General features: G+C 45.9%; 2 protein-coding genes across 2 annotated transcripts in view; one reads left to right on the top strand and one right to left on the bottom strand.

The window, feature by feature from the left end:
• The window catches only part of LOC138367937 (zonadhesin-like), a 10,701-nt gene extending 7,172 nt beyond the window's left edge, over positions 1–3,529 (top strand). The window contains exon 2 of the mRNA XM_069330219.1: positions 2,907–3,529. Coding sequence (XP_069186320.1) covers positions 2,907–3,529 — 623 coding nt within the window. The remainder of the gene's footprint in view (positions 1–2,906) is intronic.
• A 27,422-nt stretch (positions 3,530–30,951) lies between these two features.
• On the bottom strand, positions 30,952–60,130 carry LOC138367936 (protein rtoA-like). Its single transcript, XM_069330218.1, has 3 exons — positions 59,978–60,130; positions 34,959–35,386; positions 30,952–31,018 (listed from the first exon to the last, which is right to left on the bottom strand). Exons 1-3 carry the CDS (start codon positions 60,128–60,130, stop codon positions 30,952–30,954), a joined length of 648 nt encoding a protein of 215 aa, XP_069186319.1.
• Positions 60,131–72,089: the final 11,959 nt, after the last annotated feature.

Raw genomic sequence — 72,089 nt, 5'->3', positions numbered from 1 at the left:
ATATATATGTGTGTGTGTGTGTGTGTATAATGTTTGAATGCCATGTATATATGCAAGTATGTATACATTCCTATATACATGGCACTCAAACATTATACATATATATACGTACTCAAAGGCATACATCAGTTTGTAAGTGATATTTACACCGATGTAAATTGTATTTACATCAGAGTAAATATGAACCATAAAATATGTGAGCGAAAATGAGTATATATATATATATATATCAGAGTAAATATGAACGTTAATGACCCATAACACATACATGATTCATACACGTACAGTGTTTTGTTTCTAGTGTAGCTCTACCCTGAGTTGGGTACACTAGATTGTAGTGTAGGTGGTAGACTGATTGTAGATAGGTGGTACCCCTGGTTGGTACCAAGGGTACCACCACCACCCTGAGCTGGCTACACTGTGTGTGTGTGTGACCCGCATTTCCATAAAAAGGGAAACGGAATGAGACTGGAGAGAAAGAGAGAATAGCTGAAGGGAAAGGGAAGGAGGGGGGGGAGGGAGAGGGAAGGAAGCAGCCTATGTTAAAAAAGGTGGAAAAAAAGGGCCGAAAAGGTGGGAGAAGAGGGCGGCGCAATAATAGGCGGGAGAGAGGGGATGAAAAAAATAAATGCATACATAAAAGGCACAGAGGATTACGGTATTTTTACCGGATTCCGTGTTGGTGAGGTGAGAGAGGGGGGGGTAGGGGGTAGGGGTAGGGGGGATTAGGGTGAGGACGATTGGTAGGGGGGATTGGTGGGGGGGCGGTACAGGACGATTGGTAAGGGTGAGGGATATGTTGAACTCTTTGGCCCTTACAATAATCTTTTTGAAATTAACATATTATTGTCCAAATCCTTAAATAATTCCTATTTATATGATAGTGTTGATCGGCTCAAACACCGTCATTAATCATAATATATATATATATATATATATATATATATATATATATATATATATATATATATATATATATATATAGTGACAGCTGGTGAGTCACCGCCTGTCCTACTCACAGCTCACGAGTCAACTCCTGTAAACACAGGACTCTTAATGCTGCTCCTATTGGCACGACCACCTGGGTAATTACGAGCACTGGAATGTCAGGACGACCAGCAGGGCCAAGTCGTCGTCGTCGCCACGGGAGGGAGGGAGAGTCGTCGTCGTCGTCGTCTTCGTCTCCAAGGGGGCTACAACTCTGCTTTTCCACCCAAGTCGCAGGTGCAAAAAACTAGTGCTTCCCACGACGGGTGTTGGGTCGTGTTCTCTTCACCTCACACCTGGGACAATGGGGGTCTCCCTCTCCGTTTTACCTGTTCTATGGAAAAGCCGAAGCCTCCTCTCCCCCCCCCCCCCTCCCGGCCTCTACTTTCGACCCTCCGTGTGGGAAAAATTGCTTTAAAAAAAGGAAGCAAATGTGTGTATGTCGTTTCCATAATTTTTCCTGGCGGCGGTTCTAAGTTGCTAAGATGCCCCTCGCGGGTATCCACCTTCCTTTTGCTGGCCTTGGAGTTCATAGAGAAAATATTGGTAGTGATAATTACTTATACAAACAATATGGAGTGAACTCCGTTGTTTGTCTATGATTAAAAATCTTCCACTACCGACTTCCTTTAAAATAGCGTTTCCAGAATTATCGTAAACCTCCACATTATTTTTTTTCCTTGACGGTTTTAACCCTTACTCATCGATTTTTTCCCATTTATTCTGCCTATAAAACTGAATAAAACATTCTTTGGGTCTGTGTGTGTGTGTGGGGGGGGGGGGGGGGAGGACCGTGTGATCGAGACCTATAGTGATGTTTTGGTCCCCAAATAATGGTCTCTGGCTCTCACAAATATCACTTCAGTAATGCATAATCACCAGATGGGAGGGAAAAAATAATCCTGGAACCGTTGATGGAAGATTTTGTTGGACTCGACACTTTGGAGGAATTCTGGGGTTGGTGATCTGCTCTTCTGGAGACGTGAGGTTTTTTTGGGGGGTCTTGTGTGAGAAATTTAAGCTGGGCTTGGGTGTGCAGTGTACATTATTGGTGTGAATAATAGTCTGGCTGATCTATTAGTTGTATTTTGCTGTAGTATGGTTTATAGTATTGACTTGTGATGTATGTTGGATGTAGTGTGTGATGTGTATTGTTGTAGTGTCCTTATATCCCGGCTCCTTATCCTCATATCCCTTCCAAGGGTTATGAGGATAAGGAGATACCTTACCGCCTTACCTTACCTACCCCTCCTGACCCATACCTCATGTTTAACTTCTTCACACTAGGGAAAAATACTCATTTAATTTTTTTTGGCTCTTATCTCCGATTCCATTTGTATTCCCGCGTTCTGTGTTCTCCCATTCTAAAGAATTTTTTTCTAATCCGCCTGTATGATATCTGTATGTCAGGAACATGTCTCTAGTTCACATCTGCAGCGGTGTGAAGTGTAATTAGCTCGTCCTTTCCTCGGCTGTTATTTGGTGACTGATGGGATTCAAGCTGTTAGTAGTTTGGTACCGATCTTGTATGTAATGGTGTATAGTGTGTGTGTGTGTGTGTGTGTGTGTGTGTGTGTGTGTGTGTGTGTGTGTGTGTGTGTGTGTGTGTGTGTGTGTGTGTGTGTGTGCGTGTGTGTGGAAGAGAAAAAAAAATAGTAGTTAGTAACAGTTGATTGACTGATAGTTGAGAGGCGGGCCGAAAGAGCAGAGCTCAACCCACTACCCCATAGACAGATAGACACGTCCAACAGAACGAGAGGCAAGGTCGTAGAACGAAAGAAAGATGCGACAAGTGGAGCCACAGACACGACCTGTGGAACGATAACTATGAACAGTAGGACGACAAACACGACCAGTAGGACGATAAACACGACCAGTAGGACGATAAACACGACCAGTAAGACGACAAACACGGCCAGTAAGACGACAAACACGGCCAGTAGAACGACAAACACGACCAGTAGAACGACAAACACGACCAGTAGAACGACAAACACGACCAGTAGAACGACAAACACGACCAGTAAGACGACAAACACGGCCAGTAAGACGACAAACACGACCAGTAGAGCGACAAACACGACCAGTAGAGCGACAAACACGACCAGTAGAGCGACAAACACGACCAGTAGAACGACAAACACGACCAGTAGAGCGACAAACAAGACCAATAGAACGACAGACACGGGAAGAACGACAAACACGACCAATAGAACGACAAACACGACCAATAGAACGACAGACACGGGAAGAACGACAAACACGACCAATAGAACGACAAACACGACCAGTAGAACGACAAACACGACCAATTGAACGACAAACACGACCAGTAGAACGACAGACACGACCAATAGAACGACAGACACGGGAAGAACGACAAATACGACCAATTGAACGACAAACACGACCAATAGAACGACAGACACGACCAATAGAACGACAGACACGACCAATTGAACGACAAACACGACCAATTGAACGACTAGCCATAAACGACAGACATAAGACCATAGAACACGGGACAAACTATCACCATTGACTTCCTCATAGGCCTACACAGGTGGCGAATTTCATCATTCACAAATAGGCCTATCCTCTTAAATATGATAGTACCTATAACAACTATTTAGTCAAACGTACAAAAAGTGTACTGTTGCAGCCGATAGTGTTCATGCTGCATATTATTTTGATTTTGTATGTTTAGACTAAACTTAAAAAAAAATCACTAGTATAGTACATATACGTACTATATGAGGCCTAATATAATGTATATTAGGCCTTGGAATTCATTTTTAAGCCATGCAGAGGTTAGATTCCTCTAGTGACTTTTCAAACAAAAAATTTTTTCTATTTTTTTGGGTATGCCCTTTGGGTTAATTCAATAACGCAAAATGTGATTTTTTGGAGGGAGAGGTCCAACAGTCCATATTTGTACGTTTGACCAATTAATTAGCTTAAGTAATCTCATTATTCGGGGGGTGGGGTTGAATAGGTATATATGCATTGTTAGGTGGCAGCCCGGGCTTACATGTGACTGATTAAGGCACATGTTGACTGATTACAGGTGTAAGAGAGAGAGAGGCAGGTGTTGAAGAGAAACACATGTATATGATAGCTTGTGACAGGGAGAGTGGAGAGAGAGAGAGAGAGAGAGAGAGAGAGAGAGAGAGAGAGAGAGAGAGAGAGAGAGAGAGAGAGAGAGAGAGAGAGAGAGAGAGAGAGAGAGAGTAATGCCCGCGTGTTGGCAGTCTTCCCACAAGGCACCACCTCTCCTGGCACTCTCACCTGGCCCACTGGTGGCCCTCTGATGGCCCAAAGGTGGCCCAAAGGTGGCCCGCCCCCCTCCCCCCCCCTGCACCCTCGACGCTTGACCACATGTCGGCAACCTCTTGCAACATTCTTGCAAGCTGTTAGTGGGCTGTTTGCATATTGTTGAATGATCCTTGCAAGTTGTAGACTTTTGGCACTCTCTAAGCGATGGGAGGAAGCTGGAAAAGACAGCTTCATTTCTTGCTATCTTTAGCGTTAATTCAAGCAACCTGCTTGCTTTCAAATTCTAACTTCTTGAAGGTAAAATCAAGCAAGCTAATTGAATTTCAAATTCAAATTCAAAATAATGCCTGCAGTGTGGCGTAAATCATAAGGAAAATATTAAAAAAATATTATAATTAGATCGTGGTTTTAATCATTTGTCACTAACGAGGGGAAACGCGTGTAATGAGGCTGTTAGCAGTGCGAGGGTTGTCAAGGTGTTGTGTTGGCGTAGTGTTGGCAAGGCTTGAGCAGGTGTGGAACAGGTGTGGAGCAAGGGTGCTGGCAGCCGCTTATGTCGCTATTATTGTGTTGGCGGCTCTGTCTCCCTGTTATACTCCAACACCGCCACACAAAGTCTACTGCGGGCTCACCATAGCCCGTGCTACTTGGAACTTTTTCTTCCTAGGTAGCGAATCTTAAACAACAACAAACTGCCACACTCTACGTGACACCACGTGACACTACGTGACACCACGTGACACCACGTGACACCACATGACTCCACGTGACACCACGTGACACCACGTGACACCGCGTGACACCACGTGACACTACGTGACACCACGTGACTCCACGTGACACCGCACGTCGTGACACGACGGTCTAGCATCAAAAGACACGACACAACACCAAAAACACAACATGACACGACATGACACGACATCTGAGGCGTGACACGAACCATGTGACACTGCAGAACAAGACACAACATAACCCATGCACTGTTTAATGACACGAAACAGCTCATCATACGACACGGCAACACACGACGCGACACAATACAACACGACACGATACGACACGACATGGATCACGACCCCTCAATGTCAACCTTTCCTCGACTTAAGTCCATTCCATCCAGCGGTTGACCCCACTGACTCATTCATAAATTTTAACATGCTGTTCATTCAAAACAGGAATTTTCTCAAATGTAAATTAATATTATAATATATTAGCATATTGGGCATGTACTCACCTAGTTGTGCTTGCGGGGGTTGAGCTCTGGCTCTTTGGTCCCGCTTCTCAACCGTAGGCATGTATAGGCATAGGTTAGTTTAGGTGGTTAGGTTCTAGTGGCGATTATTTGTATTTGTAGTACGTGGGTGAAGCATTTACAGCGTTGTGGTTCGAACAAAATTCGTCAGTGAAGCACTTGTTCCGGATATGTTCGAACGTCAGCAGTTGTGAGTCGTGTGTAAACCGCTTTTCATTCATAAACAGCTGGGGTTTGGCGGGTGCATGGAATCACTTTTGGGTCTTCGTTTGGAGGACGGGCTGGGATAGGACAGTCGCTGCTTTAAACAGCCTAGTGTGAGGACTGGTTGGAGGAGGGTTTGCCATCACAGCCTAGCTGATCCGACAACTCCCGCGGATAGTGTATTACATGGATTATTTGTATAAAGACACACATGATGTTTGATGTGTAAGTATAAACATATATTAGTAGTTTGACCGTACCTGTATCACTAGTTGTTTATTGGTAATTAATTGGTAATTATACATTGTATTGTATGTACAGTTATGGTCCGAGACCACTGTTCTTTCTTGTAAATAAATACAACAAAGGTGTATTAATAACCTGACGAGGTGTATTAACCAGGGGCCTGACGGCTGAGTGGACCGCGCTCGGGGTTCGTAGTCCTAAGGTACCGGGTTCGATCCCCGGCGGAGGCGGAAAGAAATGGGCAGAGTTTCTTTCACACTTATGCCCGTGTTCACCTAGCAGAAAATAGGTACCTGGGAGTTAGACAGCTGCTACTGGATGCTTCTTGGGAATGTGTAACAAAAAAGGAGGCCTCGTCGAGGACCGGGCCGCGGGGACACTAAAGCCCCGAAATCAACTCAAGATAACCTCAAGATATGTTACGTAGATAGCAGCTTGGGTTCGTACCATTCTAATGAGAGGCAAAGCAGTTCCATTTTTTTTTTTTGACGGAATGGCAAATCGACAGCAAGCACTTCATGCCAATCACCGCTGGTGACGTCAACTGGCAGTTAGCCAATCATAACGAACGTTCTTTGGCAGGAGAGATGCGATTGGTTCTGGTCCAAACAACGGTTGAGAGGACAAAAAAAAACTCGTACTGTCGGTTATTTCCACAGACAAAAACACCTTTTCCATCTATCCTCGGAAAATTACGGATAACGTATTTGAGTTGCGGTTCCCCCGCTGTGAAAGAACGTTATGGAGATGCATATCGCTCGGGGTCATTATATGAACACTTGACTCATTATACAGTACACTCATTATACGTTATACTGTATGCCTCAGACGGCCTGGGGGGGGGGGGTGTTATTATACCAAACATCGCCTTGTCCTAGGGCCAGATTCACGAAAGCACTTACGAACGTGTACATCTTTCCTCAATCTTTGACACCTTTGGTTACATATATTAAACAGTTTACTAGCATGAAAACTTGCCAATCAACTGTTGTTATTGTTATAAACAGCCTCCTGGTGCTTCGGAGCTCATTAACTGTTTAGTAATTGGAAACAAAGCCGCCAAAGATTGAGAAAAGATGTACAGGTTCGTAAGTGCTTTCGTGAATCTGGCTCCCTGGGTGTTAACTTCTCGTTGTAAAAGATCTAATGTTATTGTCTGAAAGCTGGGAGGAGGTCACCCTAGGAGACATGTCTTGCTGGGAGGAGGTCACCCTAGGAGACATGTCTTGCTGGGAGGAGGTCACCCTAGGAGACATGTCTTGCTGGGGGCGTAATGTTAATTAGTAATATTAAGACTGTAGTGAGTAAAATATTTAGACATCCATTAGTCATTTGTAAATGAAGATTTCTCAAATACTGAAATTATTTTACGTGTATAGTGATGAAAGGTGTGATGTAACGACACTAATGTGAGTTAACATTCGGCCAGAGTTATATCAGCAGGTGATGTGAACGGCCTGATGAGATATTTGTAGCCACGTGAGACCCGAGCTGTTGGAATATCTACAAGTCTTGAGTTGCTTAGGGGTCGTTTGTTTGTAGTTAGACAAAACAGTTACGTTTTTAACGTAGTGATGTGAAGCGAGCTATCCTTCCGTGTGGGAGTTAGAGGGATCCTTCACTAGACATAGAAGGATCCTTCAGGTTAGAAGAGGATAACCAGCTCCAGCACCTATGGGCGGATATCTTGAGTCCCCTCCCCCCCTCCCCCCGCAGGAGTGAAGGGGGGGGGGGCGGTCGGCCATGTTAGGAAGGACTGAGGGGGAGAGAGAGCTGCCACTGGGTGCCACGGACGTGACACCTGATTTGCATATGGAATTTTATTTTATTATTTTTAACTTCATATATTGCTAGTGTTTTGCTGCTGACCTGTGGAGGTGGTGGAGCCGGGCGGGGGTGAGGGTGTGGGGGAGGGAGTGATGGAGGGGGGGGGCGAGAGGGGTCATTAAGAGGGGAGAGTTGACGCGGTGGCGAACGAGGGAAGCTAGCAAGAGGGGAGGAGCCTGTCTTTTGAATATTCAAAGTGGAGGTGCAACGCGTCGCCACCGCCGGTAGTATTAAAATTAGCGAAGCGCGACACTCCTTTGGCACTCTCCCTTCTCTCTCTCTCTCTCTCTCTCTCTCTCTCTCTCTCTGCTTCTCCTTCTCTCTCTGTCTCTCTCCTCTCCCCCTGTCGTGGGTGCCTCCACTCACCCTCCTCAACATTGCCCCTGCCCCCCCGTTCCGATGCTCAACACCCACCCAATATAGCCGCTCACATAAACACCAGTCAGAGCGTGTTCCACTCATGTTCCTTTCTCGTTGAACAGCTTAACCCTCCCACCCCACCTCCCCCACCCCCAGGTCTCGTTTATCCCAAGTTTAATAATACGTTCAGTCGTTTATGGCACTTCTCACCCCCTCCCTTTCCCCCCCTCCTACCCCCCCCCCCACCTCTCACTTGGTATGCTGTTATTGGTGCCTAGTTTGCATATCCCCCCCTTTCCCCCTTCCTTTACCTCCACTCCCCCTTCCCCCTGGCCAGCAGACATGCCCCTCCCTCTTGTTGCTCGGGGCGGCAGTGAGGAGCCCATCTTGGCTAAGGCTCACCTCACTCCCCCCCCCCCCCTTTCATTATTAGCACAATCTTTTCCCCCCCCACACACATCCCCATTCTGTCCCACAATCCCCTTCCCTCCTCGCCGTGTCCCCCCTTCCTTGCTTTCCCCTATCCTGTCTCTCTTTTCCTTGCTTCTCACAACCATTCCTGTTCGTCTCCTTTGCTTTCTCCTTTTGTTGCATATCCTACCCGGCCTGCCGTTCTTCCCTTGCCTTCCCTTCCCTTCCCTTCCCTTCCCTTCCCTTCCCTTCCCTTCCCTTCCCTTCCCTTCCCTTCCCTTCCCTTCCCTTCCCTTCCCTTCCCTGCCTTCCCCTACCTTCCCCCCTGCCCTCCCCCCTTCCTCTCCCTTCCCCCTGCCCTCCCACCCTCCCCCTCCCTCACTGGAACAAAGTTGGAGAATTTAATTTTAGCGTGGTCGTCACTGCTCTACCCCCCCCCCCCACCCCCCTCGCTCGGGTTATCGTCCGACCTCGTGTTTGCGATATCTGCCAAGTTTGGGTTTGTTTCTTGCGGCCTCTGCTGCTCTCGTGGATATCGTCTTTGGTTTATCGTCTTTGTACAAGGAAGATGGTACATTTGCGAGGGACTTCTTGACTCTTGACGCAAGAGTTTAGGTTGCGTCCTATTGCGCGTCCTATTGTGCGTTACCTATGTAGGGGTAGTTGCTGAGCGCTTCTCTGTGTAGTAGCTAGGTGTGGTAGCTAGGTATCTACGTATCGTAGGTATCGTCTTCAGGTATCGTAGTTAACGTTAATGCCGATACTGGTCATTAACCAGCTGTCAGTCCTCATTCACTCCCTCACAGTCCTCATTCACTCCCTCACAGTCCTCATTCACTCCCTCACAGTCCTCATTCATCACCTCACAGTCCTCATTCACTCCCTCACAGTCCTCATTCACTCCCTCACAGTCCTCATTCACTCCCTCACAGTCCTCATTCACTCCCTCACAGTCCTCATTCACTCCCTCACAGTCCTCATTCACTCCCTCACAGTCCTCATTCACTCCCTCACAGTCCTCATTCACTCCCTCACAGTCCTCATTCACTCCCTCACAGTCCTCATTCACTCCCTCACAGTCCTCATTCACTCCCTCACAATCCTCATTCACTCCCTCACAGTCCTCATTCACCCCCTCACAGTCCTCATTCACTCCCTCACAGTCCTCATTCACTCCCTCACAGTCCTCATTCACTCCCTCATAGTTCTCATTCACTCCCTCACAGTTCTCATTCACTCCCTCACAGTCCTCATTCACCCCCTCACAGTCCTCATTCACTCCCTCACAGTCCTCATTCACTCCCTCACAGTCCTCAATTCACCACCTCTGTCAACATGAGGATAACTGTAGCTGTATTTATGAGGTTCTGGCAGGGTTCTGCATCACCTCATTAAAGCCAAGAATGAGGAATGAACACACTGCTCGATCATTAATTGTTCGGTTAATGAGTGAACGTGAACTCTTCCTTCCAAGGACGAGCTCTAATTCTTGGGCTACGTCTCATAGCTGTTAGTGGTGTATCATTAATTGGGATTAGGATGTCCATGCGGTCTCCCATCCAGGGCTGGACTTAACCTGACTGACGTAAATATGCACGCTTGTAGGAGTCAAGTGCTAGCTCCTGAGTCCCGCCTTTGTAGCTGTTTCTGGTCAGGTCGACATTTGAAACGATTTGATTAACTTCTACTTTCTCTTCCTACTCGAGTAATTATTATTATTTGCTCGCTGAACGTTGGGTAAAATGGGTCTTCCTAACACTGTGGTGAGTTATTGTCATCGTTGGCTTACATCTCTACGGCCTTGTTGGCATATTTGTCAATGTCATCAATTCCCTTGAGAATGTTATATGTCGTAATCATGTCTCTTCGATTCTGTCTCTTTAAGTGTGGGGGGAAGGTTATGCCAGCTGTGTCACCGTCAACTGCTGCAACACTGACAAGTTATGACACCGTCAAATACTGCAACACTGACAAGTTATGACACCGTCAAATACTGCAACACTGACAAGTTATGACACCGTCAAATACTGCAACACTGACAAGTTATGACACCGTCAAATATTGCAACACTGACAAGTTATGACACCGTCAAATACTGCAACACTGACAAGTTATGACACCGTCAAATACTGCAACACTGACAAGTTATGACACCGTCAAATACTGCAACACTGACAAGTTATGACACCGTCAAATATTGCAACACTGACAAGTTATGACACCGTCAAATATTGCAACACTGACAAGTTATGACACCGTCAAATATTGCAACACTGACAAGTTATGACACCGTCAAATTTATATGCCCGTCAAATGTTGCAAATGATTAATTTTATACTATAGAATCCAACATAAATATTATGAACTTGATATCAGCTGTGATATTGCACAATCGTTTGTGCTGGGCACCAACACGATCATCTTGCTTTAGTGTGAACTTGCCACAATGAAAAGAAAGTAATGAAAGTTTGGGGACAATAAAATCTTGCAGAGGTTTATGAGGTAACTTAACACACATTATAATGTGTGCAACAGTGCAACAGCCTAGTGTGGGCAGGAAGTGAGTTTTCAGTCGCATATAGTCCTGGGGACCATTCAGGCTTGTTCGCATTTGTGTTCCTCACGTGTGCCCCAAAGAATGAGGTGATTTGATAAAATGCTATGCCCAAGATTACCATCCGAGTGCCGGCGGGGAAGTGGTTCAAATAGCTTCGACTATCACTTCGTTTTGTCCGGTCGTGATGGCCAAGTGGATTAAGGCGTCCTGTACATACCAGTTGCGTTGCTCCTGGCAGTATGGGTTCGAGTCACTTCTGGGGTGTGAGTTTTCAGTTGCATATAGTCCCTAGGACTATATGCAACTTTATATATGCAACAAAACATTCAGTTTTGTTCGCATATATATATATATATATATATATATATATATATATATATATATATATATATATATATATATATATATATATAATATATATATATATATATATATATATATATATATATATATATATATATATATATATGTCGTACCTAATAGCCAGAACGCACTTCTCAGCTTACTATGCAAGGCCCGATTTGCCTAATAAGCCTAGTTTTCCTGAATTAATATATTTTCTCTAATTTTTTTCTTTTGAAATGATAAAGCTACCCATTTCATTATGTATGAGGTTATTTTTTTTTATTGGAGTTAAAATTAACGTAGATATATGACCGAACCTAACCAACTCTACCTAACCTAACCTAACCTATCTTTGTAGGTTAGGTTAGGTTAGTTAGCCGAAAAAGTTAGGTTAGGTTTGGTTAGGTAGGTTAGGTAGTCGAAAAACAATTAATTCATGAAAACTTGGCTTATTAGGCAAATTGGGCCTTGCATAGTAGGCTGAGAACTGCGTTCTGGCTACTAGGTACGACATATATATATATATATATATATATATATATATATATATATATATATATATATATATATATATATATATATATATATATAATATGACAGTGTCAGACCACGGAGGAAAATTGAAACAGGAATTTCCTTAAGTACTTTCGTATATTAATACATCTTCAGAAGGAGTATGTACTTTCTGAAGTACTTTCGTATATTAATACATCTTCATCTCTTCTGAAGATGTATTAATATACGAAAGTATTTAAGGAAATTCCTGTTTCAAATTTCCTCTGTGGTCTGACACTGTCACATTTTTAAATCACGTGTTTATTTTCGTGATACACACACACACACACACACACACACACACACACACACACACACACACACACACACACACACACACACACACACATATATATATATATATATATATATATATATATATATATATATATATATATATATATATATATATATATCCTCGAGTATATTTATATCATTTGTATCTCTTAAGTTCTCTCAAGTGTATCTTTCAATTGTCTGTTTAACTCAAGTGTCTCAATCTTTAAACAAAAATTATTTAATTTTATAAGAATTCTAGACTGTGCTAATCAAGGCGGGGCATGAACGAACCATCCCACAGCCTCCGGTAGGGTCTAACATTCCATAGTAGATCAGTGCGATAGTCGCCCCTGAGGTACGGCTATACTTATCGTTCTCCCATTACGTCGCAGTTTGGACGGAAACGATAAGTGTGGCGCACGAGTAAGAGTTAATGCATGGTAATATAGACGTTTACTGTGGGGCACCGGGTTAGAGGGGTTGGTTGGGTTAGCGTGTCTCTGGTTGGCCTAACCGTTGCGTTCCTTACGGAGTGGCAGGTGACAGCGTGGGGGGGGGGTGTATCTAGGCGGAGGCAGCCAATGGGCTTTGTCTCCTGGCTAACTATCGTCCGGGATCACCACCTGTTGATTAAAACTGCCAATTTCGTAAGGGTGTGTGTAATTACCTAAGTGTAGTTACAGGATGAGAGGTACGCTCGTGGTGTCCCGTCTTCCCAGCACTCTTTGTCATATAACGCTTTGAAACTACTGACGGTCTTGGTATTATGTGTGTGTGTGTGTGTGTGTGTGTGTGTGTGTGTACTCACCTACTTGTATTCCCGTAGGTGTGCTTGCGGGGGTTGAGCTCTGCTCTTTCTGCCCGCCTCTCAACTGTCAATCAATCAACTGTTACTAACTACTATTTCCCCCCCCCCCCCCATACACACTCACACCCCAGGAAGCAGCACGTTACAGCTGTCTAACTTCCAGGTATCTATTTACTGCTAGGTAACAGGGGCATCAGGGTAAAAAAAAAAACCTCTGGTCATCTGTTTCCGCCGGGAACGAACCCGAACCCTAGGATTTCGAGTCCTAAGCGCTGTCCACTGAGCCACAGGCCCCCCACGACTGTGTGTGTGTGTGTGTGTGTGTGTGTGTGTGTGTGTGTACACTCACCTATATGTGCTCGCAAGGTTGAGCTAGGCTCCTAAGCCCCGCCTGTCTACCGAACGTTCTTAGATTAATGCAATGACTTCATTTCTCAACACCTTCGGCACATTGACATTTAAAATCTTGACTCGCCTAAGTGTCAACCACTTCTCCGTCATAACAGTTCCACTTATTGACAGTTCTTAACCCTCAAAAGTGTTAATGAAGAGTTCTTCAAGATGTTCTCGAGATTCATTTGCGTTGCCATCTACGACCTCCTCGTTATTGCCCACTGTTCACGTTGTTCAGTGTTCTCTTAACACCGGTCCGGTAGTCCGGTGTTGTTATGCATAATTCACCACTAATGGCATACCTGAACGGCATTCATCTAGTGGGTGATGAATGACAAGTTATTGTATGCAAGAGGTTAAAGTTATACACCAAGGGGGAGTGGCGGCTCCCAGGAACTGAGTTACTGAGCTGAACTACTGAACTTAGTTACTGAGCTGAGCCACTGAGTTGAGTCACTGAACTGAACTGAACTGAGCCATTGAACTGAACTGAACCACTGAACTGAACTGAACTGAGCCATTGAACTGAACTGAACCACTGAAATGAGCCACTGAACTGAACTGAGCCATTGAACTGAACTGAGCCACTGAAGTGAACTGAGCTGAACCACTGAACTGAACTGAGCCATTGAACTGAACTGAACCGAACTGAATTGAGCCACTGAACTAAACTGAGCCACTGAACTGAACCACTGAACTGAGCCGCTGAATTGAACTGAGCCACTGAACTGAACTGAACCACTGAACTAAACTAAAGTGAGCCACTGAACTGAACTGAACCGCTGAACTGAACTGAGCCGCTGAACGCGTCATTATGAACAGCTTAGGCGTAATGGAAGCCATTCTGAACAGCTGAGGAGTGAAAATGAACTCATAACTCGTGAACAAACGGAAGTGAGTATAACTCATCTTGAACATGATTGGAGAGAAACTGAAGCGAGGGATTAAGGAGAACGAGTATAGCAGGAAATGGGATTTTGGTGAACTGTAGATAGATAAATGAGAGAGGCGGGGCAGCATGAGAGAGGGGGGGAGAGTATGAGAGAGAGGGGGAGGGAACAGCATGAGAGAGGGGGGAAGGAAAGCATGAGAGAGGGGGGAGGGGCAGCATGAGAGAGGGGGGAGAGTATGAGAGAGGGGGAAGGGAACAGCATGAGAGAGGGGGGGAGAGTATGAGAGAGGGGGAGGGAACAGCATGAGAGAGGAGGGACAGCATGAGGGAGGCTGGGTGCTCACTTGACTAATACTTGCAAATGAGTTACATTTGTGGGTCATTCGAAGGATATTGCAATCTTGATTCCTCTTACTATATTTTGTTTGAGAATCAGTTCGTTGTTTGTTGCAGTGTTGGGAAGGGGGTTTCGGCTCCATTGAGTTGGAGATGGAGTATGGGTGATGGGGGGGAGAGATAAAAGTGTTGATAAAGTGACAGGTAAACACAGTGGGGGAGAGATAAGAGCGAGAGGAAGGTCACAGCATCACCACCTGACCCCGTCTGTGGTGGAAACTGTGGTAACTCTCCAGCATCTTCATTGTGTGGGCGTGGCTGTGTGGGCGGCATGATCTCCCACACTACATCCCAGAATGCCCAGTTATTAGACCATTCAGACCCGTTGGCATGAGGTACCTGGAGCTTTGCAATCACTTTATTAACTCTCGTGTCCTTGAGAGTGCATTCCGGAATCGCCCTCATTCTGGGTGCATTCCTCATAATGCCCCCAGAGTCTGTCAGTGGAGACTACTGATCACATGCCTCTGTGAATCTAACCATCCTGTGTGATGGGGATTTGTTAGCATCACGACGTTATAGTTTCTTGACAATGTTCTCCCCTTCATATAGTCTAGGGGTAACTGCACAAATGCACATGTACCTAAGTGTGTTAATAAACAAAAAAATAGCTATGTGGGCGTGATAGTGTGGGCGTAGAGAGCCAAGGATGACACTCTTGGGGGCTGACAATGGCTGGGCTCCATTCTCAAGACAATCGACTTGAGAATGGTTCACGACGGACCGAAACGTCATCGTCCCTTCACTTTTTAGTGTGTGGTCTGGGTCAACTCTTGGGGGCTCTTCTTGCCTGGGGTGTACAACGTTGGAGTGACCCAGACAAAGGTGCTCGTATTTCGGGTTTCGCTAAGCCCCTCCTTTTAATTTATGTTAATGTATATATGTTAAGTGTGAGTTTACCTTGGGAACGGCGACTTATAGGAGTTGGTGGTATACCCGTGAACTCTCTCTCACCTTCACGATCTACCGTCACCACACTCGAGTAGAGTGGCCGTGGTGTAGCACACTCTGATCCACTTATCTACCTCACCAACCATCTACTCTCCCTACGAACTCAAAGAACGTTTGTTGACCTCCAGTTTCTGTTTTTGGTCCCGGAAACATGAACAAACATAAAAAAAACCTTACTGTACTTGCGGAAAGAAAAATAAATATATAATATTAAGTGAATACTTTAAATTACTTCTTCTGAAGTTTATAAGGATGAAAAAAATCATTAAGGAAATGGGAGTTAAAGATTATTAATTTTGACTTTTAGCACGTCATTGAGGGTTCACAAAGCAGTATTAAAATCTTAATGGGATAACAAAGTTATTGTAATTGGTATAGAAATAGTCACAGAGTCTATATGAGGTTATACGAGTATTTAGAAATGGGTTAAATGGGACGTTGGCGGTCTGAAGTGGAGAGTTAACATGCTATTTGTATTTAATGGGTTTTAAGCAGACTTATATAGGGTGCTCTTGAATTATTAGAATTTAAACGGAACTTCAAGGGGGGTTAATAGGGACTTTAAAGTCAGTTAATGGGACGTGTTTCCTTTTCTGCTTTGTCTCCCTTTTTTTATGCTAGTGATTAGAGTTTTCCCCTTTCCTTAGTAATTGTTTTGTTGTCTTTATTCTTATTTTTTTCTGTTTCCCCTTTTTCTCCACTAAATTGTCTTGATCTTTCTTCCTTTACCAACCCATTTTTCCCCTCTCATTGTCTCTTTCTCCCCTTACTTTTACCTCTTTCTCTCACTATATCTGCTTATTTCCCCGCTTCTTTCTCACACTCCTCCCTGACCCTCTCCCTCCTTCCCATCCCTCACTCTCTCTTCCCCCCTCATACCCATCCCTCACTCTCCCTCCCCCCTCTCCCTCATACCCATCCTACGTCCCCCCTCCCTCCATCTCTGGCTTCGCTCTGCTGCATTCTGTCTGGCACTCTTGTCAATGGTGGAGATGACACCTTTTTTTGTCGCTAGCGGCGTTTTCTCTCTCTCTCTCCCTACACCCCTCTCTCCTACCTCGTCCCTTCACCCCCATACCTTACCCATCACACCTTCTCTCACCCCTTGCCTTACGTAAGAGTGTAAGGCAGGAAATGAAGAGAGTTGTGAGAAAGGGAATGAAGGGTGGTGTGAGAGCCAGGTAGGGGGGTGGCACAGTCGGCTAGAGCACGTTTGGGAACACTCAACGCGTAGGTTCGAGCCCACATCACGGCTCCTGTGGATTTGTTCATTGACATATCACGTTAATGTGATTACGTTAAAAGTACTATAAATACTTTAATATGGAACCCTAATGAATCTACTAGGGTTCGAAACCCTAGACTGATCTGTTGATTTTTTACATAATGATATATCATGCCATTGTGATTTTCTTGCGAGTATTTGGACCGTTCCGTCTTCTTTACTTCCCTATTTCCCCCTGATGGTGTTAAGTGCCTCCTGCCTCACCCTTTACCCTAACCCTTTACCCTCACCCTTTACCCTTCCTCTGGTTCTCCCTCCCTCTATCACTCGTGTTCTTTCCTTTAGGGTTACCTATCATTTGTCTCCCTCATTCTTCTCACTTCTTATGGATGAAAAGATTCCTTCTCTCTCTCTCTCTCTCTCTCTCTCTCTCTCTCTCTCTCTCTCTCTCTCTCTCTCTCTCTCTCTCTCTCTCTCTCTCTCTCTCTCTCTCTCCTGAGGGGAGACTTGCCTCTCTCTCCTGCATTATTCTTTTACTCTTATCTCTCTCTCTCTCCTTCCCTCTTCTATATCTCATACCGTTCCACTTGATCTTCCTTGTCGTCTTCTCCCCAAGTCCTCCTCTGTTTCCCCTTCCTCTTCCTCCCTCCACCCTCCCTCCACCCGCCCTCTACCCTCATCATACCCCATCCTTCTTACTCTCCTCCTCCTCAGTCTCACTCACTAACCTCATACTTTCCCCTCACGCCTACCTTACTTTTCTGCAATCTGTTATTTCCAAGCTAGGCGCGTTTTCTGTTGCACCCTTCTCACCCCACCCTATTGCCCCCCCCCCTCATCATGCCGCCCCCTCATGCCGCCCCCTCATGCCGCCCCCTCACACCGCCCCCTCACACCGCCCCCTCACACCGCCCCCTCACACCTCAAAACAGTCACTAGGCTGAGCCGTAGTTATGAGGGCCAACTCTACCGGTATATTCAATCCTCATTAACACAGAGTATGTGGGAGGGCCCGCCTCACTACCCAGCAAGGGGTGAGGGAGGGAGGGAGCCTCATCTCTCACTTCTCCCCCGTTTGTCCCTTCCCCCCCTCCCCCCCTCCTCCTCCTGGGCAAGGGAGAAGTGAGGGAGAGGTGGAAGAGATGAAGGGGTAGGATATATATAGAGAGAGGGGTGGTTAGTGGGAAGGATGAGACGAAAGTAACGGGAATAAGTGAGGGGAGGAAACGATGGGATTGGAAGAAGAGAGGAAGAAAGAGAGAGGGTGAGAGACATAACCAGAGATGAGAGGATGCATAATAAGAAGAACATTATTAATGTAGCTGGATATTGGGGTTATAGACATTTGGAGTGTTGAGGATGGTGTTGCAGTGTTGGGGATGGTGTTACAGTGTTGGGAAGGGTGTTGGGGAGGGTGTTGGAGTGTTGGGGAGGGTGTTACAGTGTTTGGGAGGGTGTTACAGTGTTGGGAGGGTGTTACAGTGTTGGGGAGGGTGTTACAGTGTTGGGGAGGGTGTTACAGTGTTGGGGAGGGTGTTACAGTGTTGGGGAGGGTGTTACAGTGTTGGGGATGGTGTTACAGTGTTGGGGAGGGTGTTACAGTGTTGGGGAGGGTGTTACAGTGTTGGGGAGGGTGTTACAGTGTTGGGGAGGGTGTTACAGTGTTGGGGAGGGTGTTACAGTGTTGGGGATGGTGTTACAGTGTTGGGGAGGGTGTTACAGTGTTGGGGAGGGTGTTACAGTGTTGGGGATGGTGTTACAGTGTTGGGGAGGGTGTTACAGTGTTGGGGACGGTGTTACAGTGTTGGGGAGGGTGTTGCAGTGTTGGGGAAGGTGTTGCAGTGTTGGGGAGGGTGTTACAGTGTTGGGGAGGGTGTTGCAGTGTTGGGGAGGGTGTTACAGTGTTGGGGATGGTGTTACAGTGTTGGGGAGGGTGTTACAGTGTTGGGGAGGGTGTTACAGTGTTGGGGAGGGTGTTACAGTGTTGGGGAGGGTGTTACAGTGTTGGGGAGGGTGTTACAGTGTTGGGGAGGGTGTTGCAGTGTTGGGGAAGGTGTTGCAGTGTTGGGGAGGGTGTTGCAGTGTTGGGGAGGGTGTTGGAGTGTTGGGGAGGGTGTTACAGTGTTGGGGAGGGTGTTGCAGTGTTGGGGAGGGTGTTACAGTGTTGGGGAGGGTGTGGGAGTGTTGGGGATGGTGTTACAGTGTTGGGGAGGGTGTTACAGTGTTGGGGAGGGTGTTGGAGTGTTGGGGAGGGTGTTGGAGTGTTGGGGAGGGTGTTACAGTGTTGGGGATGGTGTTGGAGTGTTGGGAGGGTGTTACAGTGTTGGGGAGGGTGTTACAGTGTTGGGGAGGGTGTTACAGTGTTGGGGAGGGTGTTACAGTGTTGGGGAGGGTGTTACAGTGTTGGGGAGGGTGTTACAGTGTTGGGGAGGGTGTTGCAGTGTTGGGGATGGTGTTGCAGTGTTGGGGAAGGTGTTACAGTGTTGGGGAGGGTGTTACAGTGTTGGGGAGGGTGTTACAGTGTTGGGGATGGTGTTGCAGTGTTGGGGATGGTGTTGGAGTGTTGGGGAGGGTGTTACAGTGTTGGGGAGGGTGTTACAGTGTTGGGGAGGGTGTTGCAGTGTTGGGGAGGGTGTTACAGTGTTGGGGAGGGTGTTACAGTGTTGGGGAGGGTGTAACAGTGTTGGAGAAGATGTTACAGTGTTGAGGAAGGTGTTGCAGTGTTGGGGAGGGTGTTACAGTGTTGGGGAGGGTGTAACAGTGTTGGGGAGTGTTGCAGTGTTGGAGAGGGTGTTGCAGTGTTGGGGAGAGAGTTACAGTGTTGGGGAGAGTGTTACAGTGTTGAGGAGGGTGTAACAGTGTTGGAGATGGTGTTACAGTGCTGGGGAGAGAGTTAGTGTTGGGGAGGGTAATTCACAAGCCCAGAAGTGTCACATTACGGGCTATTCATGCCCGTGCCAACTCTGGCTTAATCAATCAATCACTCAATCAATGTCACAAAGCCAATTTTCCTCTTGGCTCGGCCGTCCACGACACCTCCCCCCGTTAAGCAACCACCCAGTTCTCTCCGTTTTCCACTCCGTTAACAACTCAACTATTTTGCAAAACGAGAAACTTATAAATTCAAGCAACGGACCTAACGAGGCTGTTGCTATTGTATTCTCGTCTGGTGCCTAAATACGGCCTACATCACAGGTATGTGATCTTAATTCGGTTGAGCAAACTCGTATAGATCAGGAGGGACATCACGGTAGTCCTCACAGCCTGATTGATCAACTTATCATCAAACAAACCTGGCCGGAGGTTGGAGAGTAGAGCAACTCTAGAAATAGACTACAGGTAAACTACAGTTAAAGAGGGGAGGGGGGCTGCAATCCACCTTTTACTCTCATAACGACCCTCTTCCAAAACGTATACGACCTCCACCACCACGACACTATAACGACTATTGAGAAGCGACAATCTCCCATACTCCTCGTCCCTCCCTTGCAAGACGTGCACGACGACCCCCCCCCACCTTGCAAGACGTGCACGACGACCCCCTTCCACCTTGCAAGACGTGCACACGACCCCCCCCCACCACCTTGCAAGACGTGCACACGACCCCCCCCCCACCTTACAAGACGTGCACACGACCCCCCCACCTTGCAAGACGTGCACACGACCCCCCCCCCACCTTGCAAGACGTGTACACGACCCCCCTACCTTGCAAGACGTGCACACGACCCCCCCCGACCTTGCAAGACGTGCACACGACCCCCCCCCCACCTTGCAAGACGTGCACACGACCCCCCCCCCACCATTGCAAGACGTGCACACGACCCCCCCCTACCTTGCAAGACGTGCACGACGACCCCCCCTCACCTTGCAAGACGTGCACAAGTCTCTACACAACGACTCCCCGTCTTACAAGGCGCAGTGATATAGTCATCTAGCAGAGGACTATTAAATAATCTTTGCGCATTTCATTACACGTGGACGACAACAACGACCCCACCCCCCCCCGACGACACACGACGGCGACCTCTCCACTCCTCTCAAAGTCGACGACAGAATTTTAACTAATTGTGAAATTTAACGAAGATACACTATTTCCCCATCATGTCCTTTTATTCTTTTTTATCCACCTTCTCCTTCTCCTCTCTCTCCTTCCTCTCTACCATCCTCTCCACCTCCTCCTTCTCCTCCTCCACCTCCCTCTCCTTCCTCTCTACCATCCTCTCCACCTCCTCTCTTCCTTCAAAAGAGGAGGGACAAAACTGTCATCAGTGGTGGCAGGAATGGAATGGGAGAGAAGGGGAGGAATGAGTGGTGATAATAGGATTGAGAAGAAGAGTGGAAATGGGAAGGGACGGGAGAGGAACAGGGGTAAGGATAGGTGGAAGAGGGGAGGGTGGGTAGGGGGAGAGGGGGGAGATATACCCAGCTTTGATCTCAAACAGATTGCCAATTAATTCTTAGGAGAAGAAAATACAATCGATGGAGATTTGACGTTGTCTCGTCTCTTATCTTGCAAGAGTTTCATGTAGAGCTTGTCTGTGGTGGTGGTGGTCGAGTTTCAGCTCCTGAGACCCCGGCTTTCAGTTGCCGGTGGTCTCCCATTGACACCTCTCTTTTGGATGGTGACCCTACGAACTCTCGCGAGAGCAAGGAAGCTTAGCTCTCAGACAAACAAACACACACACCGTGCCAGGAAGCCCGTCTGCTGTTTTCTCGTGACAAACTGTTTCTTTCATCTGTAACCTGTACATTATTAGTCTTTTACTTCCCTCACCACCCACATTCTCACCATCACCACACAACTACCACTACCATCATCTTCTCACACCTGCCAACCACCATCCACAGCATCACCAACCACACACACGCGCGCGCGTGCACATGCACACGTCAGATCTGTCACCTGAAGCCTATATCAAGAGGATAATATCAGCGGCATATGCCAGGTTGGCCAACATAAGAACGGCCCTTTAGAAACTTGTGTAAGGAATCATTCAAAACCTTGTATACCACATTTGTTAGACCAATTTTAGAGTATGCGGCTCCATCATGGAGTCCATATCTAGTCAAGCATAAGACTAAACTGGAGAAAGTTCAAAGGTTTTCCACCAGACTAGTCCCCGAACTGAGGGGCATGAGCTACAAGGAGAGACTACGGGAATTAAACTTCACCTCGCTGGAAGACAGAAGAGTTAGGGGGGGGGACATGATCACAACATACAAGATTCTCAAAGGAATTGTTAGGGTAGATTAATATAGATTATTTAACACAAGGGGTACACGCATTAGATGACAGTGGTGGAAATTGAGCGCCCAAATGAGCCATAGAGACATTAGAAAGATTTTTTTTAGTGTCAGAGTAGTTAACAAAAGGAATGTTGTAGGAAGTGAGATGGTGGAGGCAGAATCCATACACAGCTTCGTGTAGATATGTTAGAGCCCAGTAGGCTCAGGAACCTGAAGACCAGTTGACCGACAGTCGAGAGGCGGGACCAAAGAGCCAAATGTTGTTGTTTCAGATTTAGCTACTCAGGACGAAGTGTCCATGTAGCACGGGCTATGGTGAGCCCGTAGAAAAGAGCCAAAGCTCCACCCTCTTTAAGCAGAACTAGGTGAGTACATCCCACAGCAGTGGACGTAGTGATGGTGAGAGAGAGAGAGAGAGAGGGCGGTGTGGCGGAGGCGTCCTCTCCACCCCATTGTCAAAGCCCATCACGACCTTTGCAACATAATTCAGGGGAGGTTATTGGATTAGTCTCCGCCCGCCTCGCTGGAGGTTAAATTTTCATACGTGGTCCCGACGCCCCCTCGGGAGCTCCCCCAGCGCCCAATTTTACGACTCTGGGGGGCGTAGCGCCACGGAATTTCCAAGATTATTTCCCCGACACATTAAAACATAATATAGCCCGCACCCAGGTGTAACGTCGCTAGTCTCCTCTAACAGCCTCGTCCCCTCCCCCTCCCCTCTCACAGCACTCCCTCAACTGCTTCGCTCCACCAAACCCCCCCCCCCCTCAAACCCCCTCAACCCCCCCCCTCGTCCACCTGAAAGGGGGGGATTGTGGTTCTCTTCCTACCTTCCTGGTGTCTTGCTTCCCTCCTTCCTTTCTCTTTCCCTCCCATAAATCCATCCATCTTCTTCCTCACTTACAAGATTCGAGTACTATAATTTACCGTTCTTGGCTTCCTTTTTTTACTCCTTGTCTTCTCGCTTCTGCGTCCCTTCCCCCCTTATCGGGTTTCCCCTTATCGGAGGGGGGTTATCGGAGGGAGGGGGGGGGATAACATGCGACTTCCATGGTTCTAGGTTCGAAAGCAATTTAAAATTCAAATAAAATACTAGCAACTCCTTGTACAACGAACAAAAGCATTATAATGTACCTCAGTTGAAAATTTACACAATAAAAAAAGTAAAAATAAATTAAACTTTTTCCTTCAGACTACTGCAAACTCAATTCAAAATAAGTCTCCCCAATATTTATATTTTGACACGATCAGTAGTAGTAGTAGTAGTAGTAGTAGTAGTAGTAGTAGTAGTAGTAGTAGTAGTAGTAGTAGTAGTAGTAGGGATCCATCAGTCTCAGGAGACTATGGAGTTGCTCTCTGGTTGTCAGTCTGGAGTGGCCTCTCCAGGGCACAAAGCCAGGGTAGGTTGATACAGGGGGGGAAGAAGCTGTCACCCATGCAGTAGGTCGACACGATCACAACTCTCTAATCGGCAAAAACTTGATATTATGGGAGCCGGTCGGCCGAGCGGACAGCACGCGGGACTTGTGATCCTGTGGTCCTGGGTTCGATCCCAGGCGCCGGCGAGAAACAATGGGCAGAGTTTCTTTCACCCCATGCCCCTGTTACCTAGCAGTAAAATAGGTACCTGGGTGTTAGTCAGCTGTCACGGGCTACTTCCTGGGGGTGGAGGCCTGGTCGAGGACCGGGCCGCGGGGACACTAAAGCCCCGAAATCATCTCAAGATAACCTCAAGATATCCTTACAAAACACAATTTGTTAAAAAATTTTTTTTTAATTTTTCGCTAGGCAAGGAGCGATTATCTTTGCACCAGATTACAATTAGACGTGTTTTATACATGTGGTGTTTGCGCATATTAACGTGACGTATCAATGAGACAGGTAGGAGGAGCCATGAGAAGGATTCGAACCCAGGACACTTAGGATTCTCAGGAACACGCTCGAGACCACCTCCACACGACTTTTTTTTCCGTTTGTTCTTAAAATTTTGGGTTTATTTGTTCATAACTGAATATTTGCCTCTCATGGAAAGTAATCATGGAAATTATTGTAATAATATAATCATGAAAATTATGCAAATTACATCCATATATATAAAACCTCAGAAACACGTGACACGTTAAAAATACAACTCAATCCTAAAATTATTTCGTTCTCTTCGATTAAAAAGATATTTAGCTTTTTCTTATCTTTTTTTGGCTATAATACAGTGTATATAAATGCATAATACAGTGTACAGCTCTTTTTATAGCTGTACTGTGCATAGGTTTCCATGTGTAAGATGGGGTACGGTTGGGTTCGGGCGCTTCTGGTTAGGCCAAATGGTTGTATTTTTTACGAAGTGGCAGGTTGAGGGAACGAGAGCTTACACTGACGTCAGTGTGTTTGGTGGTGAACCAAGATGATGCGAGGCGGGTAGATAGTTACCTCTATCTATAATAAATAGTTACCTCTCTGAGTAACTATTTCTTATAAGTGTAAACCAGGTTTACTTAATACTTCATACTTTTGAATTATACTTCAGAGTCGCTGCAATGATTGTTACTTTCAGTGAAGATCTGTGGCTTTCAGTTACTTTGAGTAATTCACGCAACCTGTGGACATTTTGACTTCTTATTTCAAGCCAACATGTGAGCGATGGCTTGTAAGTGCTCCACAGTTATTAAGTGTTTCACAACTTAATTTTGGACATTGTATCATACACCACGACACTTCTTGTTCATAGAGCTGTATTAGTTCTAGTGGGGTGCACGCTATATGTGGTATTTGAATTCATTCAAATATATATAAATTGGCGGGGGCCTTCACCTCGGAGAAGAGAAAATATATATGGCACCGTATGCAAGAATGGTAAGGTGAAGTTAAGTGCCACATGGGCCAATAAGTTTTTTTTTTTACAGTTTTCTTAATTCTTATGTTATCTGAGGGCAACATATTTCACACCTGAGTGTGAAATGGCTGTTAATTCTCGGTTGAGAGTGTTTGATATGTAGTGCTTTGCCAATGTCTGATCTCCTATAAACAAAAAAAAACAGGTGAGCCCATTATGTGCCTCTGTAACCCTTTCCACTACCGCCCACAAGATGGGTATGGGGTGCATAATAAATGAACTAAACTAACTAACCAAAAACAATTCTTATTGTTATACAATATCTATAACTTTCTGTTAACAAGATTGCTTACTTTTTTTTTGTTATAGAGATCTGATAACTCTCCACTCTGGAAAAGTGAGGGGTGGAAATGGGGTGGAAATAATTAATGTATGTATGTATAATGTAGATAATTATTTGGCAGGTAATTCCAACTCAGGGGGGAAGGGGGGGGGGGAGGAATGGGTAGTTAGTGAGGCCGCAGTTATCACCCACGTAACACCGAATGACGAAAATGCAGACACATAATGTTAATTTCAGTGCCATTTCCTGGTCATGGCTCTTAACTACCCTACTACGAGCCTCCCTCGACGCCTCCACGGCAACAACAAGTAGTAAAAAAGTTTATTACGGGATCCAGGATATTACGAAGCGTACGAGCCCAACACTGACAAATGGCTGATGAATATCTTTTGGGGAGGAAGTGAGGCACAATGTATATATATATATATATATATATATATATATATATATATATATATATATATATATATATACATATATTATATATATACATATATATATATATATATATATATATATATATATATATATATATATATATATATATATATATATATATATATATCTGTGTGTTCTTACCTGTATTATCTTTTGACTGTAGGAAATATTAGCTCCTGGAGCCTGTCGTTCTACATGTGGAAATCTGTGTGAATGTGCACTTGTCTAGAAGCTTTTGTTGTACTTCTCTGGAAGAAGTGACTCCTTTGATGTCAACTCCTTAGGCTTTTTTGGGACCTTCCTGAAGCCTCTCAGTCTGTATGTTCTTGTGGCCTATTTTGGTCTTTTGATCTCCCACTTCATTCTTATAATTTTGCATCTTACAGTACTCACTTGTTTTATTCTCTGGAGTTTAACATCAATTGTGTTTCTGAGAGTGTATTCACCTATTTGTGCTTGCGGGGGTTGAGCTCCGGCTCTTTGGTCCCGCCTCTCAACTGTCAATCAATTGGTATACAGATTCCTGAGCCTACTGGGCTCTGTCATATCTATATTTGAAGCTGTGTATGGAGTCAGCCTCCACCACATCACTGCCTAATGCTTTCCACCTGTTAACTACTCTGACACTGAAAAAGTTCTTTCTAACGTCCCTGTGGCTCATTTGGGTATTCAGTTTCCGACCTGTGTCCCCTTGTTCGTGTACCACCCGTGTTAAACAGTTTATCTTTATCTACCCTGTCGTTTCCTCTTGAGAATTTTGTAGGTAGTAATCATGTCTCCCCTTAATCTTTTGTCTTTGTGTGATTCTTCGTTTGTCTGTGTATATTTCAAGTGTGTTTGAATCATGTTCCTATAATGCACCCACACTGTGTTTTAAATTGAACACATGGATGCCCATTAATGTATATAGGACCAGTATTATCCGAGTAAGAAGTATGTACTGAACTTTTCGAGTATATCTGAACTCTGAGGGATGTGTACTCACTTAATTGTACTCAACCGGTGCTGGTCCGGCGCCAGCTGGTGTTCTATGGTGCCGCAGGTAGTGAGAGCACCTACCTTTGTCTCATGATGTGCTGGGGTGCTTGCAAACGTCTATTGCTATCCAGTGATTGATAGCAAGTTGATAACAGATTAATGACAACTCGAGAACATTCAGGCTGATTTCTCTTGAAAGGCCTAGAGCGATTAGAGGCAAAATTAATTAAATAAACATAATAAAAAAGATATATTAATTAACAAGGGGAATATAAATAGGCTGTTAAAAAAATAAGATGACAGTTTCTCGGAACAAAGGATTCAAAATGGACAAATTTCAATATGAAGAACAATGGTAGTTATTACATAACTGGAAAAAAATACGAAGTTCCCAACTTACAAATGTACTTCACTAGTTACTCTTTTTCTAACAATTAACAGTAGTCTTAGTTGTGAGCAAGCAATGGTGTTTTAAGTAACGGCTTAGACCGGCTTTTTCTAGCTGTTTGAATTTGCCCGTTTGCAGTATTTTCCGGGCCGGTCCTAACGGTCCTAACGATTTTAACGGTCCTAACGGTCCTAACGGTTTTAACGGTCCTAACGGTCCTAACGGTTTTAACGGTCCTAACGGTCCTAACGGTTTTAACGGTCCTAACGGTCCTAACGGTCCTAACGGTCTTAACGGTCCTAACGGTTTTAACGGTCCTAACGGTCCTAACGGTTTTAACGGTCCTAACGGTCCTAACGGTCTTAACGGTCCTAACGGTTTTAACGGTCCTAACGGTCCTAACGGTTTTAACGGTCCTAACGGTCCTAACGGTCCTAACGGTCCTAACGGTCGCCACACTCATTCCCCTGCCAACAAGCGCTGATTGATTGTTCTGTTTATCCCACAAAACACGTGTAACCTCGCTTCTAATAGCGGTAACTTGATGGGTCAGATTTAACAATCTAATTCATTGTTCGCTCATTCTTATGAGACTGAATGCATTACTATTCCGTCGTCATCTCACACAGAAATCTTTGGTCAACGTTTCATTTCATCTGATGTCTCTGTTCACCTAGCAGTAAATAGGTACTTTGGAGGTAGAGAGCTGTGGTGGGATGCATCCTGGGGGGTTGAACAGTAGTTGATCTACTAGGTACAATAGAGAAAATAGGTCAGGAATCATACCAGGGAGTACAGGGAGTACATCACAATGTACACCCGACTATCAGACCTTGTTTACCTGTGTTAATTACCTCACTAAACCACGGTCTCGTCAGTCAGATGTGTCACCCAGTCCTCTAAATCAAGACCCAAAGTCCATTCCATGCACCCGCCAAGCCTCCAGGTGTTTATTAATGAAATTACAATCAGTTTTACACACGACTCAAAACGGATTTCGTTCGAACACTTCCGGAACAAGTGCTTCGCTGACGACTTTCGTTCGAACCACAACGCTATAAATGCTTCACCCACGTACTACAAATACAAATAATCGCCAACAGAACCTAAACACCTAACCTAACCTATGCCTAAATATGCATAATATGCTAATATGTAATAATATTAATTTATATTTGAGAAAAGTTCTGTTTTGAATGAACAGCATGTTAAAATTGATGAATGCGTCTTTGGGGGTCGACCGCTGGATGGAATGGACTTGGTCAGAGGACGGGATGGGTGTGTAGTTGACCAGTGGACAACATGGCCGCCAAATTTAAACGCTGCATTGTTTTTCAGACAGCAAAAATAATAGTTTATTCCCTCTTTAACAAACTGTTTTAGTCATTCCTTCAAATGTAACAAAGTTTGGAATATATTCTATTTATACGGAATTCCAAATGTTTTTGTATAGCTTTTATGTAGATAATAGACAGCTATGTAATTAGGTCTGGATCAGTAGGCCTACAGGAATGTAAATTATAGACATAACTAGGCGCTAGAGTGGTGATGAGTTGTGAAGACTAATTGGTGTGTTTCTCTCTCCTCAGGTGATGATGAGTGCCGCTGAGGGCGTGAGCCGCGCCCTGACTGGGGGTCAGCAGTCCCTTAATGACCCCCCCGGCTGTGACCCCACCCCGCCCTGGACCCCCATCCCCCGCCTTTCCCAGCCCCCCCTCCTCCACCTTCCCCACCTTCTCCAGCCCCTTCAGCGTGGCTAGCATGATCCCCAGTGGGCGGGGGGTGACCGTCAGGCCCGCCCACCCCGCCCACACAGACTCCCCGCCGCCCACGGACATGCTGGAGCTAACCCACCCACGACACTCCCCTCAGGACTGGGCGGCAGAGATAACACCCGTGGATACTAGCAGGCAGGAGACCAAGGATGAGCAGCAGGAACAGCAGCAGGAACAGCAGCAGCAGGAGCAGCAGGAGGAAGAGGAGGATGCCCGCCCATCCCCCAGGAGTGACGCTCCACCTAGCAGCCTGCCTCTAGGGATGGTCGCGCCTACCCATGAGGATAGGAACTGCTTCTCCGACAACCACAGATACCAGAGCTTCCCAGAGTCCGCCAAGAGGAACGCCTTCGATACTCTCCTCGAGTTCGGCGAGAGGTGTAACTCTGGGTTTGGCGGGGGCGGGGGCGTGGGCGTGGGCGGGGGGCTGTGGCAGCGTGGGCTGGAAGGTCTATCCACAGAGAGATGTCGGGCGTGGGCGCGCTACCTCGCCCATCTGGCGCCCACACACACACCCCCGCCCGATCCCCCACACATGACCAAAGAACGGTTTAGACCCTTCCCGACCCACCACGTGACCATCACGCCCACAATCACGCCTACCACCCCGCCCATAACCACGCCCACTACCTCTCCAGACACGCCCAGTCCCCACGACGAGGGCAGCCCACGACTGGTGCCTACGCCCACCTGGGCAAAGCGGCGCCCGTCCTTCAACTGTGACGCCCACGCCCACAAGCTACTGAGAGCGGACGGTCCCATGGGCGCGACAGGGATGCTGGGTGACCTTAGGGCTGGACCTGAGCCTCAGGGCTCAACACGACGTCTTCGTACACCGCCTACCACCACACCAAGGTAGGTCCTGGGGGAGGGGGGGGGAGGGTAAAGGTAAGAGTTACCCCTACTCATTGTAAGGTAAGAGGTAGGCCTGTGGACTGCCTGGGGTCATTAGACAGTGTATATTCACTGAGATGTAGGTTTGTATTGTACACCTAATGCATGATCCTCCATTAATCCTAATGGAGGATCAATGGAGGCTAAGGTAATTAATCCTAATGGAGGCTAAGGTAAGTTCTCCCTTAACCCCTGTGCTGCTACATACGGTCATTAACCCCCCCCCCCCTGGCTGTATGCGTTGATCAGTTATCTTTTCTGCTCAGGAAAGATTAGGTTAAGTTTTATAAAACATAATTATCTTTAAGGTTTTATAAACCTATAACGTTTTTCTTCTCTTAAATCTCACATGTGGCAACTCGGCCAGGTACTAAATGATGTGTATATATATATGGCTTTAAATGTCACCGTTGTATGATGGGGAATGTTTGCAACATCGTCATCTGGCCATTGTACTAGACACAATATTTTCCATAGTTCGAATTGCTCATGGACATTATATGGGAATTGATAGTTAATATATACTATTTGGTAAATGTTTAGTAAGAATTAATTTGAGATCCAGTATATATATATATATATATATATATATATATATATATATATATATATATATATATATATATATATATATATATATATATATATATATATATATATAAGGCACAACTCTCCTAAACACGAGAGTGAAGTATACAACTTTAGAACACTTTCCCACCAGGAGACTCGAACCCTAGCCAGCACAGAAGCCTTCCAGCAACTGGCATAACAGGTACGCCTTAACCCACTCCACCACCTGCTCAGACCCTTAAAAGAGATGGTAATTTCGGAGTATTTATACACTCCAAAGATATACCACCTCCCAAGAGCACTAGAGCAAGTGAGGGGTCAATTTTACGTTTTTTCATCCAGTCCCTGTTAATATGGGAGAACACTGTGTCTATGCTTAAGGCACAACTCTCCTAAACACGAGAGTGAAGTATATATATATATATATATATATATATATATATATATATATATATATATATATATATATATATATATATATATATATATATATATGTTTGTAAAGTATGCTGTCAAAGTCCCTAAACCAGCGGGAGAGGTTGCCGAAGGTCTTGAGAAATTTGAGAAAAAATCAGATTATTTTCTTTGCTGGTAAAAGTATATTTTACATTCAAAAGAATAAGTGTATGACTTTCAGTCCTGTCACACCCTTCAATATTTCGTTGTAGCACCAGAGATTGGTGAAATACAGTCCATAAGTATGTCTGGGGCTCCTCTGTGTGTGTTCTTAATGTACCAAACTGTTGATTTTTACACATCTAATCTTTTGACAATACCCCAGATCGATTTATTCTGAGTTTTGAGCTTCTGTTGACCTTCTATACCGCCACTGTCAGCCTCTTGGGGTCCTCTTGTTGAGAAGCAACAGACTCCGAATTACAAAGCCACGAACACTTCGAATCAACTCTGGACCTTTTGTTACCGCTCCTGTGGATTACTAATGATGTGACGATACATGACAAGAAACACCTGAGCAACCAGGTGTCCAATTACCATTGTAGTCGTCTAGAATGTGGAGAACAAGTGTATAAAAAGAAGGGCTGTGACTCCAACGCCGGTCTCTCGATATGGATGAGAATATTCTCACATTTAAGCTGAAGTGTCTGCATTTTAGAAGTCATAGAATTACAATTTTAAACCCATAGGCTAAGTTGAAATCCAGTGTGATGGAGTACACGGCCAACACAAGCATTTGTGTAGCTGTCTAAATATCTAAGGGGGGAAGGGGATGGTCCGCAGTGTATATACAGTTTAGAGATGTATATGACTTGTCTGTGTATATTGGTGTCTGAGCTTTGAATCATATTCTTGACTAGAATATACCTACTGGATGTCTCGTGAGTTATCCTGCCGGCAAAAAGTCGCAACTGACGGATATAAACACAATATTTACATGTCTGTAAAGTTATTTCAGTTTTCTTATCGTTTGCGTCATTCTATTGTGTAAATTTTCAATCCAGTCTGGGAGGAAAGGGGAAGGATTTCCAAAGCTTAGCTTCCGTAGTCTAAATAATCTGGGTGTATTTACTCCCAGATTGAGGATTGTGGGATTCACTTGTCCCACAATCACACAATCACTCTGGTTTGTGGGATTGAGCACCAGCTAGTAAACTCTGGTTTGTGGGATTGAGCACCAGCTAGTAAACTCTGGTTTGTGGGATTGAGCACCAGCTAGTAAACTCTGGTTTGTGGGATTGAGCACCAGCTAGTAAACTCTGGTTTACAAGTCACTGCTTGTTTAATACGAAGATGCTTCTTTGGCTGAGCATGTTGTGGTGTTGTTGTGTACGACAACAGTCTACCATGAATTAATCACTATTTACTAATGCGAGCTGCTGGTGATAGTGGCCGGAGCCGCTCAGGTACACAGCCATTGTTGCGCACCACGCATGCTCATGTGTTTACATTAGGTTGTGTACATACATATGTATTCTACCTTCAATGGGAGGGAGAGTGTTGATCACGTGACGTCGCTGTCCCAGACGAGGGCGTACCACCGGTGCTGTGAAGAGTGGTGGTGGTGGTGGTGGTGGTACCAGTGTTGTGAAGAGTGGTGGTGGTAGTGGTACCAGTGTTGTACCGGAGGCACCTCTGTTGTGTTCAAGGTCCTTGTGATCCACTCTTTAAGTGAATGGTGTCTTCCGCTTCTTACCTACAAGGTGCTGACCACCTCTCCCCCCCCCCCTGCCCCCCTCCCTGCACCCCCTCTCCTTGGCCCCCCCTCCCTGCCCCCCTCCCTGCACCCCCTCTCCTTGGCCCCCCTCCCTGCCCCCCCCCTACTCCCTGCCTTCCCCCCAACTACTTAGTTCCGTCACACCCCCTTCCTATCCCGTTCCGTCCCCTCCCCCTTAATATTCCATTATATCCCACTAGTCCCGTTACTTCTTTCTAGTTAGGTAACGATATGGGCGCTAGTAACGGAAAAGGGGGAGAAGGGGCACTAGGTAATGGGGAGGAGGAAAGTAATTTGATGTTTTTTTTTCTAGAGAGATAACTTCGCATATAATTATTATATAATGTGTAATTCATATGTCTCGAGTCTTGTCACTCATATTACAGGTTACATTTAATATAAGACAATAATTACAGTCAGGAGAAAATCCGTAGGAGCCGTGATGAGGGTTCGAACCCCGTGCGATGAGTGTTCCCCCCAGGCACACGCGGAAGACTGAACAGGATTTTCACACTATTCCCCCTTTTCTCCCCTTTCCCCCAAGAACTCTGGCTCTGTTATCCAGGACTGTTCTACCTCTGATGCTCCTCCTCTTTCAGTACACAGAGGAATAATGACACTATCCTCACTACTGATTTTCTCATTGATGCAGTCACGTTAGTGTGATTACTCTCTGTGTATAATTACAATCATGTTAAATAATTATACGGATTATAATCATTGCTAATATTTAACATTATGATTAGGGAAGTGTTGCCCTCTGTTGACTGTGATTAAAATTAATTTGTATTTTAGTTGGGGTCTTCTCTGCCTGTACAGCTATTAAGCACATCTACGCCAAACTCTCTACACCTGTGGGACTCTTCCCTGGAAAAACAAACCGAAACTGTCTCTAATTTCCGCTTGTTACAACTTGTAATATAGTAGTTATATCTTGGCTTAACATGTTTCTGACGTATTAGAACGTTGTTACAACTTGCTATATTGGTTGTTATAACTGGTTAGGATATGTTAAAACTTGTTCGAACGTTGTACCAACGTCGTAGTTTCGGTGTGTGTTTGGCGGGTTACCAGAGAATATGTTTGGTCGGCTGGGTTGAAAATGCTGTGTAAAGTGCTCTGTGATCTCGGTATCTTGCAATGGTTTATATATAAATTCTCAAGCTTGAGTCAATTGAAAATTGGCATACTGACTCCATAGAATTACGACTTATATATTTAAAAATTATTTAATAAATGCTGTGGGTCCCCCATATCTGTTGTAAAAACTGTGTTGCTTCAAGCATTCAGGTCAGGAGATATGAAACAGACTGTCACAGGTCTGAAAGCACTAGTATACAATGGTAGAATTTCTTTAGATTTGATGCCTATATATATATATATATATGCAATTGACGATCACAAAACACTAATCATTTTATGCGGAAAATCCACAGAGAAATATGAAAGGAGGTGAACGTTTCGGCTTTGTTAAAGCCTTTGTCAACACCAGACTGACCAAAGTCTGGTGTTGACAAAGGCTTTAACAAAGCCGAAACGTTCACCTCCTTTCATATTTCTCTGTGGATTTTCCGCATATATATATATATATATATATATATATATATATATATATATATATATATATATATATATATATATATATATATATAATGTCGTACCTAGTAGCCAGAACGCACTTCTCAGCCTACTATGCAAGGCCCGATTTGCCTAATAAGCCAAGTCTTCTCGAATTAATATATTTTCTCTAATTTTTTTCTTATGAAATGATAAAGCTACTCATTTCATAATGTATGAGGTCATTTTTTTTTTATTGGAGTTAAAATTAATGTAGATATATGACCGAACCTAACCAACCCTACCTAACCTAACCTAATCTATCTTTATACGTTAGGTTAGGTTAGGTAGCCGAAAAAGTTAGGTTAGGTTAGGTTAGGTAGGTTAGGTAGTCGAAAAACAATTAATTCATGAAAACTTGGCTTATTAGGCAAATCGGGCCTTGAATAGTAGGCATAAAAGTGAGTTCTGGCTACTAGGTACGACATATATATATATATATATATATATATATATATATATATATATATATATATATATATATATCACAGCGTCCATGGGAGAGAGAGAGAGAGAGATACTCGATAAAGACATAGGAAAGGAAATATGAGGTAAATTACATGCAATATGTCGTTAAATAAAGTGCAATAGAAGAACAGGGATACCTCTCTTCCACTTAATAAAAAAAATTATGCATTATCGCCATATCTTAAAATTAATAATAATAGTACTATTAATAATATTATTGTAATTGACAATAAAATTACAATTACTGCTACTGTCACTACTACTACTAACACAATCACCATTACTACTACTATCATTATTTCTACCACCTTACTGCTTCTATTTCTACCATTACTACTACCACTATCACTTCTAACACTATCACTATCATTACTACTACCACTTCCACTGCCTCTACCACAATCACTACTACCACTACCACTATCATTACTACTACCACTTCCACTGCCTCTACCACAATCACTACTGCCACTATCACTTCTAACACTATCACTATCATTACTACTACCACTTCCACTGCCTCTACCACAATCACTACTGCCACTATCACTTCTAACACTATCACTATCATTACTACTACCACTTCCACTGCTCCTACCACAATCACTACTACCACTATTACTACTCTTATCACTACTACTATTATCACTACTACTATTATCACTACTACTGCAACTACTATCACCACTACCAAACCACTAATAACATATTCCCAAAACACATATTTTTACTGACATATTTACCCGTTAAGGGGATAAATAAGAACTCATAACACACTAACTTGTGTTATGAGCAGATCACATATTAATGGCTGGGGTATACTTTTACACACACACAGATACACACACGTTGATATCCTGATATAATATAGATAGATATACCAGTTTTGTAGTGGCGAAGGTGGCTGGTTATCGGCGAGTATGTCAATGAGATCGCATCAATTATTAATTAATAATAATCATTTATTATTCTGGAAAAGAAAGGGAAAGGGGGGGTTATTTATTCATTTTTTTTAATATTTTCCTATTTGGCACACTATAATGACAGTAGAAATGTGTATGATATATGTAGCTTGAACAGAATTGTAATTTTGTTTAATGTATGCCATACATATAGCTTCATTATTCACAGTATATGTAAGCAGCATGGTGAGTAGTATATATTAATGTATATACGGTAATGTAATGTATAATATATTCCCTAATTTTAGATTTTACTATTGCCAATAACGATAATTGTTGTGTGTTTCGAACATGTTTCTTTACTTTTTGCTAGTTAAAAAATGCGGTTATATATTAAGGGATTTATTAATGAGTTGTAATATGCCACAGGAGGAATTTATGTTAGCTGTGGGATTTGTATATCATTGTTGCTGCTTTTGTTGTGTGTGTGTGTGTGTGTGTGTGTGTGTGTAGTGTGTGTGTGTGTGTAGTGTGTGTGTGTGTGTGTGTGTGTGTGTGTGTGGAAGATGGTAGTGAGTGTGGAAGATGGTAGTGAGTGTGGCAGATGGTAGTGAGTGTGGAAGATGGTAGTGAGTGTGGAAAATGGTAGTGTGAGTGGAAGATGGTAGTGATTCTGGAAGATAGTAGTGAGTGTGGAAGATGTCATTGTGTGAGAAAGATAGTACTGTGGGTGATTAAGATGGTAGTGAGTGTAGGAGATGGCAGTGTGTGTGGAATATGGTAGTATGTGTGGAAGATAGTAGTGTGTGTGAAAGATGGTAATGTGGGAGGAAGACGGTAGTGAGTGTGGAAGATAGTAGTTAGTGTGGAAGATGATAGTGTGGAAGATGGTAGTGTGTGTGAAAGACGGTAATGTGTGTGAAAGATGGTAATGTGGGAGGAAGACGGTAGTGAGTGTGGAAGATGATAGTGTGGAAGATGGTAGTGAGTATGGAAGATGTTAGAGTGCGTGGAAGATAGTAGTGAGTGTGGAAGATGGTAGTGTGGCAGATAGTAGTGAGTGTGGAAGATGGTAGTGTGTGTGGATGATGGTAGAGTGTGATGAACATGGTAATGTGTGAGGAAGATGGTAGAGAGTGTGGAAGATGATAGTGTGGAAGATAATAGTGAGTGTAGAAGATGGTAGTGTGGAAGATAATAGTGAGTGTAGAAGATGGTAGTGTGGATAATGGTAGTGAGTTTAGAAGATGACAGTGTGTAAGATGGTATTGAGGGTGGAAGATACTGGTGAGTGTGGAAGACGGAAGTGAGTGTGGAAGATGCTAGTGAGTGTTATTATAGTCTTTGGGTTGGTTGATGTTGTCGTCGTTGATCCTTATCTATGGACAACCCAACCCACAACTCGGTAGAGTGCTTATACTAGGAGATCACACTAGGCGCTTCTGGCTCTTGGAGAGGGACTCAACGTCACACGTTTAGGGGATGCGGCTCCAACACTTAGCCTCGTTGTCACGTGCACACACCCACTCGAGCCGCTGTGACTCCCCACTCTCTCCTTATGAGATATGATCTCCTCAATCCCCTATTACTTACTAGTATTACCTCCTACCCTGTCCACAGCAGTGGTTCTTGGTTCTTTCTCTCTCTCTCTCCTTCTTTACTACCTCCTGGGAAGCCTCACTAGGACAAGGCAAACACTGGCAAATTGGGATACATTTACTGGACAAAGCACATACACGATACATACACACATATAGTAATAATGAATCCTATACTCTATAATATTACAATCAGGTTGCTCTCCAACACCATCAGAACTCTATTGTCAGTTTACCAAGTGGTATCCTATCTCCTGGTTCACCACCTGATACTATCAACCACCTCAAGTTGATCAAGTCTACATACACTGTTGCACCATCAGCAAGAGAATATATATATGTATCTATAAATATGTACAAAGAAAATCAGCATTTGAATGCAATAACATATATCAGTATTAATGTTCATTGATACACAACAATGATCAATCGATCACTCTATCAGTCCTAGAACGCATACGTCTATAGGTAATCCAGCCTACGACTGTAACTCTTAAACTTCAGTATAAAACACTCCTTGACATAAGAATGCAAACAGTCACTCACCTCTCACTGCGTCTTGCACGCTAATGACAACCAAACACTATCAACTCCCTACAAGTAATCCACCAGAACTTCCTTTCCACCTCTGGAAGTTCACTACCCTGATATCTTCAGGTTCTTCTGGGTTTAACTACCAGGATCCTCTGCATCTCCTCCAGGCTGCTATCATGAAGTTTCCTTGAGCAACTATGGTGCTCTACTGCTTCTGCTAGGTTCCTCCACAGCTCTCTTGGCTGCTACACCATGAAGTTTCCTCGAGGAACTATGGTGCTTCACCACCTCTACAGAAGCACGTGACACTCCTCTTCACTGCTTCTCCTCACAGCTCGAGGTCCTCTGCTCCACTACCTTGGAGTCTCATCAACTACTTCATCTGTGCTGGCTTCGAAGTTCTCAGCAACTTCTTCCCAAAGGCAAACCTGCAACCCATCGACACTCCAATAAAATTGTTTCCCCTTTAACACATAAACAAAAATAACCACACAATATGCTTGCCTCAAACCTCTATCTGTCCTCTACATACAGTGAGAGTGGACTCCCCCGTTTTGGGCGGGTCCATACTCTACCTCGCCCGGCGGGCCTCCTCACTCAGGGAGGGTCCTTCACCGTCAGGAGCCAGGCTCCCTCAGTTGCCTGCCAGCGCTCAGAGGGGACGGACGTCGCTCCGTGTTCCTCCCTCTCCACTCTCTTATTTTAGGCTTTCTGCCTTATTAAAACATGTCTAACTTATCAATAAACATTGCTACTGTCGCTGGGCACACGACCAACTACAAGCAATCACTATGAACTGGCGTATATCGTGCTTACCACAGATTATCTGGTCGAGGGCGCTCTCCCTCTGACGGCGTCTGGTCAGGGCGCTCCACACAGCCCACGAAAATGCCTCTGAGCAGCTAATTAAACTCTCCTCGCCGTCTGAGACTTGAGACCATAACGTTCTCAGCTCAATTTCACAGCTGGCACGTCTGCACACTTCTCTTCTCTTGGAGATATATCACTAGGGGTTCCTTTCTGACGGGAGCTCAATGGAGCACGGCTTTCCCCCTGCGATGTCTGGCCTCAAGTGAGGTCAAAGCCCCTCCAGAAGCGAGCCTCACGCCTCCAGCAAAATGTCCACATCTCCTAGCCAGTCATTTATCTGTTTCCTTCTTCACTGCCCATAATCTTAAATTGTTATATATATCCAAGCAACTATTTTACATATGGGTTATCACCTCAATATTTGCTAGACCTTCTAATCAGGTCAGGCTTGATGAATAACTCTCAAGGAGGGAGACTCGTTTCTCCTGTAGGCTGAGATCATAACAGTGTGGAATAAAGTATTGTGTGAGGAAGACGGTAGTGAGTGTGTGGAAGACGATAGTGTAGAAAATGGTAGTGTGTGTGGAAGATGGATGTGAGTGTGGAAGATGGTAGTGAGTGTGGAAGATGGCAGTGTGTGTGGAAAAATTGTAGTGTGTGTGTGAAAGATGGTAGTTAGTGAGGAAGATGGTAGTGATTGTGGATGATGGTAATGAGTGAGGAAGATTGTAGTATGTGAGGAGGATGGTAGTGAGTGTGGAAGACAGTGTGAAAAATGGTAGAGTGGAATATCGTAGTGTGTGTGGAAGATGGTAGAGTGTGTGGAAGATAATAGTGAGTGTGGAAGATGGTAGTGTGTGTGGAAGATAGTAGTGTGTGAAGAAGCTGGTAGTTAGTGTTAAAAATAATAGCGTGTGGAAGATGGTATTGTGTAATAACGATGGTAGTGAGTGTGGAAGATAATAGTGAGTGTGGAAGATGGTAATGTATGTGGAAGATGGTAATGTATGTGGAAGATTGTAGTGAGTGTGTGAAAGATGGTAACATGTGAAAGATGGTAGTGAGTGTGGAAGATTGTAGTGTGACTGGAAGAGGGTAGTGTGAGTGGAAGATGGAAGTGTGAGTGAAAGATAGTAGAGTGTGGAAGATGGTAGTGTAAGTGGAAGATTGTAGTGTCAGTAGAAGATGTAGTGAGTGTGGAAGATGGTATTGAGTGTGGAAAATGGTAGTTAGTGAAGAAGATGATACTGAGAGTGAAAGATAGTAGTGAGTGTAGAAGATGGTAGTGTGTATGGAAGATAGTAGTGTGTGTGTAAGAGTGTATGGAAGATAGTAGTTAGTGAGGAAGATGGTAGTGTGTGTTGAAGATAGTAGTGAGTGTGGAAGTTGGTAGTGTGTGTAGATAATAGTAATGTGTGACGAAGATGGTAGTGTGAGTGAAAGATGGAAATGAGTGTGGAAAAAGGTAGTGTGAGTGGTAGATGGTAGTGTAAGTGAAAGATGGCAGTGTGAGTGGAAGATGGTAGTGAGTCTGGAAGATGGTAGTGAGTGTGGAAGATAATTAGTGAGTGTGGAAGATGGTAGTGAATGTGGAAGATGGTAGTAAGTGTGGAAGGTGGTAGTGAGTGTGGAAGATGGTAGTTAGTGAGGAAGATGGTAGTGAGTGTGAAATATTGTAGTGTGTGAGGAACACGGTAGTGAGTGTGGATGATGGTAATGAGTGAGGAAGATGGTAGTGTGTGAAGAAGATTGTAGTGAGTGTGGAAGATGGTTGTGAGTGTGGAAGATAGTAATGTGTGTGGAAGATAGTAGTGGGCGAGGAAGATAGTAGTGAGTGTGGAAGATCGTATTGAGTGTGGAAGATGGTATTGTGTGAGGAAGGTGGTAGTGTGTGTGTGTGTGGAAAATGATAGAGTGGAAAATGGTAGTGTTTGTGGAAGATGATAGTGAGTGCGGAAGATGGAAATGAGTGTGGAAGATGGTAGTGTGTGAGGAAGATGCTAGTGTGTGTGGAAGATGGTAGTGAGTGTAGAAGATAGCAGTGGGGGAGGAAGATGGTAGTGAATGGGGAAGATGGTAGTGTGTGTGGTAGATGATAGTGAGAGTGAAAGATAATAGTGAGGTAAATGGTAGTGTGTGTGGAAGATGGTAGTGAGTGTGGAAAATGGTAGTGTGCGTGGAAGACGGTAGTGTGGAAGATCTTATTGTGTGTGGAAGATGGTAGAGTGTGTGGAAGATAGTAGTGTGTGAAGAAGCTGGTAGTTAGTGTTAAAGATAGTAGTGTGTGGAAGATGGTATTGTGTAGTAACGATGGTAGTGGGAGTGGAAGATAATGGTGAGTGTGGAAGATGGTAATGTATGTGGAATATGATAATGTATGTGGAAGATTGTAGTGAGTGTGTGAAAGATAGTAGAATGTGGAAGATGGTAGTGAGTGTGGAAGATGATAGTGAGTGTGGAAGATGGTAGTTTGTGTGGATGATTGTAGTGTGTGTGAAAGATGGTAGTGAGTGTGGAAGATTGTAGTGTTACTGGAAGAGGGTAGTGTGAGTGGAAGATGGAAGTGTGAGTGAAAGATAGTAGAGTGTGGAAGATGGTAGTGTAAGTGGAAGATTGTAGTGTCAGTTGAAGATGGTAGTGAGTGTGGAAGATGATAGTGAGTGTGGAAGACGGTAGTGAGTGAAGAAGATAGTAGTGAGAGTGAAAGATGGTAGTGAGTGTAGATGTTGGTAGTGTGAAAGACGGTAATATGCTATGAAGATAGTAGTGTGAAAGACGGTAATATGCTATGAAGATGGTAGTGTGTGTGTGTCTGGAAGTTGGTAGTGTGTGTGTGTGGAAGATGGTAGTGTGAGTGGAAGAAAGTAGTGTGTGTGGAAGATAGTAATGAGTGTAGAAGATGATAGTGTGGAAGATGGTAGTGAGTGTGGAAGATATTAGTTAGTGTGGACGATGGTGGTGTATGTGGAAGATGGTAGTGTGTGTGTGGAAGATGGTAATGTGTATGGAAGATAGTAGTGTATGTGTAAGATGGTAGTGTGTGTGGAAGATGGTAGTGAGTGTGGAAGATGGTAGGGAGTGTGGAAGATGGTAGTGAGTGTGGAAGATGGTAGTGAGTGTGGCAGATGGTAGTGAGTGTGGAAGATGGTAGTGAGTGTGGAAAATGGTAGTGTGAGTGGAAGATAGTAGTGAGTCTGGAAGATAGTAGTGAGTGTGGAAGATGTCATTGTGTGAGAAAGATAGTACTGTGGGTGATTAAGATGGTAGTGAGTGTGGGAGATGTCAGTGTGTGTGGAAGATGGTAGTATGTGTGGAAGATAGTAGTGTGTGTGAAAGATGGTAATGTGGGAGGAAGACGGTAGTGAGTGTGGAAGATAGTAGTTAGTGTGGAAGATTATAGTGTGGAAGATGGTAGTGTGTGTGAAAGACGGTAATGTGTGTGAAAGATGGTAATGTGGGAGGAAGACGGTAGTGAGTGTGGAAGATGATAGTGTGGAAGATGGTAGTGAGTATGGAAGATGTTAGAGTGCGTGGAAGATAGTAGTGAGTGTGGAAGATGGTAGTGAGTGTAGAAGATGGTAGTGTGGCAGATAGTAGTGAGTGTGGAAGATGGTAGTGTGTGTGGATGATGGTAGAGTGTGATGAACATGGTAATGTGTGAGGAAGATGGTAGAGAGTGTGGAAGATGATAGTGTGGAAGATAATAGTGAGTGTAGAAGATGGTAGTGTGGATGATGGTAGTGAGTTTAGAAGATGACAGTGTGTAAGATGGTATTGAGGGTGGAAGATACTGGTGAGTGTGGAAGACAGAAGTGAGTGTGGAAGATGCTAGTGAGTGTGGAATATAGTATTGTGTGAGGAAGACGGTAGTGAGTGTGTGGAAGACGATAGTGTAGAAAATGGTAGTGTGTGTGGAAGATGGATGTGAGTGTGGAAGATGGTAGTGAGTGTGGAAGATGGCAGTGTGTGTGGAAAATTGTAGTGTGTGTGTGAAAGATGGTAGTTAGTGAGGAAGATGGTAGTGATTGTGGATGATGGTAATGAGTGAGGAAGATTGTAGTATGTGAGGAAGATGATAGTGAGGGTATAAGATAGTGTGGAAGATGGTAGAGTGAAATATCGTAGTGTGTGTGGAAGATGGTAGAGTGTGTGGAAGATAATAGTGAGTGTGGAAGATGGTAGTGTGTGTGGAAGATAGTAGTGTGTGAAGAAGCTGGTAGTTAGTGTTAAAGATAGTAGCGTGTGGAAGATGGTATTGTGTAATAACGATGGTAGTGAGTGTGGAAGATAATAGTGAGTGTGGAAGATGGTAATGTATGTGGAAGATGGTAATGTATGTGGAAGATTGTAGTGAGTGTGTGAAAGATGGTAAAATGTGGAAGATGGTAGTGAGTGTGGAAGATTGTAGTGTGACTGGAAGAGGGTAGTGTGAGGGGAAGATGGAAGTGTGAGTGAAAGATAGTAGAGTGTGGAAGATGGTAGTGTAAGTGGAAGATTGTAGTGTCAGTAGAAGATGGTAGTGAGTGTGGAAGATGGTAGTGAGTGTAGAAAATGGTAGTTAGTGAAGAAGATGATACTTAGAGTGAAAGATAGTAGTGAGTGTAGAAGATGGTAGTGTGTATGGAAGATAGTAGTGTGTGTGTAAGAGTGTATGGAAGATAGTAGTTAGTGAGGAAGATGGTAGTGTGTGTTGAAGACAGTAGTGAGTGTGGAAGTTGGTAGTGTGTGTAGATAATAGTAATGTGTGACGAAGATGGTAGTGTGAGTGGAAGATGGAAATGAGTGTGGAAAATGGTAGTGTGAGTGGTAGCTGGTAGTGTAAGTGAAAGATGGCAGTGTGAGTGGAAGATGGTAGTGAGTCTGGAAGATGGTAGTGAGTGTGGAAGATGGTAGTGAGAGTGGAAGATGGTAGTGAGAGTGGAAGATGGTAGTGAGTGTGGAAGATGGTAGTGAGTGTGGAAGATGGGAATATGTATGGAAGATAGAAGTGTATGAGGAAGATGGTAGTGTGTGTGGAAGATGGTAGTGAGTGTGGAAGATGGTAGTGAGAGTGGAAGATGTTATTGAGTGTGGAAGATGGTAGTGAGTGTGGAAGATGGTAATGTGTGTGTGGAAGATGGTAGTGAGTGAGGAAGGTGGTAGTGTGTGTGGAAAATAGTATTGTGTGAGGAAGACGGTAGTGAGTATGGAAGATGATAGTGAGTGTGGAATATAGTATTGTGTGAGGAAGACGGTAGTGAGTGTTGTGACGGTGTTCCCCCCCATATATTTCTCCCACGCCTGCAGTAAGAGTCATGTCCACTTTAGTCGAGCGTTCTCTAGGTCGCAGGCATCAATTTGATATATGTGGGAGAGTGGAGTGTTCTCGGAGTGCCGAGAAATTTATAAAAGAAGAGTATTTTGGGCTGTGGTTTAGGCCCTTTAGGAAGCCAATATGGCACTGGCTCTTCTGTTTTGCCGCCAAAAGTGTGTGACGTCAGTGACACCAGATTGGTCGCCGACAGCGACGTGGCACAGGGAGCCAATGAAAACCTCCCGTGGCGAATATGACGTCACGGAGGAAGGGGGGTCCGGTCATCGCGCCGCGCTGGCGCCATCAGTCTAAGACAGCACGTCAAGGAGGTCGGACGTGCTCTGGGGGGTCCTGTCAGTTGGACAGTTTACCCCGTCTCCGGAGGACTTACGCATCACCCGTGGTCTGCCAACACCTGTGGGGTCTTCCTTCGTTCATGTGTTGAACCGACGAAGGAATTGACGGGATATTGAGCAACAAGTGCTCCAGGAACAGGTGTTGTGCAAGAGTGGAGTCTAGGCAGCGACGTATGCGACGGCTTATAGCTCCACAGTGATGACGTAGTTGCTGAGCCAATCCTCCGTAAGGAAATCAGTCTGACACGACACGTCAAGGTGGTTGGACGTGCGAAGATTGGTCCTGTCAGTTTGACAGTTGTTTCCCGCTCCCGTGGATTTTACGCGTCACCCGAAGTCTGCCAGTACTCTGTGAGGTCTTCCTTCGTTCATGTGTTGGACCAGAGAGGGAATCGACGGGATATTGAGCAACAAATGCTCCAGGACAGGTACTGTGCAAGAAGTGAAGTCTGTGCAGTGACGTATGCGACGTCTGAGGCAGTTCACCCGGTTGTGACGGCATAGTGGCTGAACCGAGCCACTGGGAAGCAGAGGAAGAAGGAAACTATTCGGGAATCCGAACGACTGCAGCCGAGACGTAGGCGGGCAGCTGTAGCTGGGAGGAGAAGTCGACGGCCGGGAGACCGACTCCAACCCTACAAGAAGTCGAGAAAGATCACGGACCTGCAGGGAAAAGGCACAGAGACGACGCGCTTACGGTGGGACATTGATTGAGTTCCTGGAGGACACGACAGTGTGTGTGTGGGGGCGTTCCCTACACGAGGCAGGAGCCAGGACCAGGAGCTACAACTCAACTCTCATCGGAGGATAGGTGGAAGTAGGTGATTCTAGTTTCCCTCCCAATTCCCCTTTAGTCAGCTATATTATTTAGCCTGAGTATTTTGTATGTTGTGAGCAAGGCTCACCTATGTCACAGTAAAGCACCAGTGTGCAGAGTGGTACTATAAAGAGTACTCACGATATTAAGGATTATTATTGGTGTATGCAGGCACCCGGAGTAATTGATGAATTTACTGTGTTGAGAATGTCTTTCATGAGACTTTAATGTGATCATATAGTGAGAGAAAATATATATATTATTATGCCAGTATTTGGGAGTTAGGCTATGTGCTGTTATGATCTCAGCCTGCAGGAGAAACGAGTCTCCCTCCTTGAGAGTTATTCAGCAAGCCTGACCTAACTAGAAGGTCTAGCAAATATTGAGGTGATAACCCATATGTAAAATGGCTGGTTGGATATGTGTAACAGTTTGAGATTATGGGCAATGCAGAAGAAAATAGATAAAGGACGGGCTAGGAGATGTGGACATTTTGCTGGAGGCGTGAGGCTCGCTTCTGGAGGACCTTGACCTCACTTGAGTGCCAGACATCGCAGGGGGAAGCCGCGCTCCGTTTGAGCTCCCGCCAGAAGGGAACCCCTAGTGATATATCTCTAAGAGAAGAGAAGTGTGCAGACGTACCAGCTGTGGAATCGAGCTGGGAACGTTGTGGTCTCAAGTCCGGGTCGACGAGCAGATATTAAATCGCCCAGAAGCATTATTGTGGGCCGTGGGAGCGCCCTGACCAAGCCTCGTCAGAGGAAGAAGCGCCCTCGACCAGACGTTCTGTGGTAAGCACGATATACGCCAGTTCATAGTGATTGCATTGTAGTTGGTCGTGTGCCCAGCGACAGTAGCGATGTTTATTTATAGGTTAGACATGTTTTAATAAGGCAGAAAGCCTGAAATAAGAGAGTGGAGGGGAGGAACACGGAGCGACGTCCGTCCTCTCTGAGCGCTGGCGGACGACTGAGGGAGCCTGGCTCCGGATGGAGGAAGACCCTCCCAGCGAGTGAGGACGCCGCCAGGCGAGGTGGAGTATGGACCCGCCCAAAACGGGGGAGTCCACTCTCACTGTATGTAGAGGACAGATAGAGGTTTGAGGCAAGCATATTGTGTGGTTATTTTTGTTTATGTGTTAAAGGGGAACATTTTATTGGAACGTCGATGGGTTGCAGGTTTGTCTTTGGGGAAGAAGTTGCTGAGAACTTCGAAGCCAGCAGATGATGTAGCTGATGAGACTCCAAGGTAGTGGAGCAGAGGACCTCGAGCTGTGAGGAGAAGCAGCAGTGAAGAGGAGTGTCACGTGCTTCTGTAGAGGTGGTGTAGCAGCCAAGAGAGCTGTGGAAGAACCTAGCAGAAGGGTGAAGCACCGTAGTTGCACAAGGAAACTTCATGATAGCAGCCTGGAGGAGCTGCAGAGGATCCTGGTAGTGAAGCCCGGAAGAACCTAAGGATATTAGGGTTGTGAACTTCCAGAGGTGGAAGGGGAAGTTCTGGTGGATTACTAGTAGGGAGTTGATAGTGTTTGGTTGTCATTAGCGTGCAAGACGCAGTGAGAGGTGAGTGACTGTTGGCATTCTTATGTCAAGGAGTTTTCTTATACTGAAGTATCAATGAACATTTATACTGGTATATGTTATCGCATTCAAATGCTGATTTTCTATATATACATTATCTTGCTGATAGTGCAACAGTGTATGTAGGCTTGACCAACTTGAGGAGGTTAATGGTATCAGGTGGCGAACCAGGAGATAGGATACCCCTTTGATAAGCTGAAAATAGAGTTCTGATGGTGTTGGAGTGCAACCTGATTGTGATATTATAGAGTATAGGATTCATTATTATTATATGTGTGTATGTATTGTGTATGTGCTTGGTCCAGTAAATGTGTCACAATTTGCTGGTGTTTGCCCTTGTCCTAGTGAGGCTTCCCAGGAAGTAGTGAAGAAGGAGAGAGAAAGAGAAAGAACCAAGAACCACTGCTGTGGACAGGGTAAAAGGTAATACTAGTAAGTCAAAAAGGGGATTGAGGAGATCATATCACCTAGGGAGAGAGTGGGGAGTCACAGCGGCTCGAGTGGGTGTGTGCACGTGACAACGAGGCTAAATGTTGGAGCCGCATCCCCTAAATGTGTGACGTTGAGCCCCTCTCCAAGAGCCAGAAGCGCCAAGGGTGATCTCCTAGTGTAAGCACTCTACCGAGTTGTGGGTTGGGTTGTCCGTAGAGAAGGATCAACGACGACGACACCAACCAACCCACGAGTCTATAATAAATTGGGGGCCTGTCCGGGAGAGTGAACTGACACACCCACACCCTGTCCAAGAGTGGATTTGTACACCCTTGCTGAAATAGATAAACTGTGTGACCGCAGGTGTATACTCTCTCTCTTGGGAAGACTCACAGGACAAAGATGGATAAGGTGCAAGCATTTGTGGAGTCAGGCAAGCCTGAGGACTTGGAAGGTTGCACGAGGGATCAATTGAAACAAATAGCAGAAAAATGTGGCATCAGGTTGAAAGCATCTAAAGTAGCTGGGATGAAGGATGAGATCCTGAGGCAGTTGAGAGCCAGAAGTGAAGCGGCAGAGCAAGGAGCCCAAAAAGGAGCTGAAAGTGGAAAGGAGGATGATGGGCAGGATGAAGTGAGATCCCAGGGATCGAGTAGGAGCAGCAAGAGTAGCCGCAGTAGTAGGAGTAGCCGAAATAGGAGCTTGGAGAGATTCCAGTTAGAGCTCCAGATGCAGCGTGAGGAGAGACAGTTCCAGCTGGAAAAGATGAAATTGGAACTCCAGATGAAAAATGAAGCCGAGAAGGAGAAAGAGAAAACCAGACTGGAAATAGAAAAAGAGAAAGCAAGGCTAGAGGTGGAAAAAGAAAAAGAGAGAACAAAACAAATGCAGATAGAAGCGAATAGAACCTTGGCTGAACAAAGGATTGAACATGGGTTGCCAGAGAGCACCACCCAGGTATCACACCCACCAGATGTTAGGGTTAGGGAGAAGGACATTCCCTTGTTTGTTCCCGAAGAGGCAGAGAGCTTTTTCGAGCATTTTGAGAAAGTAGCCAGCATCAAAGAGTGGCCACAGGAGGAATGGGCCCAGCTGGTCCAGTTAAGATTGACCGGTGCAGCCAGGGAGGCATACACCCAATTGTCACTGGAAGAGTGCCAGGATTATGCCACGGTAAAGAGCAGCATATTGCGCTCGTTTCAGTTAACCCCAGAAGCTTATAGAAAGCGTTTCAGAGAGATGGTGAAAGTTGGAGCATGTACGTTTGCTGAGACAGCAAGAGATCTGGAAAGACGATTCCAGAAGTGGATTGAGGCTGCTGGAGTTGGATCTTACGCTGACCTGAAGCAACTGATGGTCATGGAGAAGTTCTTGGAGATGATGCATCCCGAAACAAAGTTCAAGATCCAAGAAGCAGGGATAATGGAGGTGAAAGATGCCGCAGATAGGGCGGATATGATTACTGAAGCATACAATAGCTTGAGGGAGAACAGAGTGAGAAGTGAGGCGAGATGCAGCAATGGCAGACCCAGTGGAGTCTGGGGAAGAAGAAATTATGAAAGACCCAGAGGAGTCTGGGGTGAGAAAAATTTTGATAAATGGGCAGATAAAAGTAAGTACCCTAAAACTCAGAAGAGTAGGTCGCACACTTCATCTGAAAGTGAGGATGGAGGAGCAAAACGAGAAACTGATCGTTATCCAGGAAATCAAGAGTCCAGTAAAGCTCCACAGAGTACGAGTAGTACGTCTGGCCCGAGGAACTCCAATACGAGTGGGCAGAGTCAGAGCTACTCTGGTACATATAGAAGAGATTTTTCCCAGATGAGATGTTACAATTGTAACGGATTGGGTCACGTGATGCGAGATTGTAGGCAGGGCAAGAGAGTTGTGACCCTGGCCATGTGTGACCCCCGAGGCAAATATACTAATGTGTTCCAAGACAAACCACAGAGAGCAAACTTAGTGAACGAGAGGTATAGGCCGTTCATGAGCAAAGGTTGGATCAGTGTAGGAGGCCAACCTGAGGTAGAAGTTGGTATCTTAAGAGATACCGGAGCTAATCAGAGCTTGATTACGAGAAGCCTGATTGGGAATGATCGACGGTTAGCTGGCAGGAGTAAGATGAGGGTATATGGGTTGTTGTCTGAAAGTGACATGCCCGTTTGTACTGTCCAGCTAAGGTCGGAATATGTGTCGGCAGAGGTGATGTTGGGAGTGTGCCCCGACATACCTATTCCAGGAGTCCAAGTGATCCTGGGGAATGACTTGTGCGGGACAAAGGTGTTGCCAAGAGTCATAGTGGAGACTGTGCCAGAGGAGTGCCCAGAAGGCCACGGCACGTGTGGGACACCTGAGAGTGTGAACCTGACTGACATCCGAGGGGATGAGTCAGGAGACCGCCAAGCCATTGAGTACCCTGTCTCGGTAGTGATGAAGGGAGAGGTGGCCGACGAGGAAGACACTGGAGAAGGTGAGACAGTGTCGATTAAACCGGTGGAAGATATCGATGTAGATATATCATGGCGGTTTGATGAAGGTCCAGCCCAGGCAAATGGAGTCTCGGTGAGGTCAAAAGTGAGGATGACCCAGCCGAAGAAGAATCATGTGAAGAGAGCGGACCTGAGTAGAGCCCAGACTGCTGAAATTAGGAGTCGGAAGGTGAATGCAACTGTGCTGAGTATGAATGAGGAAAGATGTGGACATACTGAGGACGGGAGTAGATCGTCAAGTGGTCCACGAGCACAGAGGCATATGGATAGTGGAGTCAAGTTGTTTGAGATGTCAGGAGTTGACATGTTTCACAGAAAACGTGGAGAAAAGATAATGAAGAAAAGTAGTAGTCGAGAAAATGAGAGGAGAAGAGACAGTATGTGTGGAGAGATGCTTACGAGCACTTTGGGAGAGGAAAAGCGACATGTATGGTCGAGTGCTGTTGGATGTAGTGCAGTGCTCGAAGAAACTTTTAGGGAACGAAGAAGAGTTGAAGGAGAAGAAATGGAGTGGTATAGAAGTGAAAAATGTGAAAAGAGGATGATGCAAGCATGGAGGAATAGAAGAAAGCCGAGGACTCGATGGAAGACAAACAGGATGTCTCGGATAAATGAAGAGACGAAAGGGAGGATCGTCGGTGAAGACAAGGGAGTGACGTATGATGACAGGAGACGAAAGTATAATGGCAGTAGATGGAAGTATGAAGACGACAGAGGAGGTACAGACAGCAGATGTCTGACTCTGGACGGGAAGAGAAGAAGACGAGGAAACGGAGGGTGGAGACAGTAAGTAGAGTGGACCAATGGATTGCAGGCGTCCAAGGAGGACAGCCTAGCCAAGAGGTGCCAGAGAAGTCAAATCGTTTGTGAGAAGGTCATATTTCTGGCGAGTTGTGAGCCAGATGTTGCAAGGTGCAACGAATTAATTGTAGACTCCTAAGAGAGTATATGGGGTGAAGAACGAGACAGTGTGGTGGCGGATATATTATCCCGAGCTTTGCCACTGGAATAACTCTCAAAATAAGGGGAGGGGAGTGTTATGATCTCAGCCTGCAGGAGAAACGAGTCTCCCTCCTTGAGAGTTATTCAGCAAGCCTGACCTAACTAGAAGGTCTAGCAAATATTGAGGTGATAACCCATATGTAAAATGGCTGGTTGGATATGTGTAACAGTTTGAGATTATGGGCAATGCAGAAGAAAATAGATAAAGGACGGGCTAGGAGATGTGGACATTTTGCTGGAGGCGTGAGGCTCGCTTCTGGAGGACCTTGACCTCACTTGAGTGCCAGACATCGCAGGGGGAAGCCGCGCTCCGTTTGAGCTCCCGCCAGAAGGGAACCCCTAGTGATATATCTCTAAGAGAAGAGAAGTGTGCAGACGTACCAGCTGTGGAATCGAGCTGGGAACGTTGTGGTCTCAAGTCCGGGTCGACGAGCAGATATTAAATCGCCCAGAAGCATTATTGTGGGCCGTGGGAGCGCCCTGACCAAGCCTCGTCAGAGGAAGAAGCGCCCTCGACCAGACGTTCTGTGGTAAGCACGATATACGCCAGTTCATAGTGATTGCATTGTAGTTGGTCGTGTGCCCAGCGACAGTAGCGATGTTTATTTATAGGTTAGACATGTTTTAATAAGGCAGAAAGCCTGAAATAAGAGAGTGGAGGGGGAGGAACACGGAGCGACGTCCGTCCTCTCTGAGCGCTGGCGGACGACTGAGGGAGCCTGGCTCCGGATGGAGGAAGACCCTCCCAGCGAGTGAGGACGCCGCCAGGCGAGGTGGAGTATGGACCCGCCCAAAACGGGGGAGTCCACTCTCACTGTATGTAGAGGACAGATAGAGGTTTGAGGCAAGCATATTGTGTGGTTATTTTTGTTTATGTGTTAAAGGGGAACATTTTATTGGAACGTCGATGGGTTGCAGGTTTGTCTTTGGGGAAGAAGTTGCTGAGAACTTCGAAGCCAGCAGATGATGTAGCTGATGAGACTCCAAGGTAGTGGAGCAGAGGACCTCGAGCTGTGAGGAGAAGCAGCAGTGAAGAGGAGTGTCACGTGCTTCTGTAGAGGTGGTGTAGCAGCCAAGAGAGCTGTGGAAGAACCTAGCAGAAGGGTGAAGCACCGTAGTTGCACAAGGAAACTTCATGATAGCAGCCTGGAGGAGCTGCAGAGGATCCTGGTAGTGAAGCCCGGAAGAACCTAAGGATATTAGGGTTGTGAACTTCCAGAGGTGGAAGGGGAAGTTCTGGTGGATTACTAGTAGGGAGTTGATAGTGTTTGGTTGTCATTAGCGTGCAAGACGCAGTGAGAGGTGAGTGACTGTTGGCATTCTTATGTCAAGGAGTTTTTTTATACTGAAGTATCAATGAACATTTATACTGGTATATGTTATCGCATTCAAATGCTGATTTTCTATATATACATTATCTTGCTGATAGTGCAACAGTGTATGTAGGCTTGACCAACTTGAGGAGGTTAATGGTATCAGGTGGCGAACCAGGAGATAGGATACCCCTTTGATAAGCTGATAATAGAGTTCTGATGGTGTTGGAGTGCAACCTGATTGTGATATTATAGAGTATAGGATTCATTATTATTATATGTGTGTATGTATTGTGTATGTGCTTGGTCCAGTAAATGTGTCACAATTTGCTGGTGTTTGCCCTTGTCCTAGTGAGGCTTCCCAGGAAGTAGTGAAGAAGGAGAGAGAAAGAGAAAGAACCAAGAACCACTGCTGTGGACAGGGTAAAAGGTAATACTTATAAGTCAAAAAGGGGATTGAGGAGATCATATCACCTAGGGAGAGAGTGGGGAGTCACAGCGGCTCGAGTGGGTGTGTGCACGTGACAACGAGGCTAAATGTTGGAGCCGCATCCCCTAAATGTGTGACGTTGAGCCCCTCTCCAAGAGCCAGAAGCGCCAAGGGTGATCTCCTAGTGTAAGCACTCTACCGAGTTGTGGGTTGGGTTGTCCGTAGAGAAGGATCAACGACGACGACACCAACCAACCCACGAGTCTATAATAGTGCCCAGTAACTATGTTATTACCATTATTGATGTCTGACTCATCCATATATATATATATGTCTATGCTCGTGTATTGAATAATCATTCATGTGTGCAGTGATTAATTGTGTTATCGCCCACGGAAGGAATTACTGAGAACTCCAGTGATATATAATTCATAAGTTATCATTAAACGAAGGGCAGTGTGTAATACCATGACAGTGAATTATTGTCACATTTAATATAGAAACGTTTGATTGAGCCCAAGATCAGTGTAGCGAAGTATTTACGTGCTATTGTCGCAAATATTGTGTGTTCGAACTTCTAGTGATCTTTGAGAACTTAAAGAAATTGGTGCGTCACGCCAAGCAAACAGATAAAGTAACATTCGTGCGGGGGGGTAGTCGCCCAGCTGATTTTGACATTGACGAGAGGGGGAGTGTTGCCAGCTTAGTGAGTTCATATTTTATGTGGGAACGAACGACTCCCGCCTGAAACAGCTGTTTGCTTTTTTATATAATCTTGTGATGTCTTTGAATGAGTTTTAAGTAAAATATAAGATACATTGGTGTTTATATCATCCCCCCCATATTTCTTGTGGCTATATAATACCTGAAAGCAGAGAGTGATAGAAGTAAATACCTGCCTGATATCAGATCTATTGAGTGTGTCCTTGCCACTGTTACCACAATTCAACAAAACCACTGACGTGTTACTGGACACCGATAATCATTCGACCAGTTGGCGACCTTGTGGTTAGTAGTAGAGCCCTATGATGGGGCGGGCATACAACAGTTAAGTGAACAAGTTGTGTTCCCACTCCTTCTCGATCAGAGGCCGGTTGGGATTGACTGGGATACTCTACGGGCATACAGTGGCGCTGCGAGGACAGAGTGAAGACCCGCAGGGCTACGGTGAGTGACCTTGAGTATACTGTTGCTCACCCGAGTAAACCCCGACATTGGCGCCCTTGCCAGGATCAAGATCAAGATAAAGGTTGCAGTTGTGGTACTTGGCAGTGGTATTAGGTATCAGGTACAGGTTATCACTCATAGCACAAGATGGAGGATGATAAAGTAACAAGGTTCATTGACACTAGAGATGAGCAGGTGCTGGAGGAGTGCACCAAGGCACAGTTACAGGCAATAGCAGACCATTTTGGGATAAAGCTGAGATCTTCCAGAGTGGGAGAGAGAAGACTGGAGATCATGGCACAGCTCAGGGCACGAGACGAAGCTTTGGGGGAGGAACGGCCACAGACACCTGCCAGTGTGGGAGAACACCTGAGCATTGGTGGGAGCAGCAGGAGATCCAGCGGCAGCAGGCACAGCGTTAAGCTGGAGATAATGAAGATGCAGCTGGAAGCACAGCAGCGCAAAGAAGAGCGAGAAGCAGAGGCACAGCAGCGCAAAGAAGAGCGAGAAGCAGAAGCACAGCTGAAGAGTGACGAGCGAGAAGCACAGCTGAAGCGTGAGGAGCGAGAAGCACAGCTGAAGCGTGAGGAGCGAGAAGCACAGCTGAAGCGTGAGGAGCGAGAAGCACAGCTGAAGCGTGAAGAGCGAGAAGCAGAAGCACAGCTGAAGCGTGAGGAGCGAGAAGCACAGCTGAAGCGTGAGGAGCGAGAAGCACAGTTGAAGCGTGAGGAGCGAGAAGCACAGCTGAAGCGTGAAGAGCGAGATGCAGAAGCACAGCTGAAGCGTGAGGAGCGAGAAGCACAGCTAAAGCGTGAGGAGCGAGAAGCACAGCTGAAGCGTGAGGAGCGAGAAGCACAGCTGAAGCGTGAGGAGCGAGAGGCACAGCAGCGCAAAGACGAACTAGAAGCTAGAATGAGACAGCAGGAGATAGAAGCTAACAAGGATGTGGAGCTGAGGTGAGCTGAGCTAGGGATAGCTCCCCAGCTCCGCCACAGCAGGAGGACCGCCGAGTGAGGGAGCGAGATTTGCCGGTCTTTGTACCAAATGAAGCTGAAGGTTTCTTCGACCACTTCGAAAGGGTTGCTACTTTGAAGAGGTGGCCGAGGGCGGAGTGGGCGGAGCTGGTTAAGGGTAGGCTCACCGGTGAAGCTCGTGAAGCCTACAATATGCTCGACCTCCAAGAGTGCACCAACTACGATGCTGTAAAGAGAGCTGTGCTCCATTCTTTCAAGCTCACGCCGGAATGTTACAGGAAGAGATTCAGGGAATGTACCCGTTCGCCAGGAAAATCTTATGCGGAGATGGCGAGGGACATGGAAAGAAAGTTCCTTAAGTGGCTGGACTCTGAAGGAGCGAGGTCGGCTGAAGAGGTTAAGAGGCTAATGGTCATGGAGAAGTTTATGTCCGTGCTCTCTCCTGAGATCAGGGTTTGAGTAAAGGAGGCGGACATTAAGGACCTGAGAGCCGCAGCCGACAGAGCCGACATGCTGGAAGAAGCCCTGTGACCATACCGTGAGGGACGGCGCCGACAGCCCATACGCTCTGGATATGGTAGAAGATATAGAAGGACGGACGGATGGAGGACAGGAGCGAGTTCTCCTGAGTACCACCTCTCAAGTGGAGACAGGAGAGGCTCAAAGACTGCTGTGGAGCCGGTAGAGAAGTCCCAAGCTGAGAGCTCAAGAGTTGTTGCCGAAACCGAGGAATCGATGAATGGCGCGAGGAAGATACACCGAAGAAGGGTCCGCTGCTACAACTGCGGAATATTCGGACATGTCGCGCGGGAATGCAGACACCCTGAGCAGCGGGGGAATGTTGCTTTAGTGAGGGTCGAGGACCAGATGGCCGAGTGGGTGCAGGATGAACCCGTACTGAGTGGGGAGAAGAGAGTTCACCCATTCGTGTGTGAGGGAACCGTAAGGATGGGGGACGCAGACCCCATCCCGGTGAATATTAAGAGACACTGGGGCAGATTTTACCCTGGTGAGTGAAACCCGGTTCCCCGAGGGTTACGAGAGTACCAGTGTGGGGGTGGCAAGTGTGACCACTGTGGGAGGCCCAGTGAGGATGCCCCTACACCAGGTGACTCTGAATTCTGATTATGGCTGCCAGACCCTTGTGGTAGGGATCTGTGCATCGATGCCCAAGATGGAGGCACAAGTCATCCTGGGAAATGACGCATGTGGAGGATATGTCCTCCCGAATCTCGCGAAAGGCGAGGAGTGCATGGAGCACTATGAGGAGACAGGCGGAGTGTTAGACGCCTGTGGGGACGAGATAAGAATCGCCACGGCGGCGTTCCCGGTTTGTGCTGTGGTGCCGAGGCAGTGCGAAGGACACAGAGGGTGTGGATCTGATAGGGCTGACGAGGAGACGTCCGACAGTCTGGAAATCAATCACCTCTTCATGGGACCCGGAGAACGAGTGGAGGGCGAAGGCAGCCCGGATGGTGAGATGCAGGTGACCCTCGCCAGTTCTCTCGGGGTAGACCGCACTCGTCTCGAAGAGCTGCAGCAGATAGAGTTCCCCGAATTGATTCATGAGGCCAATGGAGGACATGTTGATCCTGAGAGGGCCACTCATTGTTATGTACAGGACGGCATGCTGATGAGAGTGTTCTGCACAGAGCAGGGAACTGAGTGTGATGAAGCAGTATGTCCTGCGTTGTTTGCCATGCATAACACAGTGGTGGAATCGTTAGGTTTCTCATCTTTCCAGCTGGTGTATGGACAGGGGGTGCAAGGTCCTCTGTCCATGCTGAAGGAACAATGGACATCAGGAGTGACCGTGGTAACGGTCAACGGATATGTAAGGAGCGTTTCGCATTGGCGGCAGGAATACTGGTTGGAAATTAAACTCATCCGATGGGAAGACAACGTGGTTGCGGATGCCCTGTCCTGTATGCACTAACCAGACATGACTCTTATTTTAAGGGGAGGGGTATGTGATGGTGTTCCCCCCCCCCCCCTTATATTTCTCCCACGCCTGCAGTAAGAGTCATGTCCACTTTACCCGAGCGTTCTCTACGTCGCAGGCATCAAGTTGGTATATGTAGGGGAATGTAGTGTTCTCGAAGTGCCGAGAAATTCATAAAAGAAGAGTATTTTGGGCTGTGGTTTAGGCCCTTTAGGAAGCCAATATGGCGCTGGCTCTTCTCTTTTCCCGCCAAAACTGTGTGACGTCAGTGACACCAGATTGGTCGCCGACAGCGACGTGGCACAGGGAGCCAATGAAAACCTCCCGTGGCGAATATGACGTCACGAAGGAAGAGGGGTCCGGTCATCGCGCCGCGCTGGCGCCATCAGTCTAAGACAGCACGTCAAGGAGGTCGGACGTGCGCTGGGGGGTCCTGTCAGTTGGACAGTTTACCCCGTCTCCGGAGAACTTACGCATCACCCGTGGTCTGCCAACACCTGTGGGGTCTTCCTTCGTTCATGTGTTGAACCGAAGAAGGAATTGACGGGATATTGAGCAGCAAGTACTCCAGGAACAGGTGTTGTGCAAGAGTGGAGTCTAGGCAGCGACGTGTGCGACGGCTGATAGCTCCACAGTGATGACGTAGTTGATGAGCCAATCCTCCGTGAGGGAATCAGTCTGACACGACACGTCAAGGTGGTTGGCCGTGGGAAGATTGGTCCTATCAGTTTGACAGTTGTTTCCCGCTCCCGTGGATTTTACGCGTCACCCGAAGTCTGCCAGTACTCTGTGAGGTCTTCCTTCGTTCATGTGTTGAACCAGAGAGGGAATCGACGGATATTGAGCATCAAGTGCTCCAGGACAGGTACTGTGCAAGAAGAAGTGAAGTCTGTGCAGTGACGTATGCGACGTCTGAGGCAGTTCACCCGTATGTGACGGCGTAGTGGCTGAACCGAGCCACTGGGAAGCAGAGGAAGAAGGAAACTATTCGGGAATCCGAATGACTGCAGCCGAGACATAGGCGGGCAGCCGTAGCTGGGAGAAGTTGACGGCCGGGAGACCGACTCCAACCCTACAAGAAGTCGAGGAGGAGCACGGACTTGCAGTGAAAAGGCACGGAGACGACGCGCTGACGGTGGGACGTTGATTGAGTTCCTGGAGGACACGACAGAGTGTGTGTGGGGGCGTTCCCTACACGAGGCAGGAGCCAGGACCAGGAGCTACAACTCAACTCTCATCGGAGGATAGGTGGAAGTAGGTGATTCTAGTTTCCCTCCCAAATTCTCCTTTAGTCAGCTATATTATTTAGTCTGAGTATTTTGTATGTCGTGAGCAAGGCTCACCTATGTCACAGTAAGGCACCAGTGTGCAGAGTGGTACTAAAAAGAGTACTCACGATATTTACGATTATTATTGGTGTATGCAGGCACCCGGAGTAATTGATGAATTTACTGTGTGGAGAATGTCTTTCATGAGACTTTAATATCATCATATAGTGAGAGAATATATATATATAATTATGTCAGTGTTTGGAGTTAGGCTATGTGCCCAGTAACTATGTTATTACAGTTATTGATGTCTGACTCATCCATATATATATATATATATATGTCTATGCTCGTGTATTGAATAATCATTCATGTGTGCAGTGATTAATTGTGTTATCGCCCACGGAAGGAATTACTGAGAACTCCAGTGATATATACTTCATAAGTTATCATTAAACAAAGGGCAGTGTGTAATACCATGACAGTGAATTATTGTCACATTTAATATAGAAATGTTTGGTTGAGCCCAAGATCAGTGTAGCGAAGTATTTACGTGCTATTGTCGCAAATATTGTGTGTTAAAACTTCTAGTGATCTTTGAGAACTTAAAGAAATTGGCGCGTCACGCCAAGCAAACAGATAAAGTAACATTCGCGCAGGGGGTGGTCGCCCAGCTGATTGTGACATTGACGAGAGGGGGGAGTGTTGCCAGCTTAGTGAGTTCATATTATACGTGGGAACGAACGACTCCCGCCTGAAACAGCTGTTTACTTATTGATATGATCTTGTGATGTCTTTGAATGAGTTTTAAGTAAAATACAAAATACATTGGTGTTTATATCATCCACTCCATATTTCTTGTGGCTATGTAATACATGAAAGCAGAGAGTTATAGAAGTAAATACCTGCCTGATATCAGATCTATTGAGTGTGTCCTTGCCAATGTTACCACAATTCAACAAAACCACTGACGTGTTACTGGACACCGAAAACACCAGTTGGCGACCTTGTGGTTAGTAGTAGAGCCCTATGACGGGGCGGGCATACAACAGGTAAGTGAACAAGTTGTGTTCCCACTCCTTCTCGATCAGAGGCCGGTTGGGATTGACTGGATACTCTCCTGGCGTACAGTGGCGCCGCGAGGATAGAGTGAAGACCCGCAGGGCTACGGTGAGTGACCTTGAGCATACTGTTGCTCACCCGAGTAAACCCCGACATTGGCGACCTTGCCAGGATAACGATCAAGATAAAGGTTGCAGTTGTGGTACTTGGCAGTGGTATTAGGTATCAGGTGCAGGTTATCACTCATAGCACAAGATGGAGGATGATAAAGTAACAAGGTTCATTGACACTAGAGATGAGCAGGTGCTGGAGGAGTGCACCAAGGCACATTTACAGGCAATAGCAGACCATTTTGGGATAAAGCTGAGATCTTCCAAAGTGAGAGAAGACTGGAGATCATGGCACAGCTCAGGGCACGAGACAAAGCCTTGGGGGAGGAACGGCCACAAACACCTGCCAGTGTGGGAGAACACCTGAGCATTGGTGGGAGCAGCAGGGGATCCAGCGGCAGCAGGCACAGCGTTAAGCTGGAGATAATGAAGCTGCAGCTGGAGGCACAGCGTTAAGCTGGAGATAATGAAGCTGCAGCTGGAGGCACAGCTGCGCAGGGAAGAACAGGAGCGAGAAGCACAGCTGAAGCGTGAGGAGCGAGAAGCACAGCTGAAGTGTGAGGAGCGAGAAGCACAGCTGAAGCGTGAGGAGCGAGAGGCACAGCAGCGCAAAGAAGAGCGAGAAGCAGAAGCACAGCAGTGCAAAGACGAACTAGAAGCTAGAATGAGACAGCAGGAGATAGAAGCTAACAAGCAGGTGGAGCTGAAGCGAGCTGAACTTGGGCTAGGTGCACCTGCTCCGCCGCAACAGGAAGACCGCCGAGTGAGGGAGCGAGATCTGCCGGTCTTTGTACCAAATGAAGCTGAAGGTTTCTTCGACCACTTCGAGAAGATCGCTACTTTGAAGAGGTGGCCGAGGGCGGAGTTAGCGGAGCTGGTTCAGGGTAGGCTCACCGGTGAAGCTCGTGAAGCCTACAATATGCTCGACCTCCAAGAGTGCACCAACTACGATGCTGTAAAGAGAGCTGTGCTCCATTCTTTCAAGCTCACGCCGGAATGTTACAGGAAGAGATTCAGGGAATGTACCCGTTCGCCAGGAAAATCTTATGGGGAGACGGTGAGGGACATGGAGAGAAAGTTCCTTAAGTGGCTAGAGTCTGAAGAAGCGAGGTCGGCTGAAGAGGTCAAGAGGCTAATGGTCATGGAGAAGTTTATGTCCGTGCTCTCTCCTGAGATCAGGGTTAGAGTAAAGGAGGCGGACATTAAGGACCTGAGAGCCACAGCCGACAGAGCCGACATGCTGGAAGAAGCTCTGCGACCGCACCGAGAGGGACGGCACCGACCGCCCATACACTCCAGATATGGCAGAAGATATAGAAGGACGGACGGATGGAGGACAGGATCGAGTTCTCCTGAGTCCCATCTCTCGAGTGGAGACAGGAAAGGCTCAAAGAGTGCTGTGGAGCCGGTAAAGAAGTCCCAAGCTGAGAGCTCTAGAGTTGTTGCCGAAACCGAGGAGTCGATGAATGGCGCGAGGAAGATACACCGAAGAAGGGTCCGCTGCTACAAGTGCGGAATATTCGGACATGTCGCGCGGGAATGCAGACACCCTGAGCAGCGGGGGAACGTTGCTTTCGTGAGGGTCGAGGACCCAATGGCCGAGTGGGTGCGGGATGAACCCGTACTGAGTGGGGACAAGGGAGTTTACCCATTCGTGTGTCAGGGAACCGTAAGGATGGGGGACGCAGACCCCATCCCGGTGAAGATATTAAGAGACACTGGGGCAGATTTTACCCTGGTGAGAGAAACCCTGTTTCCCGAGGGTTATGAGAGTACCAGTGTGGGGATGGCAAGTGAGACCACTGTGGGAGGCCCAGTGAGGATGCCCCTGCACCAGGTGATTCTAAATTCTGATTATGGCTGCCAGACCCTAGTGGTAGGGGTCTGTGCATCAATGCCCAAGATGGAGGTACAAGTCATCTTGGGAAATGACGCATGTGGAGGATGTGTCCTCCCGAATCTCGCAAAAGGCGAGGAGTGCTTAGAGCACTATGAGGAGACAGGCGGAGTGTTAGACGCCTGTGGGGACGAGAAAGGAATCGCCACGGCGGCGTTCCCGGTCTATGCTGTGGTGCCGAGGCAGTGTGAAGGACACGGAGGGTGTGGATCTGATAGGGCTGACGAGGAGACGTCCGACAGTCCGGAAATCGATCACCTCTTCATGGAATCCGGAGAACGAGCGGAGGGCGAAGGCAGCCCGAATGGCGAGTTGCAGGTGACCCTCACCAGTTCTCTAGGGGTAGACCGCACTCGTCTCGAAGAGCTGCAGCAGATAGAGTTCCCCGAATTGATTCATGAGGCAAATGGAGGACGTGTTGGTCCTGAGAGGGCCACTCATTGTTACGTACAGGACGGCATGCTGATGAGAGTGTTCTGCACAGAGCAGGGAACTGAGTGTGATGAAGCAGTATGTCCTGCATTGTTTGCCATGCATAACGCAGTGGTAGGATCGATAGGTTTCTCACCTTTCCAGCTGGTGTATGGACAAGGGGTGCAAGGTCCATGTCCATACTGAAGGAACAATGGACATCAGGAGTGACCGTGGGAACGGTCGACGGATATCTAAGGAGCGTTTCGCATTGGCGGCAGGAATACTGGTTGGAAATTAAACTCATCCGATGGGAAGACAACGTAGTAGCAGATGCCCTGTCCTGTATGCACTAACCAGACATGACTCTTATTTTAAGGGGAGGGTATGTGACGGTGTTCCCCCCCTTTATATTTCTCCCGCGCCTGCAGTAAGAGTCATGTCCACTTTACCCGAGCGTTCTCTACGTCGCAGGCATCAGTTTGGTATATGTGGGGGAATGTAGTGTTCTCGTAGTGCCGAGAAATTTATTAAAGAAGAGTATTTTGGGCTGTGGTTTAGGCCCTTTAGGAAGCCAATATGGCGCTGGCTCTTCTGTTTTCCCGCTAAAACTATGTGACGTCAGTGACATCAGATTGGTCGCCGATAGCGACGTGGCACAAGGAGCCAATGAAAACCTCCCGTGGCGAATGTGACGTCACGAAGGAAGGGGGGGTCCGGTCAGAGCGCCACGGCGGCGCCATCAGTCTAAGACAGCACGTCAAGGAGGTCGGACGTGCGCTGGGGGGTCCTGTCAGTTGGACAGTTTACCCCGACTCCGGAGGATTTACGCATCACCCGTGGTCTGCTAACACCTGTGGGGTCTTCCTTCGTTCATGTGTTGAACCGAAGAAGGAATTGACGGGATATTGAGCAACAAGTTCTCCAGGAACAGGTGTTGTGCAAGAGTGGAGTCTAGGCAGCGACGTATGCGACGGCTGATAGCTCCACAGTGATGACGTAGTTGCTGAGCCAATCCTCCGTGAGGGAAGCAGTCTGACACGACACGTCAGGGAGGTTGGACGTGCGAAGATTGGTCCTGTCAGTTTGACAGTTGTTTCCCGCTCCCGTGGATTTTACGCGTCACCCGAAGTCTGCCAGTACTCTGTGAGGTCTTCCTTCGGTGTTGGACCAGAGAGGGAATCGACGGGATATTGAGCAACAAGTACTCCAGGACAGGTACTGTGCTAGAAGAAGTGAAGTCTGTGCAGTGACGTATACGACGTCTGGGGCAGTTCACCCGTTTGTGACGGCGTAGTGGCTGAACCGAGCCACTGGGAAGCAGAGGAAGAAGAAGACTATTCGGGAATCCAAACGACTGCAGCCGAGACGTAGGCGGGCAGCCGTAGCTGGGAGGAGAAGTCGACGGCCGGGAGACCGAATCCAACCCTACAAGAAGTCGAGGAGGAGCACGGACCTGCAGTGAAAAGGCACGGAGACGACGCGCTTACGGTGGGACGTTGATTGAGTTCCTGGAGGACACGACAGTGTGTGTGTGGGGGCGTTCCCTACACGAGGCAGGAGCCAGGACCAGGAGCTACAACTCAACTCTCATCGGAGGATAGGTGGAAGTAGGTGATTCTAGTTTCCCTCCCAATTCCCCTCTAGTCAGCTATATTATTTAGCCTGAGTATTTTGTATGTCGTGAGCAAGGCTCACCTATGTCACAGTAAGGCACCAGTGTGCAGAGTGGTACTATAAAGAGTACTCACGATATTTATGATTATTATTGGTGTATGCAGGCACCCGGAGTAATTGATGAATTTACTGTGTTGAGAATGTCTTTCATGAGACTTTAATGTGATCATATAGTGCGAGAATATATATATATAATTATGCCAGTATTTGGGAGTTAGGCTATGTGCCCAGTAACTATGTTATTACCATTATTGATGTCTGACTCATCCATATATATATATATATATATATATATATATATGTCTATGCTCGTGTAATGAATAATCATTCATGTGTGCAGTGATTAATTGTGTTATCGCCCACGGAAGGAATTACTGAGAACTCCAGTGATATATACTTCATAAGTTATCATTAAATGAAGGGCAGTGTGTAATACCATGACAGTGAATTATTGTCACGTTTAATATAGAAATGTTTGATTGAGCCCAAGATCAGTGTAGCAAAGTATTTACATGCTATTGTCGGAAATATTGTGGGTTCGAACTTCTAGTGATCTTTGAGAACTTAAAGAAATTGGCACATCACGCCAAGCAAACAGATAAAGTAACATTCGCGTGGGGGGTAGTCGCCCAGCTGATTTTGACATTGACGAGAGGGCGAGTGTTGCCAGCTTAGTGAGTTCATATTTTATGTGGGAACGAACGACTCCCGCCTGAAACAACTGTTTGCTTTTTTATATAATCTTGTGATGTCTTTGAATGAGTTTTAAGTAAAATATAAAATACATTGGTGTTTATATCATCCCCTCCATATTTCTTGTGGCTATATAATACCTGAAAGCAAAGAGTGATAGAAGTAAATACCTTCCTGATATCAGATCTATTGAGCGTGTTCTTGCCACTGTTACCACAATTCAACAAATCCACTGATGTGTTACTGGACACCGAAAACACCAGTTGGCGACCTTGTGGTTAGTAGTTGAGCCCTTTGACGGGGCGGGCATACAACAGTTAAGTGAACAAGTTCTGTTCCCACTCCTTCTCGATCAGAGGCCGGTTGGGATTGACTGGGATACTCTCCTGGCATACAGTGGCGACGCGAGGATAGAGTGAAGACCCACAGGGCTACGGTGAGTGACCTTGAGTATACTGTTGCTCACCCGAGTAAACCCCGACATTGACAATGTCAATGTCGGGGTTTGTCAATGTTTGTCAATGTTTGTCGGGGTTTGTCAATGTCAGAACCCCGACAATGTCGGGGTTCCTTGGGTGAGCAACAGTATACTCAAGGCCACTCACCGTAGCCCTGCGGGTCTTCACTCTATCCTCGCGGCGCCACTGTACGCCAGAAGAGTATCCCAGTCAATCCCAACCGGCCTCTGATCGAGAAGGAGTGGGAACACAACTTGTTCACTTAACTGTTGTATGCCCGCCCCGTCATAGGACTCTACTACTAACCACAAGGTCGCCAACTGGTGTTTTCGGTGTCCAGTAACACGTCAGTGGTTTTGTTGAATTGTGGTAACAGTGGCAAGGACACACTCAATAGATCTGATATCAGGCAGGTATTTACTTCTAACACTCTCTGCTTTCAGGTATTATATAGCCACAAGAAATATGGAGGGGATGATATAAACACCAATGTATTTTGTATTTTACACTACTATCTTCCATACACATTACCATCTTCCACACACACTACCATCTTACACATACACTACTATCTTCCATACACATTACCATCTTCCACACACACACTACCATCTTCCACATACACCACCATCGTCCACACTAATATCTTCCACACTCACTACCATCTTCCACACTCACTACCATCTTCCACACTCACTACCATCTTCTACTGACACTACAATCTTCCACTTACACTACCATCTTCCACACTCTACTATCTTTCACTCACACTTCCATCTTCCACTCACACTACCCTCTTCCAGTAACACTACAATCTTCCACACTCACTACCATCTTTCACACACACTACAATCATCCACACACACTACCATCTTCCACACTCACTATCATCTTCCACACTCACTACCATCTTCCACATTCTACTATCTTTCACACACTCACTACAATCTTCCACATACATTATCATATTCCACATACATTACCATCTTCCACACTCACCATTATCTTCCACTCCCACTACCATCGTTACTACACAATACCATCTTCCACACACTACTATCTTTAACACTAACTACCAGCTTCTTCACACACTAACTACCAGCTTCTTCACACACTAACTACCAGCTTCTTCACACACTACTATCTTCCACACACTCTACCATCTTCCACACACAATAAGATCTTCCACACTACCGTCTTCCATGCACACTACTATTTTCCACACTCACTACCATCTTCCACACACACTACCATTTACCTCACTATTATCTTTCACTCTCACTATTATCTTTCACTCTCACTATCATCTACCACACACACTACCATCTTCCCCATTCACTACCATCTTCCTCCCCCACTGCTATCTTTTACACTCACTACCATCTTCCACACACACTACCATCTTCCTCGCACATTACCATCTTCCACACTCATTTCCATCTTCCACACTCACTATCATCTTCCACAAACACTACCATTTTCCACACTCACTACCGTCTTCCTCACACACTACAATATTTCACACTCACTACCATCTTTCTCACTAACTACCATCTTCCACACTCACTACCACCTTCCACACTTACTACCATCTTCCTCACACACTACCATCTTCCTCACTCATTACCATCATCCACACTCACTACCGTCTTCCTCACACACTACAATATTTCACACTCACTACCATCTTTCTCACTAACTACCATCTTCCACACTCACTACCACCTTCCACACTTACTACCATCTTCCACATTCACTACCATCTTCCACACTCACTAATTATCTTCCACACTCACTACCATCTTCCAGACTCACTACCATATTCCACTCACACTGCCATCTTTCACTTACACTACCATCTTACACTCTTCCAGTCACACTACAATCTTCCACACTCACTACCATCTTCCACATTTTAATATCTTTCACACACTCACTACAATCTTCCACATACATTACCATCTTCCACATACATTACCATCTTCCACACTCACTATCATCTTCCACACTCACTACCATCGTTATTACACAATACCATCTTCCACACGCTACTATTTTTAACACTAACTACCAGCTTCTTCACACACTACTATCTTCCACACACACTACCATCTTCCACACTCACTATTATCTTCCACACACTCTACCATCTTCCACACACACTAAGATATTCCACTCTACCATTTTCCACACTATCTTCCACACTCACTACCATCTTCCTCACATACTACAATCTTCCTCACTCATTACCATCATCCACAATCACTACCATCTTCCTCACTAACTACCATCTTTCACACACACACAACAATTTTCCACACACACTTCCATCTTCCACACTCACTACCATCTTCCACACTCACATCCATTTTCCACACACACTACCATTTTCTACACTATCGTCTTCCACACACTCACTACCGTCTTCCTCACACAATACTATATTCCACACTCACTAGCATCTTCCACACTCACTTCCGTCTTCCACACTCACCACTATCTTCCACCCTCAATACCATCTTACACACTGTCATCTTCTAAACTCACTACCATCATCCACACTACCATCTTCTACACTCACTATTATCTTCCACACTATCATCTTCCACACTCTCTACCATCTTCCTCACACATTACCATGTTCATCACACTCTACCATCATCCACAAACACTACCATCTTCCACACTCACTACTATCTGCCACACTACCATCTTCCACACTCACTACCATCTTCCACACTCACTACTATCTTCCACGCACTCTAACATCTTCCATACTCACTACCATCGTCCACACTATCAGCTACCACACTCACTACCGTCTTCCTCCCACATTACCATCTTTCACACACATTACCGTCTTTCACATACACTACCATCTTCCACACTATCATCTTCCACACTAACTACTATCTTCCACACTCACTACCGTCTTCCTCCCACATTACCATCTTTCACACACACTACTATCTTCCACATATACTACCATCTTCCACACACACTACCATCTCCCACACTCACTACCAACTTAATCACCCACAGTACTATCTTTCTCACACAATGACATCTTCCACACTCACTACTATCTTCCAGACTCACTACCATCTTCCACTCACACTACCATTTTCCACACTCACTACCATCTTCCACACTCACTACCATCTGCCACACTCACTACCATCTTCCACACTCACTACCATCTTCCACACTCACTACCATCTTCCACACTCACTACCATCTTCCACACACAATACCATCTTACACATACACTACTATCTTCCATACACATTACCATCTTCCACACACACACTACCATCTTCCACATACACTACTATCTTCCATACACATTACCATCTTCCACACACACACTACCATCTTCCACATACACCACCATCGTCCACACTAACTAATATCTTCCACACTCACTACCATCTTCCACACTATCATCTTCTACACTCATTACTATCTTCCACACACACTACTTTCTTCCACTCACACTACCATCTTCCACACACACACACTACCAACTTCCAGACACACACACTACCATCTTCATAGCATATTACCGTCTTTCACTACTATCTTCATAGCATATTACCGTCTTTCACACTACCAACTTCTACACTCACTACCATCTTTCACTCTCACTACTATCTTCTTCACTCACTACCGTCTTCCACACTCACTACCATCTTCCACACTCACTACCATCTTCTACTGACACTACAATCTTCCACTTACACTACCATCTTCCACACTCTACTATCTTTCACTCACACTTCCATCTTCCACTCACACTACCCTCTTCCAGTAACACTACAATCTTCCACACTCACTACCATCTTTCACACACACTACAATCATCCACACACACTACCATCTTCCACACTCACTATCATCTTCCACACTCACTACCATCTTCCACATTCTACTATCTTTCACACACTCACTACAATCTTCCACATACATTATCATATTCCACATACATTACCATCTTCCACACTCACCATTATCTTCCACTCCCACTACCATCGTTACTACACAATACCATCTTCCACACACTACTATCTTTAACACTAACTACCAGCTTCTTCATACACTAACTACCAGCTTCTTCACACACTAACTACCAGCTTCTTCACACACTACTATCTTCCACACACTCTACCATCTTCCACACACAATAAGATCTTCCACACTACCGTCTTCCACGCACACTACTATTTTCCACACTCACTACCATCTTCCACACACACTACCATTTACCTCACTATTATCTTTCACTCTCACTATTATCTTTCACTCTCACTATCATCTACCACACACACTACCATCTTCCCCATTCACTACCATCTTCCTCCCCCACTGCTATCTTTTACACTCACTACCATCTTCCACACACACTACCATCTTCCTCGCACATTACCATCTTCCACACTCATTTCCATCTTCCACACTCACTATCATCTTCCACAAACACTACCATTTTCCACTCTATCATTTTCCACACACACACACACTACCGCCTTCCTCACACAATACCATCTTCCACACTCAAAACGATCTTCCACACTCACGACTATCTTCCTCGCCCACTACTATCTTCCACACACATTACTATCTTCCACACTCACTACCATCTTCCACACTCACTACAATCTTCCTCACACACTACCATCTTCCTCACTCATTACCATCATCCACACTCACTACCGTCTTCCTCACACACTACAATATTTCACACTCACTACCATCTTTCTCACTAACTACCATCTTCCACACTCACTACCACCTTCCACACTTACTACCATCTTCCACATTCACTACCATCTTCCACACTCACTAATTATCTTCCACACTCACTACCATCTTCCAGACTCACTACCATCTTCCACTCACACTGCCATCTTTCACTTACACTACCATCTTACACTCTTCCAGTCACACTACAATCTTCCACACTCACTACCATCTTCCACATTTTACTATCTTTCACACACTCACTACACTCTTCCACATACATTACCATCTTCCACATACATTACCATCTTCCACACTCACTATTATCTTCCACACTCACTACCATCTTCCACATTTTACTATCTTTCACACACTCACTACAATCTTCCACATACATTACCATCTTCCACATACATTACCATCTTCCACACTCACTATTATCTTCCACACTCACTACCATCGTTCTTACACAATACCATCTTCCACACGCTACTATTTTTAACACTAACTACCAGCTTCTTCACACACTACTATCTTCCACACACACTACCATCTTCCACACTCACTATTATCTTCCACACACTCTACCATCTTCCACACACACTAAGATATTCCACTCTACCATTTTCCACACTATCTTCCACACTCACTACCATCTTCCTCACATACTACAATCTTCCTCACTCATTACCATCATCCACAATCACTACCATCTTCCTCACTAACTACCATCTTTCACACACACACTACAATTTTCCACACACACTTCCATCTTCCACACTCACTACCATCTTCCACACTCACATCCATCTTCCACACACACTACCATTTTCTACACTATCGTCTTCCACACACTCACTACCGTCTTCCTCACACAATACTATATTCCACACTCACTAGCATCTTCCACACTCACTTCCGTCTTCCACACTCACCACTATCTTCCACCCTCAATACCATCTTACACACTGCCATCTTCTAAACTCACTACCATCATCCACACTACCATCTTCTACACTCACTATTATCTTCCACACTATCATCTTCCACACTCTCTACCATCTTCCTCACACATTACCATGTTCATCACACTCTACCATCATCCACAAACACTACCATCTTCCACACTCACTACTATCTGCCACACTACCATCTTCCACACTCACTACCATCTTCCACACTCACTACTATCTTCCACGCACTCTAACATCTTCCATACTCACTACCATCGTCCACACTATCATCTTCCGCACTCACTACCGTCTTCCTCCCACATTACCATCTTTCACACACATTACCGTCTTTCACATACACTACCATCTTCCACACTATCATCTTCCACACTAACTACTATCTTCCACACTCACTACCGTCTTCCTCCCACATTACCATCTTTCACACACTACTATCTTCCACATATACTACCATCTTCCACACACACTGCCATCTCCCACACTCACTACCATCTTAATCACCCACAGTACTATCTTTCTCACACAATGACATCTTCCACACTCACTACTATCTTCCAGACTCACTACCATCTTCCACTCACACTACCATTTTCCACACTCACTACCATCTTCCACACTCACTACCATCTGCCACACTCACTACCATCTTCCACACTCACTACCATCTTCCACACTCACTACCATCTTCCACACTCACTACCATCTTCCACACACAATACCATCTTACACATACACTACTATCTTCCATACACATTACCATCTTCCACACACACACTACCATCTTCCACATACACCACCATCGTCCACACTAACTAATATCTTCCACACTCACTACCATCTTCCACACTATCATCTTCTACACTCATTACTATCTTCCACACAAACTACTTCTTCCACTCACACTACCATCTTTCACACACACACACTACCAACTTCCAGACACACACACACTACCATCTTCATAGCATATTACCGTCTTTCACACTACCATCTTCATAGCATATTACCGTCTTTCACACTACCAACTTCTACACTCACTACCATCTTTCACTCTCACTACTATCTTCTTCGCTCACTACCGTCTTCCACACTCACTACCATCTTCCACACTCACTACCATCTTCTACTGACACTACAATCTTCCACTTACACTACCATCTTCCACACTCTACTATCTTTCACTCACACTTCCATCTTCCACTCACACTACCCTCTTCCAGTAACACTACAATCTTCCACACTCACTACCATCTTTCACACACACTACAATCATCCACACACACTACCATCTTCCACACTCACTATCATCTTTCACACTCACTACTGTCACGTGGGGGTGGGCGGTCCGGGGCTCTGCTAACACTCGGCTGCTAGGGGCTCAAAGGCCCAAATACTCAGCCCCTCCGACTCCCTGGATTCACCGGAGTCTCCTTGGTCACACAAGAGAGGACCAACAATGCCCACCTCCGCAGGTCTTTGCTTCCACCACAAAGGGGTGCCACTGATTCACCCTGGAAGCCCTTCAGTCAAACACGGGGAAACTGCTGTTAACAGTTCCGGCCTAGACCCGTGGGGGAGTGAAGGAAGACTCAGGCTTACCTATAACCATAACCTCCCTGAGTCTTGCCTGCCAGACAAAAAAGGTTGCAGGAACTCCTTTTCCGCCTGTCTTCTCTATCTTCCTCTTAGCAAGGTCGCCAGCTGGGTTATTATATCTGCACCCCAGCAATGCAGTTCAGTGGGTGTATTATATATTGTTTGTAGCCAGAAATGTATGCTCATAGAGAAATGTAAAAAATGGAGGCACACTCAAACACAGTAATAAAATGTGTGGAATTACTGATGCAAATTACATGAACACACACACAATCACAAGTAATACATGAATATGGAATATGGATAATGAGTCTGGAGATCGTCAGCCTCTTGTTCCACGACCATCCAACACTCCTTCAACTGGGCAGAAAGACAGGAGTCTCACACTCTCACAGGAGGGCCTCTTCACCACGTCGGCGCCTCTTCTTCACTGTCCTGCCATCCATACACACTGTCCTCTCTGACAGTCCTGGACTCAAGCTGCCTTGCAGCCTATTCTACTATTAAAGTAATCAAGTCTTGCTGCCACATACACAAGTAAATATTGTGGCCTAACTAGCCTACTCATACAAGGGGTAATGTGAGGGAAAATGATCTACCTTACATTCCTGGCTCACGACGCCTGTCCCTCGATGGTGTGAGGTTCCCACGCTTCCTTGGGTCGATCCTCGACGATCCAGGACGTTCCACAGGTCCTCAGGTGTCGTGAAGCCTTCGCGTCGTCGCCGTTCCAATCCCTGAGATTCAGCTGCCCCAATCCTGGTTCATCGATGGGCGCTGAGCTAATCACTATTTTTCCCCACACTCGCCCTCCCACAAGGCGTTGCTCCTTGTCCTAGGCACGGTGTCGTCCTTCCAAGAATCTCAGTGGATGTG

The sequence above is a fragment of the Procambarus clarkii genome, chromosome 24 (assembly GCF_040958095.1).
Source record: "Procambarus clarkii isolate CNS0578487 chromosome 24, FALCON_Pclarkii_2.0, whole genome shotgun sequence".
NCBI lineage: Eukaryota > Metazoa > Arthropoda > Malacostraca > Decapoda > Cambaridae > Procambarus > Procambarus clarkii.
This window is presented reverse-complemented; position numbering and strand designations above follow the sequence as displayed.

Bases quoted from the DNA above. Each gene is read 5' to 3' on its own strand.
- LOC138367936 (XM_069330218.1), bottom strand. From the start codon at position 60,130: ATGGGACTCAGGAGAACTCGATCCTGTCCTCCATCCGTCCGTCCTTCT. The intron at 35,387-59,977 runs GTCCTTAATGTC...ATATGTTATTAG, and splicing joins CTGTCGGCTGTGGCTCTCAG to TGGTTTGGTAGTGGTGATAG. The intron at 31,019-34,958 runs GTTAGTAGTAGT...TACTTTTACCAG, and splicing joins GTAGTAGTAATGGTGATTGT to CAAAGAAAATAATCTGATTT.